At 48.7% G+C, this 71,153-nt stretch overlaps 1 protein-coding gene across 1 annotated transcript; it reads left to right on the forward strand.

The window, feature by feature from the left end:
• The first annotated feature begins 31,589 nt into the window (after positions 1–31,589).
• Positions 31,590–54,620, forward strand: LOC129047073 (serine/threonine-protein kinase PAK 3-like). The gene is given in 13 exon segments (XM_054518167.1): positions 31,590–31,673; positions 36,427–36,439; positions 38,115–38,333; positions 39,253–39,290; positions 39,750–39,881; positions 43,171–43,305; positions 43,584–43,919; positions 47,770–47,882; positions 48,538–48,655; positions 49,498–49,597; positions 50,043–50,239; positions 52,922–53,059; positions 54,528–54,620. Coding segments are annotated over 13 exon segments (1,716 nt in total).
• Positions 54,621–71,153: the final 16,533 nt, after the last annotated feature.

A 71,153-nucleotide genomic window follows, 5' to 3' on the forward strand; every position in this document is an offset into this window, starting at 1 on the left:
CCCTGTGTGTGACACCCCAGCAGTGACAGCCCCAGCGTCCCCTGTGTGTGACACCCCAGCAGTGACAGCCCCAGCGTCCCCTGTGTGTGACACCCCATTGGTGACAGCCCCAGTGTTCCCCTGTGTGTGACACCCCAGCAGTGACAGCCCCAGTGTCCCCTGTGTGTGACACCCCAGTGGTGATAGCCCCAGTGTCCCCTGTGTGTGACACCCCAGCAGTGACAGCCCCAGTGTCCCCTGTGTGTGACACCCCAGCAGTGACAGCCCCAGCGTTCCCTCCCTGCAGTCGCTCCAAGGGAAGCGTCCAGAGCCGCGTCCAGTCCATGGAACTGAGCGGCCACTGCCCACCCCGGCCTGGGCTGATGTGGATTCCTCTGCACACAGCTCGGGGAAGGTCCCCCTGGCCACCTGCACAGTGCCACAGACAAGTGTCAGACACAGTCACAGAGCTCTGCCCAGAGCTTCTAGGAAGAGAGAATTAAAAAACCCCAAAACCCACAAAAAACGAAAAACCAACAAAAAACCAAACAAAACCATATGAAAACAAAAGAAACCCCAGCACCCTAACCAAACAACCAAACCAAAACAACAACACAAATGAACCAACCAAAACAGAACAAAGAATAAAAAACTAAATCAAGCCAAACCAACCAAATAAACAAAAAAACAAATCAAGAAAAAGAGAACTCCCTCCAAGTAGAGCTGTTCCATCCTTCAGTTGTCAGACTTGCACTCACACAAGACCTGGGGCTGCAAAAAAAGAGAATTGATTGGGCGCATTTGCAGGAAAAGCAGGTTTAGGACAGGCTCTCAGCAGAACTGTTCTCAGCTGAGCCAAAAAGGCCCCTTTGGCAGCTGCAGGGCCATTGGAAATGCAGAGCCTCAGCCCACAGGGCAGGGAAGGGCTCTGAGTTCCCCTCCCCTGACACTAAACCCTGTTCCCAGGCTGCTTCACACTCAGGATTCTGCAGTAGGACTGCACAGAGCTGAGAGTGGGCTCTGGCTTTTCCATGTTGTGTGTCCTAAAGCTGCCTGGGAGAAGAAATTTCGGGTCAGCTCCGCTGGCACAATCCCTGCTGGCGCAGGGCACAGCCCCAGGAAGGGCTTTGCGTGCCGAGGCTTTGCTGCAGGCAAGGAAAGCTCCTGGCTCAGGGTCACCTTTGCTGCTCAGCCAGAGCCCCGAGTGCCCCAGCAGCAGCAGAGAATGGCAGCAGCACCAAGGGCAGCCATCACCATTGCATGGCAACCATCCCCAGGCCCCCGTTGCTATGGTCAGTTTCCATGGCAACCACCACCAGCTCCCTGTTGCTATGGTCAGTTTCCATGGCAACAATCCCTATTGCCCTGTTGCTATGGTCAGTTTCCATGGCAACAATCACCCTAACTCCCTGTTGCTATGGTCAGTTTCCATGGCAACTATCACCTGCCCCCTGTTGCTATGGTCAGTTTCCATGGCAACCATCACCAGCTCCCTGTTGCTATGCTCAGTCCCTTGGCAGCTCCATGGAGACCCCATGCCAGGGGTGGTTGCCATGGACACCAGCTCAGGCCTGGAGCCGGAGCCCGTTGCCATGGCAACCATTGGCAGCCCCATCCCCAGGCTGATGGGATCCCAGAAGCACAGAATTGGCTGAGCTGGGAGGGACCCATCAGGATCCTCCAGTCCAACTGCTGGCCCTGCACAGGACACCCCAACAATGCCAGCCTGGGCCTGGCAGCGCTGGCCTAACGCTGCTGCAGCTCAGAGAGCCCTGGAGCTGGGACCCTTCCCTGGGGAGCCTGGCCAGGGCCCCAGCAGCCTCTGGGCAAAAACCTTTTCCTGACATCCAACCTGAGCCTGCCCCAACTCAGCTGCAGCCGCTCCCTCCACTCCTGTCCCTGGGCACCAGAGGGAAGAGGTTCCCACAGCCCCAGCCAGGGACCCGCTCCCAAGGCTGCTGCCATGGCCACCAGGGCTGGCACCAGCTGGGATGCTCGGTTTCCACCTGCTGGGGTTCAGGAACGGGATTCCTCAAATTCCTGCTCCCGCTAAAACCGCGCTGCCCTCGCTGCCCTCCCACCTCCCATGGAAAGCACAAAAGACAAAGATCCCAGGCTGGGATAAGATCAATTTCCTGGGAACAGCAACGACATAAAGAACAAACAGGAACAGAAATAATATTGGTAACAGAAGGGATAAGAAAATCTATTTACAGGGAAAACTACATCACCAGCGACTGGCTCTTCCCAGCCACGTATTCTGTCCTGCCTGGAAAGGACACCTTTCTTCTCAGGGAGAGAGAGAGTCCCTTTCCTGCCCCTGGCAATGACCTGAGGTGGGAGTGACTGTAATGACACGGCCATGGCCAGACCCTCATGTTCTTCCATCTCCCATCATGTCATTGGCAGGGGCAGGAAAAGGGACAGGTGTCTTCCCAGCATGGATCACAGGGAACATGGATCACCAGAACTCTTCCAAACGTGCGTCCTCCAATAGGGGATGAAGCTGGAGCAGTGCATGAAGCTCCTCCTTCAGTCGAGTCATTCCAGGGCTTCCCTTACCGGTGCCTCTGTTGGTGTTTGTTCAAGTGAGAGCTCTGGCTGAAGCTCTTCCCACACTCAGAGCACTTGTAGGGCCTCTCCCCGGTGTGGATGCGCCGGTGCCTGACGAGGGTGGAGTTGTGCTTGAATCCCTTCCCACAGTCAGGGCAGCGGAAGGGCCTCTCCTCAGTGTGAATCCGCTGGTGCAGGAGGAGGTGGGAGCTGCTCTGAAACCTCTTCAGACACTCAGGACACTGGTAGGACCTCTGCCAAGTGTGGATGCACTGGTGGATGATGAGGGTGGAGCTGCAGCTGAAGCCCTTTCCACACTTGCCACGCTTGCCACACTCCTAAGGCCATTCCTCAGTGTGGATCATCTGGTGGCAGATCAGGCTGTTGCTCTGCCTGAAGCTCTTCCCACCCTCCAAGCTGCTCATGGGCCACCAGCTCCGAGCTCTGGCTGAAGCTCTGTCCACCTTCCTGGCACAGGGTGGCTCTTTCCTCCTCAGAGCACCCTGGGCTGGGCTTGCAGCCCCTCCTTGTGTGGGATCTCCAGGGATTTTCCACCCTCTTGCATTCCTGTGCTGTGGAGTCACTCAAAAGAGCCTCTTCCATCAGATTATACCATGGGGATTTGTCCTCCCTGGTCTCCATCCTCAGCTCCTGGTCTGGGGGAGGAAGGACAAGGAGAGGATGGGATTTGCCTCCATGCCAGAGGGAAGGAGATCCTCCCAATGTGTCCCTGGCAGGACGGCATCAGCAGCAGGATTGTCCTGCAGCCAGGGCCCGTGCTGGGCTGGGAGATGGAGCAGGAGAGAGGGGGAAAGGGGCACTGACTTCCTCCTCACCTGCCTGCGTGTCCTGGGACATCTTCCTCTTCCTCACAGCCTCCTTCTCCATCCAGCCAAGGTTTGGGAAAGAGAAATCCTGGTTTGGGGAAAAATACAATGGATGAGCACATTGGGTTAGGGGGTTCCTACTGCCCAAGCCCATCCCTAGAAGTCACTGGGAATCTGCCACCCATATAAACCTCCAAAGCACCAAGATTCAGGCCCCCAAAATACACAAATGACCAAGATGCAGCAAAAACACCCAGCCCTCAGTTTCCCCTCTCTGGTCTCTCCACTTTGGGCTCCTGGAGGCCCCCCCCTGTCTGGGTTGCTCCAGTTCAAGTTTGTATTGGTGTTCCCCTCTCTGGGCTGCTGGGGCTCCTGGCAATCCCGCAGGTTCCCCTTCTCTGGGCTCACCACTTTGGCATCACAGGCGTCCCAGGGGTCAGCACTGTCCAGGGTCCCTGTTTCAGGCTCCTGGGGTATCCAGGGGTCCCCCCTGTCCATGCTCCCAACGTGTCCAGGCTTCTGGAGCACCCCCAGCTCTCGTATTGCCCATTTCTGCTCCCCCAGTGCCGGTTTCCCTGCTGCCCTGCCGGTACCGGGCGATCCCCACGTGGCTCTGGGCTGGCAGTGCAGCCCCTGGCCCGGGCAGATCATTCTGCTCTCTGACACTGTCTACCAACCCAAGAGGACAGTTATCCTGTAGGCAAGTCTTCCACTAAAGACTGAGGCAAAGAAGGTGTTGAGCACCTCTGCCTTCTCCTCATCTGCGGTTACTAAGTCCCCTCCCACATCTAATAAAGAACAAGGGTTGGTCTTACCCTTCCTTTTGCCATTAATATATTTGTAAAAACATTTTTTTATTATCCCTTACAAAATGTCCCAAGTTAAGTTCATACTGAGCTTTGGCCTCCCTAATTTCTTTCCTACGTGCCCAAGCAACCCCCTTAAATACTTGCTGAGGGACCTGACCCTCCTTCCAAAGATGATACATCCTCTTTTTATTCCTATGTTCCATCAAAACCTCCTTGCCCATCCAGGCTGGATGTTTGCCTCATCAACTCTTCTTTCAGCACACAGGGACAGTCTGTTCCTGTTCCCACAAGATCTCTGTTTTGAAGCACACCCACCCTTCCCAAACTCCTTTGTTTTTAAGGGCTGCTTCCCAAGGAACCCTCTGAATAAGTCTGCTAATCAGGCCAAAGTCTGCCCTCCAGAAGTCCAATGTAAAAGTCTTATAGATGTTCCTCCTGATTTCACAAATATTGGGAACTCTATAATTTCATGCTCACTATGCCCCAAGCGGCCTCCAACCACCACATCTCCCCCCAGCCCATCTCTAATCCCAAACAACAGGTCCAGCATAGTCCCTCCCCTGCTGGGCTCACTCACCAGCTGTGACAAAAAGTTGTCCTCCACACACTCTAAAAACTTGGAGGCTGCCTCTGAATTCCACTTCTCCAGAGGCTTGTTCAGCCTTCAGCTCTTCAGGAAGGAATTCAGTGCCCCAGAGCTCATTAACATTCAGCACACCTTAACAAGCTGAGCCTCTGGGAATAATCTGATTTACATTTCCAAATCTTTCGTGGTTAATTGGACAGATTTCAGAACTGCATTCAAAGTGAATATATTATATTTACAAAGACAGTGAGGAAATAGTTTTTGGTCCTGTTTAGGTTTTCCTGTTAATTCATTGATATGTGCAATCTCCAATTGATACTGAATCCAAGGACCTCCTCATGCATTTGGAATAGATATGAAAATCAAGACCCTTTATGTCTGACAATCAATCAGACTCTGTCCCTACCCCCACCCCACCATTTCCCCCATCCAAGCCCTGGCACTCAGAGCAGCCTTGTGCAAATCTGAGCTCCCTCCAGCCCAGGCTGGACCTGCAGGTTTCAGCTCCTTGGCTCCAATTCCCCCCTGCTTTCCTTGGAGAAGGAGCTGCCAGAGACCAGAGGGATGTTCATTTATTGTCAGCCAGCAAAGCCAAGGGAAGGCACAGCTCGGTAAAATGCAAAAGTCATTCATTTCCCTGGCTGTGCCCTGCACCTGATCCCCACAGCTTGTCCTGTTTCCTTCATCCCTGCATTGCCAGGCACTTTCTGGGACAAGGGAGCTCTGCTCTGGGGATGGAGGGAGGTCCAAGTGCCACCATTGGAGTGGGAACCACAACTCATCAGGTTTGTGTCCTTTGGGGGTCAGGAACTGGTGGGACTCAGAGGCACAGAAAGTTTCTCTTCAAGGCCAGCAGGCCATAGTTGAACAGGACACAATTTAGTAACAATCACGCTCCTCCCAGAGCTATGTGCAATGTCCCAGTAGTGTCTGATGAGGGCACCCTCCACAGGTGATTTCCATACTAAAATTAATTTTAGACAAATGTGGTAATAGATATAAACACAATTAAGTTCTTGTATCAGGATGCTCATCCTGGTGTGGGGGTGTCGTGAACGGCGGGAGAAATGCGACACACTATATGCATGAATAGCAAATCTCGAAGTTTATTGAAAGCTTACACATATTTATATTGGTGTTAATGAAGCTTATACATATTGCAAAAGCTGAGCTCATCATTGGTTAAAGCACACTTAGATTAACTACACCTACTCTTATCTTCTAACAATTATTTTGCTTCTATATTTGCATTCTTCTAACTTCTCTACCTAAGATAACTACATTTTCTGGCAAGCGATTTTCTCCCCCGTCTTCTTGTTTCAGAGAAGGTCACTGTGACCTTTGTCAGTGATTGGACACTGGTTGCTCAGTTCCCAGCTTGTTTCTCCTATCTTTATCTATTGGTATCACATCGAAATGTCTTTTCTCAGCTAAGCAATTATTCAAAAAGCTCTCTACATGGGTGCACAACAGCTCAAACAATTCCTGATTTGCAAAGCTGCCAGTGGTGGATGGAGAAGGGAGGTCAGGCTGCTCTTGGTGCTGAGGAAATGCTGAAAGCAGCCTGACTTATTTCATCTCCTCATGCCCTGGCTGATCTCCCCTCTTTCCCCTCCCACCCATTGGCTTTTGTCTCCCACCAGCCCCCCTGTGAAGAGCCTGGCTCTGTGTTCTCCATCCCCTCCTCGCTGGCACTGCCAGGCTGGGATGAGGAGCCCCTCAGCCTTCCCTGCTCCAGGCTGGACAAGCCCAGCTCCCTCAGCCTCTGCTCACAGCCCAAGGGCTCCAGCCCCACCTTGGAGGCCCTTCCCAGGCCCTGCTCCAGCTGCCAGACATCTTTCCTGCCCTGGGCAACCCAACCCAGGCCACAGTGACCTGGATAATCCCCGTCCTTGATGTCCTGGTCACACAGCCCTGGCCCCTTGTCCCCTGTCAGGCTCTGGGGTGGATCCTGTGGAACATCCTTTGGTGGAGGCTGTGGCTCCAGGTGGGCCGGGGGGATCCCAGGGGACAGGGACCCTGCTGGGCATGGACAGCATTGGACTTGTTGGGAGAAACGGTGAGGGGGAGCTGGGGCAGAGTGAGCAACCCAGTGACCTGACACAGCCCTGCTGGGATGTCACACAGCCCCTCTGGGATGTCACAGCCTCCTCTGTGATGTCACAGCCCATTCTCTAATGTTACACAGCCCCTCTGGGATGTCACACAGTCCCTCTGGGATGTCAGACTGCTGCCCTGTGACATCACAGCCTCCTCTGTGATGTCACAGCCCATTCTCTAATGTTACACAGCCCCTCTGGGATGTCACAGACCATTCTTTGATGTCACAGAGCTGCTCTCTGATGTCACAGACCATTCTCTGATGTCACACAGCTGCTCTCTGATGTCACACCCGAGTCTGTGATGTCATAGTCTGCCCTGTGATGTCAGACCTCTGCCCTGTGATGTCACAGCTGGCTCTGTGATGTCACAGATGCAGTCTATGATGCCACAGCTGCTCGATGACCTCACATGATCCACTCTGGGATGTCACAGCCCACTCTGTGACCTCATGTTACCAGATGATAAATTGTCTCCACCAGCTGAGCTGACACCTGGAGATTGTTCTCCACAACCCCAGGCCTGTGGAGACCACTCAATGCCCATTGTGTGAGAAGGGGAACTGGAAGTTCAGCAGCCTCAGTGTCCTGCCAGCTCAGCCAGGCCCACGGGAACATTGGGCTCCACGAGCACCAGGGACCAGCAGAGAGATGCCCAGGACAGAAGAACACATGGGTTAAGGGGAGGGGAAATATGTTAATGATTTTGGGGAAATGATTACCACATGTGTGAAAAAGAATAGAAAATCACCAAATTTGCAGATGACACCAAGCTGGGTGTGAGTGTGGATCTGCTGGAGGGTAGGAGGGCTCTGCACAGGGCCCTGGCCAGGCTGGATCCAGGGCCCAAATCCAACAAGGTGAGGTTGAACAAGTCCAAGTGCCGGGTCCTGCACTTTGGCCACAACAACCCCTGCAGCTCTACAGGCTGGGGACAGAAGGGCTGGAGAGCAGCCAGGCAGAAAGGGACCTGCAGGGACAGATGGACAGCAGGCTGGACATGAGCCAGCCGTGTGCCCAGGTGGCCAAGAAGGCCAATGGCTCCTGGCCTGGCTCAGGAATGGTGTGGCCAGCAGGAGCAGGGCAGGGATTGTTCCCCTGTGCTCAGCACTGCTTGGGCAGCACCTCGAGTGCTGTTTGCAGTTCTGGGCCCCCAGTTTAGGAAGGACATGGAGGGGCTGGAGCGTGTCCAGAGAAGGGCAACAAGGCTGGGGAGGGGTCTGGAACACAAGAGCTTTGAGGAGCAGCTGAGGGAGCTGGGCTTGTTTATCCTGGAGGAGGCCCAGGGGAGACAAGGCAGTGTCAGGGCACAGGTTGGACTTGATGATCTCCATGGCCTGTTCCAGCCTTGCTGATTCTGGGATTCTCTGAAAGAACCCTTGGAGCAGCTGCAGGATGAGCCCTGGGCCTCCTCTTGAGGAGCTCCAGCAGCCCAGGTCCCTCAGCTTCTGCTGGCAGCCCCAAAGCCCATCCTGTCAGTCGTGCAGAGCCTGTGCAGCTCCTCCTCACTGCCCAGAACAGGGAGCCCCAGAGGCAGACACAGCAGCCCAGATGTGCCCCCCTGGCCTGGGGTGCCTCTGGCAAGGGAGCAGCAGCAGGCACTGCAGCAGCCTGCAGACAATTCCTGCAGCACTTGTAGGATGATCCTGCTGCCCAAGGGACGTTCCCATGGGGCCAAGTCAGGAACTGCAATGGGCAGTGGGGCCAGAGAGGAAAGGGCAACCAGGGATGGGCTGTTTGCAGGGGAGGGAACAGGGGTGGGCAATGGGAGGAAATTTGCACAAGGGAAGACTAAAGAAAGCAAAGGTGCAGCAAAGGAAATGCTCAGGGCAGTTTGGGGGTGGCTGCCAGGCAGCCCTGGCTCTGAGCAACAGCGTCTGCAGTGGCACAGGAAACTCCCAGCTGATGGGAACAAACTTTCTGGCTGACTGCAGAGGCCAGGACAAAGCTGAGTGGTTTCCCTGGTGTCCCCCAGCCCTTGCTGGCCCCAGGGCTGATGGCATTTGTGCTCCCTCAGGTTCATGTCCCCACAGCAACAGCATGGGGGTGCTCCCCCTGCTGTGGGCAATGCAAACAGGGGCTGCTGAGCCAGTGCTGCCGTGTCTGTGCCTGCAAGGATGGGGCACCTGTGTGAGCTGGGGGAGAGGCCAGGGCTGCAGAGGGGGGATGTTGTTGGCAGCTGCATGAGGACGCTCTGGGACGCTGCCCTGGGCTGTGCAGCGCACTGGGGATGGATCAGCCCCTGCTCTGCTGCTCCTTCCCGTCTGCCCCAGGGCCCTTGCAGAGCCCCAGCCATGCTGTTTGCCCCCAGCCTGCCCACGGCCAGCCTGGGGCTGCTCACCGGGGTTTCTGTGCTGAGCATTGGCCTGGCCGTGTTCTTGAGAGAGCCTGGGCAAGGAGCCTGGAGCCCCCAGGGCCTGGCCTGAGGCGTCAGCACTGCCCCAGCAGTGCCCATGGCCTGTCCCTGCTGCAGCCCCGGCACTGCCACCCCCAGGGCTGTGCCCGGCCCCGAGAGCACTCAGGCCCTGCAGCAACACCAGGGCCACCAGGGCAGCGGGGCAGGGCCACGGCAGCAGCACTGGCAACACCAAGTGCTGCTGCTGCTGCTGGGCACAGCTGCTGGGCCAGCCCTGATCTGCCCCAGCTCTGCACACAGACATTGCTGCTACAGCTCCAGAGAAGGCATCAAAAGGGCATCTCTGCAGAAAACTCTGCTGGGAGATCCTTTAGTTCCTTTAAAGGCACCAAGAGCTCATTGACACAGTCTGTGGCCACAGGGAAGACGGAGAGAAACAAAATGAGAAACGGCACAAACAATGACATTTCTTTGTGGACAATATGAAAAAAACTAAAACAAAGAAAAAGAACCGCCAAATTGAAACCAACAAGAAGTATTAAAGATGACTTTTATTACAAGTGATTTTCAGAAATTGGCAAGCAGATTAATGTTCCTGAAAGCATCCAGTCATCAGTCTCCACTGCAGCCTTGAGCTCCTGGTTCCTCAGGCTGTAGATGAGGGGGTTCAGGGCTGGAGGCACCACTGAGTACAGAACTGACAGGGCCAGATCCAGGGATGGGGAGGACATGGAGGGGGGCTTCAACGGAGCAAATATGCCAGTGCTGACAAACAGGGAGAGCACGGCCAGGTGAGGGAGGCAGGTGGAAAAGGCTTTGTGCTGTCCCTGCTCAGAGGGGATCCTCAGCACAGCCCTGAAGATCTGCACATAGGAGAAAGCAATGAACACAAAACAACCAAATACCAAAGAGGCACTAACTGTGATGAGTCCAACTTCCCTGAGAGTGTTGGAGTGTGAGCAGGAGAGCCTGAGGATCTGTGGCACCTCACAGAAGAACTGGCCCAGGGCATTGCCATGGCACAGGGACAGGGAAAATGTATTGGCTGTGTCCATGAGAGCATTGAGAAAGCTCTTGGCCCAGGCAGCTGCTGCCATGTGGGCACAAGCTCTGCTGCCCAGGAGGGTCCCGTAGTGCAGGGGTTTGCAGATGGACACGTAGCGGTCGTAGCACATGATGGTCAGCAGTGAATACCCTGCTGTGATAAAGAACAGAAAGAAAAAGAGCTGAGCAGCACAAGCTGAGTAGGAGATGGTGCTGGTGTCCCGGAGGGAATTGTGCATGGCTTTGGGGACAGTGGTGCAGATGGAGCCCAGGTCGCTGAGGGCCAGGCTGAGCAGGAAGAAGAACATGGGCGTGTGCAGGTGGTGGCCGCAGGCTGCGGCGCTGATGATGAGGCCGTTGGCCAGGAGGGCAGCCAGGGAGATGCCCAGCAAGAGGCAGAAGTGCAGGAGCTGCAGCTGCCGCGTGTCTGCCAATGCCAGCAGGAGGAAGTGCCTGATGGAGCTGCTGTTGGACATTTGCTGGGGCTGCACATGGGCACCTGTTCATGGAGAAAGGACAGCGAAGAGTTAGAGGAGATCCCTGTAACCAAAATCAAAGCCATTTCCCATACACTCTCCCCAAAACACACACAGAGACATCCTTTTGTGTTCAAGAGTTCTGGGGTTTTTCTTATAAGCTTCCCCACATCTCTTCTGGTATTTTTGGATATCAGAAACCCTCAGCATTTCTGCTGCACTCAGGGAGAACAGAGCAAGTTCTGTGAGGCAGAGTGATGAGTGGAGACTGAGGAGAGATGGTCTGTCATTCTGACCTGTCCAGAGTTTCTCTGGGCTTTAACCTGTCTCAGGTGGAGGGTGATCACCTTCCCATGCTTCCCCTAAAATGTCACCAGGTACTGCTGAGAGCAGATGGATCCACCCCAGCCCAGCTGCACATTTGTAGCCAAGGACTCGCATTGCTCATTTCACCAACCCAGCAGCATTTTCAGAGTCAGAACACCTCTGCCTTTCCCCATCAATCTCATGACTCAGAGATGCTCTAGGACAGGTTTGCACCCTGGATTGAAGCTCCCAGCTTGGACTGAAATCTCAGGGAGAGTCCCAAGTGTCCTTCTGATGGCATTGGATTGTGGGAGATGCAGCTCCTTCCCTGGCTGCACTGACAGCATTGCCCAGAGCCGGGCACTGGGGACAGCATCACCCTGAGCCAGCTGTGCCCCCTCCAGAGCCCCCAGGGCTGGGCAGCTGCTCCCAGCCCTGTGCTCTGCAGAGGGAACTGGGCCCGGGGCTGCAGAGCATCCAAGTGTGATTATTCTCTCATTCCCTGATCTTCTCTCTGCTTTCTGGAGATTTTCCTCCTGCAGGTGTTTCCCTGTGCCTGATCTCTCCCTGCCAGCACTCACAGACCCCAAATCTCTGTGCACTCCCTGTGCCCCTACAGTCGGTTTGCAGGGCATGGGCTGGGGGCAGGTTCTGTTTGCAGCTTGGAGAAAGGACAGCTCAGACTGAATCTCATGGGTCCAGCAAAGGTGATGCTGGTCCGGCCATGGGCAGAGGAGTGGCTGAAAGCACATTAGGGATCTCCTGTGAACCTATTGATCACTAAAAGTAACAGTTCCGGTGTCTCAGGCACTTGTCAAAATCCATAATCATCCTTTAATATTTATCGCCCCCCCCTGCCATTCTCCAATAATAGGAAACTGAAAACAAAGTCTTAGGAAATTTCCTCATTTTTATCAAAATCCTTGTCTTGGGAATATTCTGTGACTGATCAGAGCCCCTCAGTACATCAGAGCGTCATGAGCATTTCACCTCCCCTGCACCAGAAATACTCAGAGTGGTACTCACAGGGTCTGCAGGCACTGGGATGTTGCAGCTTCAGGAGACCACTGCAGGAGCTGCAGCTGCATTGTCCTGCAGCCAGAGGTTGCTGTGCCAAGGGCTGGCAGTGATTGTGCCCCAGGCTCTTCTCAGCCCCTTCCCAGCCCTGAGTGATTGGAGCTCTCTGTGCCTCTGTGCTGTGCCCGGGCTGGCTGCAGGCAGTGCCCCAGCCCTGCTGGGCTGTGCACAGGAGCTGCTCCTGGCCAGAGCTGTCTCTCTGCAGCTCTGCTGCCCTTGCCAGGAGCTGCCTCTGGGCCAGGAGCCCGGCCCAGCTCAGCAGCACAGACACAGCACCAGGACTTGAATGAGCCCCTGGGGCTTTGTGCTGAGGCCCTGAACATCAGTCCCTGAGAGGGAGCTGAAGAAATCTCTCCAGAACTCCGAGTCACAATCCAACTCCAAAGTTTCTTGAAGTTTTAATGGGTCCCACTGAGGGATAGGACTGAGAAAGTGTCCCCAGGCCCCAGGCAGAGCAGAGAACTGCAGGCTGTGATGACAGGTGGGGAGAAAGGGAAGCCAAGTCTGGGTGCCCTGGGGCACAGCAGGGTCTGTGCCACCAAGGGCTGGGAGGAGACACCTTGTCCTGAGGCCCTGGGGCCTCCTGGCACAGCCCCAGCCAGGCTGGGCACTGTCAGCCCCTTGTCCTGCCCTCAGCATCCCCCCCTAGCCCACATCCCAGTGGCCTCAAGGATCTGCTGCAAGGAGTCCCAGGGGAGCCTTGCTCAGGAATGGCCCTGGGGGCTCCTGAATGCTCCCAGGGACTGCAGGTTTTTCAAAGGACTTTGGGTTTTGCTTTTGCCTTGGAGTCTCTGAGAGGTCTGTGCAATCATGGCCTCCAATTATCTGCTGTAATTAGTCCCTGGAGAGGCTTTGTCAGTAACAACACTCAGTGGGGCTCATTCATGCCTCAGGGTACTATTTCAGTTATTTTAAGGTACCTGGTGTTTCCCTTTTGATACAGACTCTGGGAGAGGTTTGTGCAATCATGGCCCCAATTATCTGCTTTAAGGAGTCCCTTGAGGGCTTTGTACTGACACTCAGTGGGGCTCATTAATACTTTGAGATACTCAAGATTTTTAAGGTACTTTGTGTGGAGGCTGGAGAACTGGCCAAGGAAAAGCCTGCTGTACTCCCCTGGAGGACCAACCCCTAAGCCATAACCTCTGGTTAGGGAGAGCAAAAAGATCACCCCCAAAATCCTTTGTTGCTTTATGTTGATCCCTTGCAACCCTTGGTCCTTCCCCTTTGCTCTGCCCCTGTGCCCTGATCCCATTCACTCTAGTGTTCTGTCCTGCCCTTCGAGATCCCAATATAAAGCCCTGCTTTCCCTGCCTGAGTGGCTTTTTGTCCCTGGACCCTTTTGAGGATGAAGCTCAGGAAAGGTTCTCCTTGGAACCCCACACCAAGACCCCGTCTCTCCTCCTGCGTTGCCGGGATCACAGAAGAGCTGAAATCACTCGGCATGAGCACAGACATTGCCTGTGCCCCGAGGTGTCTTCTTCCAGAAGTTTCTTCGGGAAGGTTGCAGCGCTCTGAGCACCACCTGCCACAACCTGTGGCGCCCAACGTGCGGCCTCTGCAAAGAGATCCCTGAAGAAGTGTCTCCTGCAGCCTCCCACTGCAGGACAAAAGTCGCTGTTGGCGCAGCCGCTTTCCCCAGGAGAAGCCCTCACGTTTTAGTGGGGGCTGTCCGAAGGGCGACCGGGACCCTCCGAAGACTGAAGAGGCCGAAGAGCTCCCGGAGTAGCGGAGGCCAATTGAGGGGCTGAGCACCTGCCCAGCAGATTTTCATTGACCCGATGGGCAATGGCCCAAAGAGCAACTGTAAGTTATATCTATCTATCTATCTATCTATCTATCTATCTATATATCTATCTATATATATATATGAGGGTCTTCTGTTTTTTCATTTTCCTTTTTCTGCTGGGTGTGGGAACAAAGTCTGAGGATGGGCAACAACCTTAGTCACCCTAAGCTGAGTCCTCCTCAAAGACACGACTATTCCAAGGTTGTGGGTGTCCTTGTTGATTGGAGAATTTGTTTTTCTAAGGGAAATTGGAAAGCTTTTGTTCATTTTCTTTCCAAATACTTTGTGAATGTTATGAGGGAATTGGTTTTATTGCTTGAGTTTTGGATGTGGTTGGGATCAAGTTATTTGGTTTACAAATGGAGGGAAGTTTTAAAGTGGGGAGGTTTTATCCTCTTTTCCATTTATCCTTATTTTCATTCGATTTATGATTCAGTTAAACAATTGGGGGAAAATTCAGGAAAAGTTTTTGGTCCCCAGTTCAAAACCACTTCCCCTTCTTCCTGTCCCCATGTACCCAAAACCCTTCCTCACCTGAGGGGCAGTGGGCTGGCAGTCGTTGTCACTTGGCCCAGGGTTGCTATCGATCCCCTGACGCCTCCCGATCCCCTCTCTCCCTTTGCCTGGACAGCAAAGCGTCTGCTGCCCTGGACCTTCCCCTCATCCTCCCTCCTGTGCCCCTTTACCCACTTCCCCCTCCTGTTGATTCCCCACAAAACAGTGCCAGCAACGTATCCAGCCCCACCATTTTGTTGCCTCCATTTCCAAGTTTTCCCACCCTTACACCCCAAAGTGGCCACCTCCCCACCTCTCCTCCTCCCTTTTCTGTGCCCTCCATTGCACTCGTCTCCCCCCTTCCCCCCATGTTGATGGGTGTAACCACACCAGGACCCCCCCAGTGGTCAGGAATCCCCTCCCCATCGTGGACCCCGTTGCAGTTGTGTATAAACAGGGGAGAAGGACAACATCACCCAGCTCCTGGGACCCCATCCCCTGCAGGGACACCTCCTCAGCAGAATGTCCCCGGGTTGTCCAGAGCCGTGCCCCTGCCCCAGGTGGGGATGGCGTGCTGGCGGGGTGCCCTGCTGCTGCACAGACCTGCAGGGACAGCCCCTGCCAGTGCCCGTCACCAGCGGAGCACACTGCCCCTGGAGCAGGCAGGTTGGAGCTGGGAGACATCCTGCCCCGTTTGGGATTTCAGGAGGCAGCACCCACTCGGGGTCACAGGCCCATGGACATGAACACTGGTGGAGGAAAGATCTAATGTTAAAAACATCACCCAGGCAATGCTCTTTTGACAAGTTCTGCCCTGAGTTTTCCTTAAGAAGATCTGAAACGTTCAATGTCACCAGCAAAAGCTGCTGCAATGGCTGCAGGCCAGCAGAGCAGGGCTGTCAGCTGTGAAACAAGTGCTGCCACAAGCAGCAGCTCCCCCAGGGCAGCAAATCAAGAGCTGGGAAGGAGCTGATCTGAAGGCCAAACCTCCTTAGCTCCTTCTGAAAGAGCAGGAACAGTTCCTCATTCCAATGAGGTGGAATGCTGGGCACCACAGCTCCAGGTGAGGACTGGACACAAGTTTGCTCCCACTGAGTGCTGTGATGGGTTCTGCAGGAGCTCTGGGCTCCTGTGCTTGCCAGGCACAATGAGCAGAGAAGGAGCCAAGTGCACTGATGTGGGAAATGGATTTGTAGAAAGTTTTCAGGGCCTAATAGAAGGCCCACACAGTATGAATCTGTTTATAAACCTTGAGACAAGAAATGCTAACTTAAAAATGCCATGGAATAGGACAGATATTGTTGAGAGAGGAATGGAGGTGGAAAAAAGTTTCAAAAGATGGCCTTGCAAATAAGACTTTGGAAAAATAGAGCTATGAAAGATGCATTGTAGTGGGACCCACAAGGGGTAGTTTTAAATAATTGGCTTTAAGGCATCTAGAACATGGCATGGCAAAAGTCTGATAGACCAAGAAACACTTATAATGTATTGTAATTAGGAAATAGTTGGCTTCTGATTGTGATGGTGTGAATTATAACATCTGTATTGTCTCACCCTTCTCATGAGACTGAAAATGGAATAAAGGTTTTTAAAACACCTCTCAGTGTCCCCATCTCTAGGTCAAGAAAAGAGTATTATCCAACACACTGACACACCTTTGCCTCGAGCACAACCCAGCCTGGACCAAACACACTGAAAGGTTTCCCCTTTGGGCCATGACTCGAAACATCAGGTCTGCTGTTTGACAACTCAGGTTGGTTTGGTGTCAAGGAGTTTCCCTCAGAAATACTGGGTTTGTCTTCCTCTGTGCCTTCCCCTCAGCAGCCTTGGGGATGCTCCTGTGTGAAGCCATCTGTCTCACACAGTTTGAGACAACTTAAAACAGGATATTGTGCAATAAGTCATCTCCTCTAAAGTGTTCCAGCAATCCCTTTCCAGCAATAGGAAATTATTACTAATAGATGAAAGCGGGATAAACCCCAGCAGTTTATTAACAAACAGAATCCCCCCATGACACGCGTTACAAGAAGGCGCCAGGGTTCTCTCTCGGCAAGAACAGGAGCTGTCACGGAGCAGTTCCAGCAGCTGATGGAAGCTCGGTGGCTCGTGCGGCGTCGACTTTCTCCCATGGCAGAGCTCCATGGAACGGTCAGGGCAGGGGAAGCAGCTGGGCTGGAGCCCCTCGCTGTCTTTTCTCCCCGGCGTGGCTCAGCTCACAGACTCTCGGGCTGGGAGCGGGGCCGCTCCGCTTCTGCCGGCACCATGTCCCTGGGCTTGGACAAACAGTTTTCTGCCAGGAGAGCCCTGCACACTGCTCCACAGATCTCCCAGAAAGGCCCAAACCAACTCCAAACACTCTGTCTGCAGCAGCTTTTCACAAAGGCCTGCAGAAATCCAGGACAGCTGCAAGTGAGTGTCGCAAGGCTCTTGTCTTGTTCCTGACAGCAGAATTCTTGATGATCTGATGCAATTTTATTCAAATGTAACAAGAGAGCTGAGATATTTTGTTAAAATATTTCATGAGGAGTAACAAGCCTTGGGAGCATGAGGTACAGGACTGACATGTGAAAGCATGAGCATATCCTCCAAAGTGGCCAGTTTAATTGTCCATTTTATTACTCTTGTACTTATTCCACACTAATATGGAAAACCAAGCTTTTCTTGGAGGCAAAACAGGCATGGGATACACTACAGTCCCTCGCAGGCTCACCAGGGCTGGCAGTGACAAAGCAGGCAGTCTGCTTCATTGTGAACCACTACAGAGCTACATCCCAATCTGGTTTAAGTAGCGTGGTATTATTAAGAGCTCCTTTTCTGCATGAGATACAAAAAGGAGATCCCAAATGATCTTCATGCAAGCATGCAGTCAAGAACTGGTCCTGCTATGCTAATGAAGCGTTTGCTTTGGCAATTACACTCTTCCCATTCATCTTTGGATGCAGACACTTCAGGTTCTCCCCTACACCCCTGCAAGGCTGGCAGTCGCTGGTTCCCATTTCCTGTTCTTCCCTAGAGATGGTGCAGTGGCTGCTTTGAGACAAAAAGCCCTGAGATCTGGACAGCTTGAAGGAGCATGAAATGCTAATTAAGCGCTCATATTGGTAATACCCAGGTTTGCACTGCTCAGTGCTCTGAAGCAGCAGCAGCAGCAACAGGACCATGCATCATTCCTGCTGGTGGATGTTCATGTTTCTGGTGTGCAAGAGCAATGGCTTTGAGGAGGGACAAAAATGCCCCTCTTCAAACAGTGGGTGTGCAAGGAGATGTGAAGTTTCACAGCCTTTTCTAGGATCTTTCAGAAAGATCTAAGAGAATATTGGGGCATGGAGTAGGTCCCTAATTTTGTCTCCAGAGAAATCCCCAAAGGGCACATTCACTCTGCTGCTGATGGCAACCCCATAAGCTCATGGACCCATTTTCCCTGCAACATGCCACCCTGCCTGGGCTTAACTAGGCCAGGACTAGACCCAGAGCAAAGCAAACACATGCAGCCAGGTGACATTGTGTGACATCAGAAGCTGGCAACCATGAGGACTTTGCTGTCAAAAGGTTACAGTTTGCACTGGGCCCAGAAGTGTTTTTCCCTAAGGCAAAGCACATTGAATGAAATGTGAAGTTTAAAAGCTTCAAATGATTATGAAAGGAAACTGCAGAATAATTTCTGGAAGGGCAGCATTGTCAATGACCATGCAGCCCACCAAGAGCTGGAGCTGAATCCAGAATTGCTTCTTCCAGCTGTGCAGGAATTCATTACACTGGCAAGCACTGGTCCATGGGAACAAATGATCCCCAGGCTCTGGGCTGAATGGCACCCAGGCTGCAGTACAGATTGGAGGAACCCTTGTCACTTGTTATTGGCCTCCCAGTGCACTCATCCTTCTGCAAACAAGGTGCAAACAACACAGCTGGACTGCTGTCCTGGGTAAATATACATACAGGTGACTCTGCCAAAGCCATGCATCATTTCCCAGGGAAAGACATGACCTCTTCTTACCTATGGAATTGTGATTGAAGACACCTGTGAGCCAGATCTGTGGGAGATTGCAAAGGAGCAAAGCTTTGGCATTTGGGCACACTTCTCTTGGTTTCTTTGCTCAGGCCTTTGGTGAGCCCAGAACACACCTAGGTAGAAAACCTTTGACTAGACAGGATCTTTTGGATCCATTGTCCCCCAAACAGGTCAACAGGTGACCCTGTTGTAATGCCAAGTAACAAAGAGCAGCACAAATGACACAAAGAAAACATGGCCAAAGAGGAAGAGGAGAGGCCCAATGAGGAAAGGATGTGGTGAGACACTGGCACATTCAGTGAGCTGCACTCCCATAATCTCTAGGCTAGCAGGTCCTGGTCTCACATTCTCCTTTTGGTTTATTTAAATTTTATTTATTTATTTACTTTTTTTCATCATCAAAAGAAAATATATACAATTAAAAATATGTCAGCAAATTTTGAAGACAGAATCAAAACACATTAATTCAAAACTACATCTAAAGATCAGAACATATGTACAGCTGTAACTATGAAGCCTAAGGCATCAATCCTGTTCTACAAACACTCTTCATACAGGTGGCAGCTTCTTCCTGAGCTTGGAGGAAAGAGAGCTCTTCTGGACGGGAGGCGAGGACTTTGTGGGTGAGGGAACATCGGAAGTGTCCCGAGAAAACTTCTCGGTAAGACTGTAACCAGCCAGATCTGCAAAATGGAGACACAAAGTTTAACAGAGGCCACCATGCAAACCTAAAGCAGCTGCAGCTCCATATTTCATGGGACACATTTCCTGGAAATGTCTAAACAGCTGCACAGGGAAACATGCTCCTGCTGGCAGACACTTGAGGCAGGCCAGGGCAAAACCCTGAGCCACTTGCCCAGAGCTAGCACAGGCACAGCCTGGCCTCTGGGCTGCCCTGGGACAGCAGGGAGCCCAGAGCCCTGTGCTCTCCAGGAATGGCTCAGCTGCACATGCACCCTCCTGCTCCTCTGCCTGCCCCACAGCTCAGCAGCCCTGCAGCTCCAGGGGCACTGGCAGCAGCACAGCTCCTTGCAGGGGCACATGCAGGGCACAGCTGTTCCCTGGCAATGTGCACAGCCTCTCTGCGCTGCCACAAGACCCTTCCTCCCAACAGAGACTGGCCCAGCTCCCCCCTCACCTCTGTGTGAGGCTGAGCCATGGTTCCCTTCACCTTGTCCTCCATCTGGAGCTGCTCCAGGCCCCCATGCCATGACCAGGAAGGGCAATGGAGAGAGCAGGGGCAGATGCAAACCCTTCCTTTGGATTTGGTCATTTTTGGCACAGCTGAAAAGGCAAATCCAGAGGTGTCCAACTCAGCGCTTCCTCAGCTTTCTGGAGAACATCTCGCCCTCACCAGCCCAGCATTTTGGAGAGGTTTTCCCGCACGTGTGCAGGCTTGCTGGCAGCACATTTCTTCAGCTGGGTGCCCATCACCTTGTAGAGGGCAGAGGCGAGCTTGGTGGCCACGGTGCGGACATTGGCGCTCCGCACGGGCAGCGCCTTGTTCTCCAGGAAGGACCAGAGCACGGGCAGGGCGTCGCGCTGGACGACTGCAGGGCTCCTGGCATGGACCCACTGCACAAGCACTGCCGGGACAGAGACACAGCTCCTTAGCCACAACCTCAATGCAAACAAGGATCTACCTCTGCTTTTGCTTCTGGCAAGCCTCTCTGGCCAAGATCAGCAAAACAGCACACAGAGCCCCTTGATCCAGAAACGGGCAAAGCAGCTGATCATCCTGGAAACAGAGCCACCAACCCCTCAGGACTAATTGCTCCAACCAGAGCCTTGTCCCTGTGGCAGACTTTGCACCTTTACTAAATTATTTCACAATCTCTTTCTGCATGAACAATGAATGAAATGTCCAACTGCCTTTTATTTCCATTAAAAAATTTTCTAAACCCACACTGCAGATTTGGAAATGCACCATAGAGAGGAAATGGAGAGATTTCTAATAAAAGGGAAGATTCTATTTTTGTACCTTTGATGTCAAGAGCCAAATGCCTAATCTGGCTCTTCCCTTTGCTCAGTGGCACACAGCAAAGGGCAGGATTAGAACACACCTCAGAACTCCAGCCCACCAGAGATGGCTGCTGCCTGACAGCTGGATGAGAAACATCAGGGACCAGCTGGTGTCTTTGGCAGAATGCTTTTGGGGCTTCCTACAAAGAGCTGTTTCAAACCTCAGGGTGTCTTAGAGAATTACCCAGACCCCATTGCTGTGGCATTTGGGCATCTCCACATTTTAATGCCACTTCCCCTCCCAATGTTAATGGCATTTTTTCTTATAATGTCCACTGAAATAGGGGCATAGAGAAAGAAAAATGCTACACAGGGGACTGAAATGTAACCAAAACACGAGTGTTTTCTCATATTGTCTCTGAAATCTCTCTGCCCGTTTTCTGAACTGAACTGTATCAAACACAGACAAAAAGTTACTACCAACAGGCTTCTTGCATGGCAGATTTGGCTGAGAGATCAAAACCTGAAATGCTCTGGAGACCATTCTTATTTTCTGATCAGACAAAATGTTATCTAGCAGCCATTTAATATTCTGCAGTGGAAGAGACTTTATTTTCTCAATGCTGTTAATCCACCAGCAGTCATCAACATTGAAAGAGCTCCTGCAAGTACCCAAAGCCAATTCTGCTAAGCAGGAAAGGGTTATGGTACCCATTTTAAAATGGGAATTCATTTGAGTTTAAATGCAATTAAAGACATTGGTGACTACTGAACGTGAGGAACAGCTGTCTGTTCCTACTAAATCTCAGAGAGGACATCTGCTTTTCCTAAAGTAGTCCTAATTTATGGTTAATTGCTTTATTTGAAAAAGAGATCAAAAGAACTGCTAAACTAAATTCCCTATTGCTGGAGATCTACTTTATTCAAATGCTCTTTAAAGGGCCTTTGACGTTCCCAATTGCTGAACATGCCCTTTTGAGATTCCTAATGAAGACACAAAGTGTATTAAACCTTGCATTCAAAGATGCTGGCATCATTAGCAGTGGATTTAGCCCCAGGTAAAGCAAGGCTATCAATCATCTTCTCTACTATATATTGAGATTATCTTTTTTCCATTCCTTGGCTATTGCTGACATAGCAAGCTCCTCTGAGGAATCAATTATCAGCTGCATTTGTAGCATTTTGGACAGCGCTGGCACAGGCAGACACTGTTTGCACACCCTGAAAGGCTCAGTCCAAGGCCACTTGGACAGCACAGGCAGGGAGCCTCAGCCCTCTGCTTCTGTCCCTGTGCCCCAGAGGCTGCCTTGCACTAAACCCGTGCCTCTGATGCCTCTGTTGAGTTTTGACCTAAGCTGTGACCCCCAGGCTCTGCACGGTTCAGCCTCAAAACTTTCCAAGAGAAAAACAAGAATTCCGTGAGGACAAAACAAACTGATGCCCGGAAAGAGCATTTGCCACCATTTCCCCTCAAAGATCACAGATGTCCCTGAGCTTCCCAGAGAGGAGCCAGCTGGGGTATTTGTAGCCCCTCCCTTTGCTGGAGGTGGTTCTGAGATGCCCCAGTGAGAGCTCAGCCCGAGGCTGAGCGCTGCCCCCATCTCAGATGCTGCCCAGCTCTGCAGCAGCCAGGGCAAACCTGCCAAATCCACCTGCCTGGGCTATTGGGCAGCAGGGACAAGCTCAGCACCTCCTGATGTGGAGGAGCTGCTCTGCTGCCTGTTCACAGGCATTCCCTGTCAATACTCCCTGGGCAGAGCTCTTGGCTTAGAAGGGGAGGCCATACCTGTGATACGCTCAGTGACATCCAGCAGAGCTTGGCCACTCAGGTGATTCCATTGGTAGCTGAACTCTTTCAGCAGTGACACTTGGTCTACAAGGGAAACACATGGTTCTGCTCACTTTTCTCAGGTCATAGGAGAAAGGACAGTGGGGAGGCAAAGGGCAGGGCCAACCCCATTTTATAAAATCAAGTACATTTCTGTGGGTTTTGAATCCTTTTCTTCATTCCTTCCAGCCTCCTTGGCAGGGTTTTAAATTCCAAAAGAAAAGCTCTCCTTTCACATTTGTAAATGCAAACTTGTCTGCTGTAGCAGGAGCTGTGTTAAAACATTTCACATCAGGGACCTCAAGAGTTCAGTCACATGGAAGCAGTGAAAAGGTTTTGCATCCCAGAGCAAAAAGGAAGAAGCCCATACTTGGGTCACAGAAAGGCACTGAGTCAGGCAGTTCCTGAGTTCACAGAGCAACTGAGGAGGAGAAAGTGCAAACTCCCCTTGAAGACCTGCCTCTTCAACACTCCTTTTTCCAGGCATATTTCCCCAGTGCAGCATTCTCATTCTGTGCAGCTGACATAAATCTGTGTGGCAGAGGAATTTAGAGCAGCCCTTGCCTATGTAGTTAATTGCTGTGGCCATCTTGCTCCATGCAAAACAACATGTGGAACAAGGCATCATTGACAGCTGGGTTTATACCTGTTTGTTCTAAAGAAATGAACTTGGTGAATGATAAGTTCCCCTTTGAAAATAGAAGACAAAGAAGCAAAGTGGAAAATAGGCAGCTGATGCCTCTAATGTAGAGCCTTGCAGGTGGCTGCTCTGCAGAAGCTCTGATGGGTCAGTGTCCCTTCATGCCAACAGCAAAGCTGTTCATTTGGGAAGTCAGACAGGGCCTAAGCAAACTCCAAACCCCCTTTGCCTCTGAACTGCAGCAAAGCTGTAGCCCAGGACTTGCTCTTCAGACAAGCAGCACAGAGCCAAGGGCTCCTGGGACTGTTGGGAAATGCTGATCACATTCCAGCCTGTTGGGGATGGTGCATAAGGACTGCAGCTGCACAGCTTCTGGTGGGTGTCAGCTGGAGTGTTCCACAGACAAGAGCAGCTGTCAAGGCACTCAGCGCTCTCTTGTGCAGGAGAGACAGAGACGCAGTTGAGGAGAGTCCCTGCCAGGGCTCAGCCTTACCCAAATGAGCAATGGATTCTTCCAGTGCTTTCACAGCTGCCCCACGAACCCTGGCATCCTTTGAATTCAGGTTCTTTGTTATTCCTTCCACCAAACCAATGATCACCGGGTTCAGGGCATCTTTCAGGGCTCCTGTGATTTCAGCCAGCACGTCCAGCGCCCTCTGCTTCACTTTCTTGTGGCTGTCAGATATTCTCAGGACAAAATAATCAAAAATCTGTGAAGAGAACAAGCAACGTGAAAGCTGGATTCAAATGTCCTTGTTTGAAGAGTGGCTGTAGCAGTCAGCAATGTCAAAGATGAAAGTGATCCTTTCTCTCAGGCCAGCACTCGCTTGCACAATTTCACTGTTTTCCTGTGGGCCACTCACTGGAATGGTGGCCCAACCTCATGCTGGTTGAAAGATTTTCTTCTGTTTTTAGGAGGTTTGGCTGGGGACAGAATAGTTCCTATGGCATTTCTCTCCATCTCTAAATCATTAAATCAATTCCATTTATTAATGCTAAAGACTACCTTTGCTTTGAATGGAAGCAGATGTTTACAATGCCCGGTTTTCTATACAGTTGCCTCAAGTACTGAGGGCAGTTATGACTTTGCCAAAACTATGGCTGGAGGAGATAGAAGTTTTCTCTTGTTTGTCTCAGAGCCTGTGTCTGGAGAAGAGCAGGGCTCTGATCAACTCTTCCAGGATCCAGACCATTTCTCTAAGTAACAGGTGGACTTCTGAAATGTCATGTGCTGTACAGCTCTCATAAGAGCAGGTTCAGTCCCTTGACAGCCTCATTGTCAGGCACCTTTTCCTGGAAAAAGGGAAAACGCAGCTACTGGGAGGAGAAGGCAGAGATGAGTCCTTCGCTGTTTTCCTCCTTTTCCAAAGAGAAAAAAAGACCGCCAAGAAGGGTGAGCATTGTCTTTACCAAGAGGAATAGGAACAAGGATGGAAATGAGTAGCCAGAGCTGTGCCTGTGTAAGACAAGATGGAGTTCATAGAAATGTTGTTTTTGAAAAAACAACTGGGTCTAAACCAACCCAGCCTGATACTTCTCTTCCCTATGCAAACCCATTTTTGGTCTAGAGAACAATTGCCATGCTTTCAGGGGCTGGATTCCCTTCACCCAACTGGGAGTAGGAGAGAGCAGCAGTTACACCAGCAGAAAATTCTGCCATCATCTGATGAACAGCATCAATAGGCACCTGCCAGACAAATACAGCTGGACTGAAATAACTTGTCCTGAAGCCTGGATCTGAATTACATTTGTCTGGGTAAGAGGGACCAGCGTGTCCCAAACAGCCAGGACAGAGTGCCAAGACACACTGAATTAACTTTGCTGCTACAGGCTTAGGAAAGGAGCTAAAGGAAAGGAGCAGTGAAGATACCCTACATACTTGGACAATGTTAGTGGAGATGAGCTGGGGGTTTGTTCTGCACAGGTCTTGGAGGAGTTCCACTCCTTCCATCCTTGTCTGAAACCCCTTGGCTTCCAGGAGATGGTAAAGCTTCTGGAGCAGCTCCGTTTCTTCCACAGCTGGAGGTGACGTGACCTGGGCTTTTGCACGGTGTAGGAGGTGTCCATCAGAGAGAGATTTCACCCTGGAAAATAAAACCAAATGAGGACCTGGTGGTGATAATTATCATAGCATGGCATCCCTGTCGAGGAAATAATTAGCATTGGCTCCATGATTCCAGAAGGCTGAGGCTGATCAATCACTTTATTGTACTGTACTATACTATACTATACTATACTATACAGAAACTCATCACCCTTACAGACAGTCAGATACAGACAGACCAGATTGGTCAATTGAATCCAAAACACCATCACCAGTGGCCAATTAAGAAATTACCCTTTGGTAAACAAATCTCCATAACACATTCCACATGTTCACAACAAGAGGTGCAGCAAGTGCAGATAAGAATTGTTTCTCATTCTTTTCTCTGATCTTCTCACAGCTTTCCCCAGGACAATGCCTGGGAAAGTTGTGCCTGCTGCTCTCTATGGAGAGAGCTGCAGCCACAGACAATACCTTCAGTTAATTGTGAGCAAAACATCTTGAGCAGCTTTCCCAATTATGTGATTTCAAGCTGGAAAATCATGAGGCTCTGAAGAACAACGTGGACCTCATGACAATCATTATGGCAGACAATCTGCAAGTGACATTCTCAGCATTGCTCACTCAGGAAAACCAAGGATGAGATGCATCTGATCTATCTTCAGATGGCTGCCAGGGCACACAGGTCACATTGCTTTGTGGAGAAAGAGAGACACTACTTCCAAGTTTAAATGCCTCCTCATATGGGAGGTGTGTGTCTTACAATAAGGAAACTCATCACTCTGGAGAAGTGTCTCTACAACCAGGCATGACAATCTGGAAAAGCAGCTCAGATGCATCTGAACAGGTAAACAGGACCATATTTGAAGAATTCAGAAAATCAGTAACAGAGATAAAAACAGAAGCCTGACATGCCAGAACTACACTCACATTTCATTTGCTTCCCTAGAGACTAGATGCACAGCTTAACAACCCCACTGGGAACAATTCTCCTGATCAACCTGTCTCTTCCATGAGCACAGGAAGATGCTAGCTGTGCTACTGAGGCATGTGGTCACTTTCCTGCCACTGCTGAGCAGGACAGAGCTAAACAAATCCCCTCTGCTATCAGAGGAGAACAGGTACAAGTAGCTCTGCCAGTGGCATGAAGAGACAGCAAGGAGCAAATTCCTGTCTTAAATGCTGATTGCAGCACAGGGAGAAATACACCAAACATGCTGTTCATCAAGCAAGTTACATGAAGGACAGGAATATCAAGACAAAAAGTTCACATTCAGACACCTGTTGACTGAAGTTGTTCAGAAATTGCCTTGCTCCTTACTACTCAAACTTGGTACTGTTTGAGGGTAAGAAAACCATGATTCAGCCAGGCCAAACCCCATGGATGAGAACTGCATCTTTGTGGAATGGCATCTTGCATCCAGACTGAGATTTCTCATCAAAACACCCATCTGAAAAAGACTCCACTCAGATGGAAAAAAAGCCCTGGTTGAATTTACTTGTCCCAAGTCAGGCAGCAGAAACTTGGCCCTCTCCCAGCCTCCACAGCACTGCCCTTGCCACTGCACTGCATCGTCTGAGCTGCAACCAACGGGTGTCTTTTTGTCTCTCCATTTTTGTGGAAACCCCTCCAGAGAAGTTGTGTTCAGCACAATGCAGAAGTCGACATTTTTTATCCTAGAGCATTTGTAGGGAAAGGAAACAATCTGTGGCACTGGTCATGTCTTCCAGGAAGATTTTCCTGAGGAAGAGACATGTAAAGCTTGTCATGTGCTTTGTCTCATCTGACAAAAGTGCTCAGTACCGTTTGCTAGAAGACAATGTGGCCTGGGGCTTCTTTGAGCCATCGTTCCTCTCCTTCACTGGCTCCTTGACAGATGGGCCTTCAGCCTTCTGGTTTGCCATGCCCTACAAAGACATAGAGAAACCCCATCCATCTTTAGAATATAAACCAGGAAATTCCCTGTTGAAAACACAAGTTAGAACCAGGATCACTGCTACCAAGGCTTAGGGAAACATTTCCTAACTTACAGATGGAAACGGAGCAGAGATTGAGTGATGCCAACTCTTTGTTTTCAACAGCCCAAGGCAGGTTATGGGTGCTACCAGACTGAGCAGCAGTCTAAAATCCCAAATTCCTTTGTCTTGAGCATAAATGGGAATAATGCAAACTGGCAGGCAACGAGTGTTTGTGAAGGAAGCAGCAGAACAAACTGGACTCTTTGGGGGTTGGCCCATTGTGTTGGAAGTTGATTTGGTTCAACACTCACTCTCCCTGTGCCTGCACAAAGGCAGGCTCCCTTCTGTAATGTTGATAAAAAAATAAAATCCCCCCCATCAAACAAACAAAGGATTTTCCACTGGATGCTGCTGAATTCACCAAGCTTCTTCCAGCTCCACAGGGCTTGACAGCAGGGCAGCATTCCCAAAAGACAGACAGTCATTGTAGTAACTAGGATTGACTTGGACATCTTTTGTAAATTTGGAAATTTTCTTGGCGCTACTACTTCCAGTGTCCTTTGCAAAGACTCTGTTATCTTCAGAAGCACAATTCTCACTTAATTGCTTTACAGGGGGCAGAGTAGGGAGAGCATGGTGGGGGTTACTCTTAAATGTAAACCCATTTTCTCCTCTTTCCCTTCCCTCTTTGTGACCAATATTGAAAATATTCAAAACCCCACTTTTTCCCTAATAATATCAGTTCCTTTGTGGCCTGCTGATGAACAGGCTGAGGATCAACAGCTCATTCCCAGGAGCAAAATGATTCAGCAGAAGAGGAATGAGCTAAGGCAGATTGGGTATGTTTGATCTCATATTAGCAGTGGCAATACTTGCACAAAGGAGACATTTCTCCTGCCAAGCACTTACTTTCTTCTTAATTCTTGTCAGAATATCTTCCAGGTCACAGGGGGAAAGAGATTGTTCCGGAAGCATTTTAAATTGTTGATGAGTGAGCAACATCTTCACCATCTCCTGTCCATAATGCCTAAGGAAGGAAGGAAGGAAGGAAATAAAAAAAAAGTGAACAAACACAGGAAGAGTGTTAACAGAAGAGGCTGATACCTTAAACTCATCAGGTGCAATCCCTGCAGGAGAAGGCATTACCTACTCAGCAAAGAGGGAGATTTACCTCACTTGACACTGCACAGTGCTGCCAGCTGAACACAAGAGGCAGGAGGAGAATGTGGGGCAACAGAAAAATACCATTTCACTCTGAAACTGGGGGTGTGCTTCTGTGGCATCAAAGGATCCCAGGGAACAAGCAAAACACATCTGCTTTGTTGTCAGAGCCTATTAGCAGTGTCTTGCTGCCATTGCACAATAATTTGCCTTTCTTTAACTGGCAGGGAAGCCAGGACAAAACACCTCATGCATCCTCTTGATTATTCTATACTATGTGTATGCACAGGGGCAGCTAGTTGCTCTGGTGTTCTTGGCAGCTATTCATGGGAATTCCATCACCAAAGGAAGGGGATTTAGGTAGTTTGGGTTGATTTTGCCACTAGGAAACCACAGCTTTCTTCAAGAAGAAATGTGGAGCTCACTGAGCCACAGATAACAGCATTCTAGAAATCTGCAGAACAAGTTTAGAAAGACTGAATATGTTGGCTAAAGACCCCTGAAATATTTCTAGGCAAGTCTGAAGTTAATGAGAAATGGATGTTTGGGATCCTTCAGTGATGAACATTAGCCAACTCTTTGGCTTTGTGTTGTGCACCTAAGGCCAAACAAGACTGTTGGACTGGCTGATCTGAGCTCTTTTGATCTCACTAAAGAATCCTTCAAGCCACAGGAAAAAGTTGGCAATGCTCCTTTTTGCTGGCCAACCTCAGGTTTCTCAGTACAGCCATTTGCCCAGGCAGCCCAGAGCAGTGGTCACAGCACCAAGGCTGACAGAGCTCAAGAAGTGTTTGGACAATGCTCTCAAGCACATGGAGTGACTCTTGGGGTCACTGCACATGGCCAGGGGATGGACTCCATGACCCTGATGGGTCCCTTCCAACTCAGCATATCCCATGATTCTACGACCCTTATTCACACTGTGAGGTAACTTCATATTCCCTTTAGTTTCCACTCTTGTGTGGTTTCACCTTTAGAGCCAGACACAAAAGGGTTTTCCTGTTTTCGGAGGTGAAATGAAGATCATTACCTTGTGTCCTTGTGACAGTCCTGAGCAAGCTTCCCTGCCACGTGTGCCAGCCTCTCAGCCCAGGCTGTGCCTGCGAGCTTGGTGACTCCAATTCTCTGCATCAGGGACAGGAGGAGTTGGGCCGCACACTGCCGCACCGGGGCGTGGCCCCTGCTGGGGAGGAGAGAGCAAACCCTGGGCCACAGGGACCAGGAGCAGCAGCAGCACAGGCCTTGGCCAGAGCCTGCTCCCTGCCCTTGCTGGGGGAAGGAGCCTGGGCTCTCCCTGCACCTTCAGACACCTGCAGAAGGTTCTGTCCTCAGGTAAACACAAAGTTAGCATTGTACACAAGGCCTGCCTGCACGGAAGAGGGAGGAATTCAGTCTCCCTGCACTGTCTGATACTCAATTTCTTTCACAGTATTTACTCGGAGAAAGATTAAAGAAATAGATGACATATGAATAATTTAGAGATTAAGGGCAATTGATGCTGACCCATCAGAGGGCACCCAGTACACAGAGCTGCAGCAGGATTGAGGCTCTTTCCACCCATTTATCCTCAAATCTGCAGAACTTTGGAAAACAACAAATGCAGGGAAAACACATTGTGGGCCATGAAGTTGCAGAATATCCAGCAATGCAGCCTGTTTCTTCTGTGGGGCTTGGCAACGGATCCATCTGAATGTTTTACCCAATTCCAAAGCTGAGGAAAGGGTGGCAGGCAGTTTAGCCAGGTTGTCCTGTTCTAGAGAGTGTCTCTTGGGAACTATCACCAACATTTAAGGCAGCATTTGCTTCAACTGTCCCATGGCAGTCAGCCTGTGAAGGTGCCTGTACAGTGATTCATCATCTCAAGGCTAACATGAAACATCAGTTTGAATAGAAAGTAGAGCTCTAAGGCCAGGACAGTCATACAAGGCTCCTTTGGCCGGAGCTGCACCTGCTGTGCAGGCTGGGCCACACCCAGCAGATTGTCCCCCATGTGCTCCACGCCCCAGCAAGGACCCTCCTCATTTCTCAAGTTAATGGCATCATGAGGAGACATGGTTTTCCCAGGGCCTCTGTGGTTAGTGCTGTGAAATACCAAACACTGCTCACAGCCGCAATTGCAATTGTCCCTCTTCCCACAAAAGCACAAGGCTCTATCCTTGGCCTTTGCAGGCACTTTCACTTCCCCACTGATCACCACATCTAGGAAAATCTGACAGACTGGGAGAACTCCAGGAAGCAGCGGGAAGCTGAGTCAGAGGAGCTTTAGTTTGGATATCAGGAAAAAGGGTTTTTCACCCAGAGTGGTTGGGCACTGGAACAGGCTCCCCAGGGCAGTGGTCACAGCACCAAGCCTGACAGGGTTGAAGAAGCATTTGGACAACAATCTCAGGCACTTGGTGTGACCCTTGGGCTGTTCTGGGCAAGGCCAGGAGCTGGACTCGATGGTCCTGATGGGCCCCTTCCAACTCCTCATATTCTACAGTTCTGTGATTCTGAGAACTAATAGGCTGCAGGAGGGCAGAAATAGGTGACAAGAGGAAAGAAGTGAGGTTGGTTGGAGAATCAAGTCACTGAGTCCACACAAGATGCAGGATACAGGACCCTTCCCTCCCACCATTCCCATTCTCTGTCTCATCCCTTCTCCCTCCCACACACACGAAGGTGAAGAACATCACTAAAAGAAGAAGAACCTACTTGACTCCCATGTCCATGAGAGCAGTCATTGCTCGTGCAGGAGTCACATTCTCCACCATGATCCCCAGGGTCTGACTGGCTGCTTTCTGAACAAATTCTGGGGAGTTGGACACCATCTGGAGAAGGACCCGAGCAACCTCATCCACCTCAGAGTCCATGTCCTTCTTCAAGGTCACAAAGAGCTCTCCCAGAGTGACAATGGCAGAGTAGGACACCTTGGAACGGAGGTTGGTCACCTGGGGAAATCATGAGGGGAAACATAAGAATCACCTTGGAAAGAAAACCAGTTGCCTTCAACAGAAGTCCCAGGAAATGACAACACATCCCACTGTGTCCAGAGGAACATACAAGTACCAGAAGAGCAGGAGAGCACAAGCACAGAAAGGCACTTACTCTGGCACCAATTTCTGGCCTCAGACCTGCTCACTGCAGGCCATAAATAAAAATTTCATTAAGTGTTCTAGTTAACCCTTCTAAAATGTCCACAGCTTTGATTTTAGGCCCTTTTACTGGAAAATTAAAGCAAGAGCTGCTTTCAAATCATAAAGGCACAAGTGATAAAGATAAAAGAGTCAGGTGCTCCTGTTCAAAAAAGCAACACCAGCAGTTGAAGCACTCAGCCAGGAAACAGAAAACACAGGCTCAGGTCTACAGACTCATTTGCAGTGTTGAATTACAACTTGGGCAGAGATTGGGACTCTGGCAAATAACAGCATCAGTGTCTCAGTTTCTGCATTTGCACATTGCATTATAAAGGCACCACACTCAAAGATGAGTGTCAGATACCCGACCTGCCAGTAAATACAGCTGCATGTGCCCACAGATCCTGCAGATAGCTGGGAGACATTGGAAATCTCAGGTCTAAAACCAGAAATGAAGGCAGACCCTGAGCACACATGGAGATGAACAAGCTCATCCCTACTCTACTCACTGTGTATGAAGTAGGGGGGACAATTCAGAGCAATGTTCTCACCTCGCTGGTAAGTGCCAAGCAAACCTCACGAAGTCTACAAAGCAGGACCTCTGAATGGGACCCAGCCAGGTGTTGGATGCTGAAGAGTCCCTTCTCCTTCAGCTCCCTGAAAGGCAGAAGATTGATTTTTCTCTCCACCAAGGCAGCAGCCTCTGAAATGACCAGGCTGGCAGCTCAGTTGAACAATGGGAGGAGCTTTTCAAGGAGTATTTAATGAAATTGTGGAACGCGTTGCCCCAGGATGCTGTGGCTGTCAAAAGCATTCACAAACCCAAGAGGCAAAGAGAGGGGTTTCAGAGTGGCCATTTAAGAAGACAGCCTTTCTGAAATCTCTGGCCCATGAGGCCCCTCTGTCACTGCTTCCTAGAAGCTGTGAGACCGGGCCATGCTGCTGTTTCTTGTCACCTCCCTGTACCTGTCCCTGAGACACAGTTCCACCGGGCTGTTATTGGGGCATTTTCCTTCTTTGTCAGCCCCAGCAAGCATTCAGCAGGGAGAGTCTGCACTGCCACTCTGGAGCTGAGTTTCCACTCTACAATCTCGGCCTCTCTGTCACCCCCTCCACTCCACCTCACACATTCCCCAAAAAAGCAGCAGGATGTCTGCTGGGACCGCCTCAGCCTGCAGGAAGGCCAAGTGGGTCCTGGCCTCTCCTGACCCACAGCACAGCTTTCTTTCATCCCAGGATGGAAATATAAAAACTGTATTATCACATCACACAGAGGGCCAGGAGCTTTTTATTTTGGCTGCAAGTGTCCACAGGGCATTGGCGAAGAGGAGAAAAAGAGTGTTTTGCAGCAAGCAACCTGGCTACTCAGGCAGGATGATAGGAAAAGTGTCTGGAAGCTGCTTTTTAGGACTTTGGTTGTTCTGCTGAAGCCTCTGACAGAGCTGATGGGCAGATCCCAGAGCTGTGGAGCGTTCCTGGGAAATTTGTCCTTGGATATGTCTACGAATGCTCTCCCAGCCATGAACTGCCATCTGTGTCCTGTCCATATGTCACTGCCTTGACTGTTGAGTGTCTGAGGTGCCTCTTGAGGCTGCTATGGACCTCCTTCACCAAGGAATGGATTGTGATACAACATCCCTTTCTGCTTATGTTTGGGCACTGACAGAGCCTGGACCCCTCTGGCTGAGCTTGGGCTCTCGCCAAGCAAGATTGCAAATGAGAGCAGCTCATGGTTCTCAGCTCCTCCCTCCTGCTGTGACAGACGGACAGAATGGAGCTGCCCCATCTGCCAGGTCACTAAGAAGGATGTGAATTTTTCTCTGCCCTGTCACCACCAGTTCTGCCTGGGCTGCATCCTGCAGTGGGCAAAGAGAAATCCAGCGTGCCCACTCTGCAGAAGAATGATAGAAGCTGTCAGGTTTTCTGAGTCAGATGAACAGGACTACATACAATTTGCCATCAGCTCCCCCAAACAATTGCTAGAGTCCAGCAGGGAGAGAGCCTGGCCACCTTGCTGAAAACAGCCCCCAAGACCCTGAGATGGCTGCTCCATCTTCCCCACGGGGAACACTGTCCCCAGCTGAGCAGGGGCCTGCAGGACCAGAGCCTGTGGATGGCCTCCTGCCCAAGGTGTGGGCCAAATTTTTCAAATAACAATGTCATCTACTGGACCAAAGGTGGCCCTGGCTGCACCAGAAGCTGGAGGGAATATGCCAGCACCAGAGATGGCTGGTTAAAGAATTCATAGAGCAGCATCCTGCACGCCCTCTGTGCCTATGGTCAAGCTGCCAAAATCTTGGTGCCAGTACTGCAGCTTCTCCTCTGTAGCAATCTGAATTGCTGCTAGCATAGTCCAGGGTAAAGAAGCAAAAAGGACCTTTGCATCATCTACACAGATGTTTTATTCAGCTGTGCAGGGAGATGTTCAGGTCCCAGCACCCACACACAGAGGGTCTCACTTTGTCTCCACAGGGGCGTGGGGCTGACCCTGATCTCAGGGCACTACAAAGATAAGGGGGGCAATCAGGGAATAGGGAAGGTGTGGCTCAGGAACACAGGAGCAGACACAGGAACAGGGGAAGGAGCCAATGGGCTCTAACAGCTTTTTGAGGGAAGCTTCTCGTGTCTCTCTAGACCAGGGAATGCCCCCCCAGGGTCTCCACAATTCCCCGTGTTTTATATTATTAGGAAAGCTTCTCTGAAGGATCAACTGAATCAACACAAAATGACAAAAACAATCAAAAGCACTCATAAGACAATTGTTCAAAATGCAAACAATTCTGAGTTCCCAGTGTGCCAACAGATTTCTTGGAGTATCTTAGATCTGGCAGGAGGGATGCAGGGTTTTCTTAGCACAGTTTATCAGGAAACTGAGTCATACATCCTGAACCTCTGGTCCATGGCCTCCTCACTGTCATTGTGCAGCAAGGAGGCCCAGAGGCTGCTGTGCTCTGGTCCTGTCAGGGATGAGAGCAGCGGCTCTGTGGCCAGCGCCAGCTCCAGCTCCAGCAGCTCACAAGAGGAGGCTCCTTCCAGAAGCTCTGTTGGCTCCAGTGTGGCAGACCAACAGAGCACACTGGAAGCCACCCTCCATTGCAGCCACCCCCCAGCTGCGCCCATCATCCCTGCAGAGCAGGAGCTGCCCCAGAGGACCCGCGGCAGGAGCTCAGGACAGTGGCAGGTCCCTCTGCCCAGGGCAGAGTCACAGAACCTCTGCTCCTGGCTGGCACAGGGGCTGCTTACCCTGGTGTCCCACGGAGAGGAGGGATCCTGGGCCCCAAACTCTGCCCAGCCCTGCAAAAGGCCACCTTGCCAGCAGTGCTAGCAGTGCTAGCGAGGTTCCTGCAGCCATTCAGTCAAATAAGAGGAAACAAATGTCTCTTTATCTGACACAGTCTCTGCACACAGCTTTCTCCCCCTCCTCCTGGTGCCTTTCCCTGACTCCAGGAAGAGCTGCAGGAAATGCTGTGTGAGCCATAATAATGGAAGAGTTACTGATAAAAACACTGGGGTGATGCTTTCAGAGGAGTCATGAATGGAAGATTGACCAACCTTCCAGCCAATGGTATGCCAAAAGTTTCCATTCTTTAAATAATTGACTGCAATAAATTAGTAAAAAGAAAGATACGGAAACAAATTAAATCTCCCACAGCTGCTGGCTTTCCTCAGGCTCCATGGCCTATGTATTGCTAGACTTACTTCACTTAGGCAGAATATTAACTGCCCTGACTTGTTGGAGACTGACCACAAGGTCTCATCTGTGGTGAGCAGTCACTAAAATTAGCTCAGCAGAGGCATCTTCAGCTGTCCAAGTGTAGCAGAAATACATATTCTCTGCTTCATGACTGTGTGGCAACAGCTGCTGGTGTGGATTCGTCAGCGTTGCTTCATGGATTGCTCCTGGGAAGGAACTGTGTGCACAGGCACAGAATGATGGCTTCGATCTCCTCTAATTACTCCAATCGGATGATGGCCAGAACTTTTAGGCAAAAAGCATCATGACAGAATAATTTACAATATTCTCCAAACTACTCCTGTGGTTTTGATTTTCTTACTGATTAGGTTCAGTGTCTGGCCTCAAGAAATCAGTCCAGAAATAACAGGCAAACCTCAGCTTGCAAGTTAGAGTGCAAGTCTTTAATCTGCCATTTTTGCAGTATCTACAAACAACTTTTCAACATATTTGCAAAAAGAATCTCTTAGTTCTTGCTATACCTATCCAGAACCTGACTCTCTCCTTGTTTCATTTTGATTTGAGATCCAAGCATGATTTTTTTCTGGACAGGGAAGTAAGAACCAGCTGCAAATACAGACTACAAGTGTGAATCTATACTGCAGGAACTGAGCTGTAGCTTGGAATTAAAGGCAAGAAGTGATGCCATGGTAAATGTGAACATTTAGTGCTGACATAGGAGCCTTCTGCAATGCTCCACCAACCCATGGTTCACCTTGCTACAAACTCTCTTTCTGATGTTACAAAGAGTGTTGAAGAGCTGACGATAAGTAAAAAAAAATAGCCAGAATGTTAATTTTTGTTATTATGGTGAACAATGACTATCTAATAATTCAGATCTCATAGAAGTGAGTATTCAGATTTCAACTTAGTACATGCTGGCAATTTTAATTTGAAATCAACAGGTTTATCCAAATCAAGTTATCCATAGGAATTAATTTGCTCTATGATCTAAATAAAAATGCCTCATTGTCTGGTAAATGTAGTAGAATTTTGCAAAGTCAACAGTCCACAGATTTTCATTTCTTGTTTAGTGGCTGTTCTGCAGGAAAGCTTTTACAGACTAATCAGTTTGTATGTAATTAAAATGCCAGTACATTTCATCTAGCCATTTTGGTATTAGAACAAAACCATATGACTGCACAGCCTTTTAAAAAATATTTTCAAATAAATTTTCAAATCAACAGTCTGAGTAGGACTCAGAATAAAAACTCTACCAAACTTCAACTCCATTGGAAGATTCCCTTGTCACCCTGTGAATCAACTCTGCATTCAGAAGATTAAAAGTCCCAATTATGGTGGTATTTTTTGGTATGGTTAGGAATTGGGGAAGGGTCTTCTTCCTTCTCAACTCCATGCTGCAGTGCCTTTGGGATGTGGCCTGCTGGCCATTGTTTGTGCAGCCCTGGTATTTCTACATGAGGCAGAAAGTGCAATTGCATTTCCAGCCAAAAGCCCATGAGGAGTGGGGCAGCCGGAGCTGTGCCAGACACAGGCCAGCAGCTGTGCCGCGAGAGGGTTTTGGTTCCTGCCCGGTGCAGCTGGTGCATCTCTTCCGTGACTGCCTCCCCTTCCCAGGTGCCCGGGGATAGTAGGTGCAGGGTTCTGCAAGGGCTATGGAACAGGGTGGGGATGTCTGCTGGCAACAGAGTGCAGCGGAGAGCAAACAGTCCAGGATGTTCCTGGAGTGTGTGACAGAGAACTTCTGACACAGCTGGTGACTGAGCCAGTGAGGGAAGGCACTGCTGGACCTGCTGTTTGTGAAGAGAGAAGGGCTGGTGGGTGACAGGAGGGTTGGAGGCGGCCTTGGGCTCAGTGCTCACAAAATGCTTGTGTTTGATTCCCAGAGAAGGAACAAGAGACGTTGGGGAAGTGTTTACCTGCAACAAATTGTGAATTTGTTAAGCTTTAACAGGCGGTGCTGAGTCATACCTTCCCTCACACCAGTGGTTAATGTGTGCAACTGGATATCTTAGCCTTGAGAATAAAGACAGTGGGCCTACTGAGGAGGTAGCTGCAATGCATTCAAGGAGAAGAAGGCTCTTAACCATGGAAGGAGAATTTGAGGAATGGGATGTTCACCACATGACCACCAGAGACCCTCAAGAGACCACTACTCTAAATGTCAGTAATTTTGGGGAAGTGATTTAAACATGTCAAATACTTTGTGAGAATGTTTAGCCTGTGAGTTTGAGCAAAGTAATGAATAAAAGTAATGAAAGGAATGTCTTAGTTCCATGGATACACACACGTGGGTGTGCATGTTTCAGGGAAGCGATTCCCCACGCACCCAGCACTGAAATAAAGTAATGCCTCTTTTCTCACACTGAGCTGGCAGTGTGGATCGGGCCCTGCTCGGTAACTTTCATTTTGGTCATTTCTATTGAAGCATAAAGAATGGTTGAAATGAGATCTTTTCCAGCTGTTTCCATCTTGTTTACCTTTTGGGGGACCAAGGTTCTGTGCTGCAGGTGAGCTGGGTGTGTGCAGAGCAGTGCAGCCCCAGAAACCCCTTGGTTTGCCCAAAGGTTGCCATGCCTTGCTCCCAGGTGTGCCCAGCTCTGGCAGGAGAAGGAGCCCGCAGCGCAGTGGGCACCGTGCCCTGCCCAGCCGGGGCTCTCTGGCACAGAGCAGCATCAGCGCCAGCGCCGTTCAACTGCTCCTGCCTTGGCTTCCCTGGGACACAGGAGCCTCTGGAAATCAGCACCACCAGCCGCGTTCCCAGCTTGGAGCAGCTGCTGCTGGCGGGCAGATGCTGCCAGGTCCACTGCTGCCAAAGGGGAAGAAAGGCAGAGCAGAGGAAGAGATGTACATACACAGCAGCCCTGGGAACATCCAATAAACATGCAGATATATGGGGTGATTTGTTAGGAATTACTTCAGCTGCTATGCCAATAGTGCTTTCTCTCCTGGTTCTGTACAATGCTTTGGGCCATTTTCTTGGTCTGGTTTCCTTTGCTTGAGTCCCATCTGAATGCTCACTTGGGGTACAGGCTGTAGGTGCTTGGGGCACTCTTGGAGTTCCTCTTGGATCCCTTGAACAACAGGGTTTGGCCCATGAGGGGAGTTTGTGCTGCTTTGTGTCAGAGGAGAACTTCCAAGGCCATTTTGTGTTTGCTGTAGGGAAGGTTGGTTACTGCTTTGCATAAATTCACAGACTAACATGCTTTGTGATGCTTTGCTTTGTCATACTTTGCTTTGTGATATCAGGGCATGGTTGCCACATCGTCGTGGTGACATCAGAAGGTTGCCTTGTTGCACGGAAGGCCTCAGTGCCAGAGCAGCCCTAGGGCTTGCTGAGATCAGGAGCATCCTCCTGATTGTGGCCTTTGTCAGTGTGTAGCTGCACACTGACAGGAGTCTTGGCTTTTGTAGTGCTGGGGTAAACTTGAACAACAGTGCTACAATGATTGAGCAACTCGCTGCTGCAGTTTGCACCATGTATGGCACTGTTTATTCCGCCTATTTCATGACTAGCCTGGCAAGTAAGTAGAGGTTTCAACTCTATTTAGGTTAGGGTGTAAGCTAACCTGGCTTTTGCATGTCTTCCTGCTCTGTCTTAGTGACTGGGTTGATTTTGAAAGAGAAGGAGCATTAGGATGCCAGTGGTTTGGTAAAGCTCCTGTCAGGGCGTTCAGCTAAAAAGGGGGTGCCTGTAGCCACAGGGGCAGCATTTGCAAGGGAACCTGCAGGGCTTCCGTTCCCTCCACGGGAGAGTCTGTGGCAGCAGAGTCTGTCATTTCCTCAGTTTGCTGGATCAAGCAGGACAACTTCCAAAATGCAGACTGGGAGGCCTTCTCAGAAGGCCTTCTAAAGACTTTGTAGTTCTCCCCAGAACTGAGGGAAAGCTTCTTTTATTCTAAATTTTGTAATGAAAGGATTTGACTGTCTATTTTGACCCTTGACTGAGTGCTAAAATAGTGATTCCCTTTGCAGTGAAGTGCAAACTCTAAAGCCATGAGTGTCTGCTCCTGAGCCCTGGAGCTGCTGCTGTGCTGTTTCACAGTAGAACTGCCACAGCTCAGGGGGATTTTGGGGAAGCTTTTCTGGGTGACTGTTTTCAGCAACTTAATGGGAATTAGTGCATGCAACTTCTGTTTTTTAAAAAAGTACCTGAAAGACAAGAGAACAAGAGCTGCTTTATCCATTGAACAGAACAGAAGCATTGAGTGTTGAAGAACAATTTGCATTTCCTTGATCACGTTTGTATTCATTTACTGGTGTAGGCACAACCAAGATTATTGTCCTGATCTCTTGCTGGCTGTGTGAAAGAAGTATGTCACGTGAAGGGATGTTGATAAAGAAAAATACTCTCTGTTTGGGTTGACTTCTTCTCTTCTGTGGGATTCAGCAGCCCAGGCAGTTTTCTCACAGCACTTGTTCATTTTCCCTTGCCCACTCCAGATCACATGATCCGTGTATTCAGAGGTGCTGATCCTGAGGTGAGTGAGAAAGGAACATTTCATGTTCCTGGTGCTTAAGAGTTGTAGAGCAAGCTGTGAGCTTGGCCTGTGGCAGCAGAGTGTAGAGGGCCAGCTGGGTAGGCTGAAAGAAAATCCATTTCCATGTCTGCAGCAGCAATAACAAAGGCATCGCTGGCTTTTTCCTGATTTTCCATTTCAGAACTTTCAAGGAATGAAAAGCTCATTTTGCAGAGAGAATGTTGCTTCTTGATAGCAGCCAGGGCATAATGTCTAATTCAGAACTATTAGCAATTCTGTTGAATTAGCCCATTTAAATTCAGTCGCAGTGACTTAGAATCCCATTGTTATCAAAGTTTCTGATTTGTCCTTAGTACAGCTGGTTGTAGAAATAGAGCTGAGTAGAATAAAGTGCTGAATAGAAATAAGGTTATAAATTGTAGGTAACTTTCTGTCCCTCACACTGCTGTCTGTCCACAGATCACAGAACCAACAGCAGTCTCTCCTCTGGCTCCCTCTGCTCATGGAGAGGAGGCCAAAGAGGAGGCAAATGAGGTGGATGAGCGCCAGCCTCCAGCTGTGGTCACACCACAGCCTGACCATTCTGAGCCAGTAAGTGCCAGTTGTGTGTGCTGCTGTCTTTGGTGCAAGGCAGAGCTGCAAGTTTCTGACCAGCCGGCACTTGCTGTTGCTGGCTGAGGATGCTGAGTGCTGGAGTCCTGCCAGGACCTGGTGATTGCCCCCAGCCTCTGGCAGCTGGACAATGGGCTTTGATCTGTCATGCTTAGGCAGCAGCTTCCTGGCATTTTGATAGGGGCCAGCCTGGAGCATGAATGCTCCCTGATCCCAGAGCAGGGAGCATGTCAAAGACACTGTGCTCAGCCTTGTCAGATACACAGGGGACACTGTGGCGTGGAGAGACCTGTCCCCCTGCACAGACTGGCCAAGTAGCTGCAGGCACAAAAAAATGTTGATCTGACCACACAACTCTTTGTGGTGCTTTGTCCCCACAAACTTCTTGGGTGTGCTTACTTGGGACTATTTCAGAGACACGCTGGGGATGTAGAGCTGCTGCTTGAAGTCAGGGATTTTGGTGCCTTTGTTGTCAGGTTGCTCTTCTGCCTCTTCAGGCAGAGCAGCCAGTAGCAGAGCAGATAGGTGCTCTGAGTCTGCCTGTTTCTTGGTCTTTGATAAGCTGCAAGGAGATGACTGTGTTGTCCATGAAGCTGGGGGGGGGGGGGCATTCTTGTCTAGTGTGGCAAAAGAAACAAAGTGAGTAGTTCTGAACCCTTCTTCTGAGGCAAAAACCAGACATTGCATGTGTCTGTTGATACCTTCTATTGTGTAGTTTGCTTTGAAAACTGCATTGGAGCCTGGAGTGGGAGCAAAGCTGCAAGTCCTTGACTGCTGTCTTGTAATGCTAAAACCAGGATGTACACCTTGCAATGATGCCTGCTGTATCTGAAGTGAAATGGGCACCTTTGTGGCTGGGGAGCTGCGTGGGCCAAAAGGACGCAGGGCTGGCAGCCTTGAGCCGCTGAAGATGAGGCAGCGTGTGGCCAGGGGGCCAAGAAGGGCCAGGGCACGGTGGCCGTGTCAGCAGCAGGGGGGCAGCAGGAGCAGGGCAGGGAGCGTGGCCTGTGCTGGCAGCGCTGCGGCCACCGCTGCAGTGCTGGGTGCAGCTGTGGGCCCTGGGAAGCAGAAAGTCCTTGAGGGGCTGCAGCGCGTGCACAGAAGGACAGGGGAGCTGGGCAAGGGGTGCAGCACAAGGCCAGCGAGGAGGTGCTGAGGGAGCTTTAGCCTGGACAATGGGGGCTCATGAGGGACCTTCAGGCAGACTTCCATAGATCCCTGCCTTAGATCCACAGATCCAATGCTCAGCACAAGGGCTGTTTCCCTGCCAAACATCCCTTCACTGCATCCAAGTGCTTTAGACACTGGAGTAGGTAACACTTTCATATTTTGTTTGTTTATTTGTTTGTTTGTTTGCTAGAAGGAGAAGCCTTGTGTCATTTCTCCTTCTCCAGGGAGCAAGGGAGCTTTTTCTCAATCTTTCCTGCCCTTTTCCAGCACTGGCAGAAACACATCACTTTCAGGTTAACGGCTCCCGTGTCTTTTGGCAGCCCAGGGAATCAGTGTGTGTTGTATTTGGGAATTGAGCAGGAAATCAATGCCCTTGCATTCCAGCTGGTGCTCAGAGATTAGAGGAGCTGGGAGGGGCTGGGCTGCATTTCTGATTCCAGCCACTTTAGCACCATCAGTGTGCTCGAGTCCAAGAGAAGAACTTGCCCGAGCACAGATGCACAGAGTGCAGTTCCCAGTGCAACGCTCTGGGTCTGATTGCATTCCAGAAGGACCCACACGCTCCAGATTCCCCAAGAGTGTGGGTTACTGAAGCAACAGGAGAGCAAGTTCAGGATGGCTGCAGATCGGGGCACTGCTACCGAGTGTTGATGTGTGTAGCGACAGAAAGGACAGTATTGATTCAGGGTGACCCCCACGTGGCGAATAATGTGCTTTGACTCTATGATTTAGAAGGTTAAACAAATGCTTTCTTAAGCTATGTTATATCACACTAGTACTATATTAAAACTATACTAAAGAGATACTATACTAAAAAGCTACTAAAGAAAAACTTGTGACTGTCTCCAGACAGTCACGACACAGCTTTTATCTAATTAACTAATCAAGCTAAACAACTATCACTAAAATCCAATTAACAAATCACTTTTAGTAAACAATCACTAGAACACATTCTACATGTACTAAACAACAAGAACAGCAAGTAGACATAATCATTGTTTTCTCTTCTTCTCTAAGTTTCTCACTACCTCCCCTTAAAAAAACCTAGGAGAGAGAATTATATCTCTCTGTGTTCAAAGAATGTAAATACCACAGCACAGTAAAGAGAGATTATAAAAATGAGATCTGTCTGTCTATCTGTCTATCTGAATCTTCCTGGCTCTGCTCCAAAGCAGTGGAAGATGCAAAGCTCACCTAAAGGCATCCCTTCAGGAGAGGAGTAGAGACAAGTTCCATTGACTGATCCTGAGCAGGCAGAGATGTTTCCCCCTCTAGAGATGGTTGTTTTTTCCCCTCATGTTTTCCTACTCCAGCCTTTTCTGACCTGAAGCCTTCTTTTTATCCTTTAAATTTTTGCATGTCCTAAGGGAGTGGAACTATCCCATGCTGTAGCTGGGGTCTGGTGACTTTGCCCATACATGCATTACATGACACATGGTTTCCTTCGCTGGCATCCCCAGGGCTGTGTAAGTGCATTTGTTAATGGGGCCTTATGAGAAACTCTGTTACTGCTGGTCAGAATTCTCAGTTGACAAAAGAGGGAGAAGAAACACCTTGGTCCTCCTCCATATACTGAGATGGCCATAGAGGTTCTCTGACTTCCATCAGAGATCTTTGCATGCATCCTTATCTCCTGAATGACCCCATTTTCTAACAAGAGTGTAGATGTCAGGAAGGAGGAATGCTGGTGCAGGCCTGAAGGGAATGTGAACTCCAGAAGTGTCTCTCACAAGGAGTGAGCTCACCCAGGAAGCCACCTGCAGGGCCAGGATGGAGCTATGGGACAGGGCGGGGTGTCAGTCACCACTGAAAGACAAACGGACATGGCAGAAGCAGAGGGAGGCCCTCACCAGACCCTTGAGAAATGCCACACCTTCCCTGTCAGCTGCCTGAGAGGCTGTTGGAGCTTCAGTCCCAGATGGCCCCTGATTGTAGGGCCAGGGTCACTTTGGAATCTGTGGCTCCCCACGGGCAGAGAAGGACCCAGCAGAGCAGCAGCACAGTGCTTTGGGAGTGTGTGAGCCCAGCAGTCTTTGAGTCTTGGCCCACAAAGGTCGTACGGGAAGTTGAAACCCATCTTCTCTTGCTTTCTGTGCAGGTGCTTCTAGAGAAAGAGCAGGAGCAGACTGCCTTATCTGAGATGCCATGCCAGATTCAGGGAGAGCTGTTCCCTGCCCGAGAGCAGGAAGAGCAGCTCGGGCAGCAGGTGGAAGAGCCAGAGGAGAATGGCCAGGTTAGCCTGACTGGCCAGGGGACAGAGGGAAGGGCAGGAAGAGGGGCATAAACCAGAGCTCCTGGGACTGAGGAGGCCAGGAAGTCCCACAGGCACTGAAAGGACAGAGCCTTGGAATCTGCAGAGACCAGCACCAGGACAGGATGGTTACAGTGGAAGCAGAGCTGGGTAGAGAAGCAGAAAGAAGGGGCTGAATAAATGTGATTTTGAGGCTAAAAGAGGGAAAAGTTGATCTTGATGGCAGCTCTCAGTCACTTGCTCTGCTTTTGTGTGTACAGAACATCAAGGCAGAGCCACAAGCAGAGCTGCCTGAAGCTCAGAGTGACATCATGGCAGCAAAGAGGAGGAATGAAGACATCCAAGAGGAGAAGAATCTCCCTATGCAGAGGGGCAATCAACAAAAACAGGTGAATGAAGGAATGGCAGCCACTCCACGCATGAAAGAGAGTCCTTTCCGTTGTTGTTTACAGAAAATTGATGAACAGATGCAGGCACAGCTGCAGGAAACTGAGGCTAGGATCAAGGCAAGGAAGCAGAGGCTAGACGAAAAAATTAAAATCATCAAAGAGAAAATTAATCGCCTCCTTCAGGAACAAAAGGCTCTAGAAAAGCGAGTGAAACAGCAATAGCCACTGCAGTCACCCAAGGGGTGGTTTCTGCCCTCCTTGCCTTTCCAGTGCAGAGCAGCAGGGGGTGGGTGATGCCTCTGAGTGCCATCCTGATGAGGCCTCTGTCAGAGCTGCTCTGAAGGGCACTTCCTGGTCTGCTGAATCTCAGCTGATGCTCTAGACAGTGGCATTACTCCCTTGGCCATTTAGCCAGCAGTCATCCGAATGAACTCCTGCTGGCTTCTTCCAGGTGACCTTGTTTCTTGAGGTGTTTTTGCAGGTGAACATGGTCACTCACATAGATCTGGAATACGAGCTACAAGCTGTCTGTATCCCTTGTGAATCTGCTCCTGTCCTTTTCTCTACTTTCTTCCCAGTCGATGACTCCTGGCTGACGGGGACAAGCTGTAGTCTCTGACTGCTTTGTTCTGTTTGACTTGAGGTGGAAGTGTTGCCATCCTACCTGGCAGCCTGCAGAGAGTTCCAGCAAATGACGGGCAACCAAGAGCCCCAAGGCTGGCATGAGGCCCAGGAACTGAACCATCCAGAGATGCTGCAGGATGAGCACGTCCTGAGGAAGGTGCAGAAAAAGAGAATTTCATGGCAGGAGGTAGAACATTAGAATGAGGAGCTGCAAATGTATCTGCAGACCTAGGAGGGGGAAAGGAGTCTTTGGGAGGAAGTGGAGCGGTCGTTGCTGCAGTCATCCTTTAGAACAAGAAACTGGCTATGACCTCGAGTAAAACCAGCCTTTGGTTTTGACCATTTGGTTTCACAAGTGGACATCCAAAGCAATCCAGTTGAAGAGCTCTGCATGTGGCTGACAGCAGCTTCCTAAGGGCTTGCATTTCAAATGGCAATCTCTCTTGCATTTCAGGGCAATCTCTGCCACACCTTCCTGACATAAACTCATTTCTTGTCTCAGATCTACACCGACTCTGACACTGAAGCTGCTGCAGAAGCAGCAGTGCTGTCCCAAGGAGCCTTTGCTCTCCAGCTGAAGAAGTGGAGCCTGAGCACTTGGTTCACCTCCCGTGCTGACCCAGCTGCTGCTCAGCAACAGGAGATGGCGGGTGACTCCCTGGAGCAACTGAGTACGTCTGGTATCTTTCTTATCTGAGGGACAGTGTATTGTGTGCACGTGTCAGCATAGCTGTACTAAAGGGTTCTCCTCAGTTTAGTGTCACAGAAGTGCTGGCGTTGCTCCGAGGCAGCAAGAGAGAGCTCTGGGTGTTCCTGCTGCCTCTGAGGGCAGCTTAGACTGGCTGGAGTTTGCCTGGGCTTCCCTCTCTGCCGAAGGCAGAAGCAGGCATTGTTCCTGGATCAGCAGAAGGCTGTGACTGCTTGAGTCCTAGCCACTGGCAGAAGCTCTGCTGAGATCAGTCTCTAGGAGAACACATCAAGCCCTTTGTGATTCTGCAGCACAACCCAATGAATCTGCTTCTTGCCCTTAACAGCTGCCAGTGCTGTGCTCTCAGATAAGATCTGGTAGGGTTGAGAAGAGAGCCCAGTGGATTCTGTGTCTACCATCACCTGTTGGGACAAAAAGGGCACTGATCTGCGCCTCGGTGTGGCTGATCTCAAAGCCCATCCTGTTGTGTCCTGAATGGGGGCAACAGCTTGTACGGGGCTCAGGCTCACTCTGGCTTCTTCCAGTCAGTGCCTGTCAGTGCTCATGCTTGGGCTTTGCCAGCCTTGTTGTGGTCGCTGCCCTGCCCCTGAGGGCTGGTGGGAGTGCAGAGGCTGGAACCTTCCTTAGCTGGGAGGGTCCCGCTGCTGCCCGGCTGCTGCAGCGCAGAGCTGCCTGAGGCAGCAGCCCCTTCTCTGGGCCGGCTGCTGCGTCGCACGGCCTGGACTCACAAGAGGGTCAGCATCTCCTCTGGGCAGCTCTCTGTGTCACAGGGCGCCTGAGGAGCACTGCTGTCCTCTGTGCCCATGCCCGCCGTGCCGAGTTGGGAAGATGGGGACGTGTGCGGTGCCGAGAGGGCGAGTGCAATGGGAGCGACTGATCCGCGCTGTCGGGGTGAAGAGAAGCGGCGTGGTTCTTCACGCAGGGGCACGGGCAAGGGCGTCTTTGAGCTCAGCCTGCTCATAAAGGGTGAGGGTCCTGACGCTGAAAGCCCCGTCGGGATTGCTTCTAGCATGAGCTGCTCTGGTTTACAAACGCAGAGGCATTCTTCTGGCAAACTGCTGCAAGCTGGAAAAGATGGGAACACTTGGCAATAATTCCTCCTGTTCTGAACTTGACATCTGTTCAGAGGAATTGATTCTAGATGTCCAGGTGCATTTAATCTTAGCAAGTAGGAAACCTTTTCTAAATCTCACAGTGTTTATTCCCAAGAAAACAAAGGCACTGTTAGTTCCAGCTCTCCTTAATGTTTCTAGATGACAAACTTACTTGCCTTGGTAGGTGTTCTCTTCTGGTCTCAGTCTCTGAATGTATTTCCCTGTGCTTCCCTGTGTCAAGAGGTCTCTCACTTCAAAGGATGCTAGAAATCAGTCTCTGTGCCAGCCACTTGTGCTGTGGACCTGCTGTTCTTTTCTTGTTGTTCCAGTTCCTGTTCCTGTTGTTCTTAGCCAGCTGTCCACAAAGGGAGGGCTCAGAGCCCCAGACAGTGGGGCTGCCTTTTGTATCTCCTAGAAGCTGGGATCTCTGCTTTAAAGTGAACATCTTGCATTTTGTTTCCCTCAGGGAGAATGGCGAAGATGGAAAATCCTATTATAAAATACATTGAACTGGAAAATATTGGCAGTGGGTGAGTCCAAGCAATGTTAATTTTACAAAACTATGCATCAGGTGTTTTGCTGGTGGAATAGGTATCAAGTGTGAAGTCAGACAAGCTGCAAATGTGTTCAGGCACTGGGCTTAGATTGTCAGTGCTGATCAGAATTTCTAAGTGTGCTCAGAAGGCATTGTCAAAGACATCTCCATGCTTCCAGTGTCCTGCAGGTCTTAGGCATTTACAGCACAGATCTCCTGTGTGGGCTGGCTTTCACTGCAAGATCTAAATGGCTTCTCCTTTCTCTGCTTCTGTTTTGTTTCTAGGACTTTTGGAGATGTTTGTAAAGCACTCGACACTGCCACAGGAGGAGAGGTAAATGTCAACAGCACCTGCAGATTCTGCTGCACTCGAGGGCTTTCCCTTCTGGTGTGAGCTGTGGCTGGAGCTTTGGGCAGAGCTATGCTGAAAAGGCACAAGAAGCACAGACTGGTGCCAGCCCGCAAAATGCATTTGGGACTTTGTCCTCCTCAGCTGCCGGAAGGAAGGCACAGAGGGCAGCGGTTCCTTTCAGAGAAGGACGCGCTCACTCGCTCTCCATTGCTGAAACAAAGGTGGTGCCTTCGAGCACCTCACTGCTCTTTGGGGCACAGCTTCAGAGTCCTGAATTCTCATTTCTGGCTGCCAATAAATACATCTGAAAGTTACCGGTAGTTCCTTAGCCACCTGCTGCACTTGGGAACTGCACATAGGGAGAGATCTGCAAGGCGTCCCTGAAAGCCCTAAGCCCTGCCCATAGCCCAAGATGTATCCACAGAGTTTTAAGGCATGGATTGCTTCTTCTGAGTCGCAAACAAAGCAGCAGAGAGTGTGGTCAGAGCTTTGTGGGTGATAACCGAGACACCGCTGTTACCAAGTGGTCAAGGCAAATGTCAGTGGCCCCACGTGTCCTGTAACTGGCTCCCAAGGGAGCAGAGAAATGGGCTGTTGGAACGTCAGTTCCTAATTACTGCAGTGCCTAATCACAAGGCAGTTTGGCACAGCTCAGCTGTGTCATTGCAAAATCACTCGCTCCATGTGCCTTGTGGTCTCGTGCCACCAACCTCTCAAGTTACTGATTTTCAATGTCATTTTAGGTGGCCATAAAGAAAATACGTCTTCAAGGACTGAGGAAGAAGGAACTAAAAGTCAATGAACTCATGGTCATGAAGGTGAATAGGAATCCCAACCTGGTCAATTGTTTAGACAGGTGAGTTGTGCTTTTGTCCCATGAACGTTTGTTCACATATTGCAAACATGCAAGGTAAAATCCCACTTTGGTCACTGGCAGAAAATAGAGCTGTAATTATTGGCTAATTATTATTGCTCCTTTCATCTCCAGTGGATGGGAAGAGATTGCATTTTGTCTGCATGAGTCTTCACTGGCACATGGTATTTGAAAATTGTTCAAAAACCTGGATGTATCGTGTCTTACTAAATCAGTGATCTCTATATTCACAGCCACCACTTTGTTTTGGAGCTTGATTTTTTTCAAGTGTCTTCTTACGTCCAGGTAAACTAACAAGGATTTCCCTTGGATTGTTGCCACTGTTTTCCATTGCTATGCATGCCAGGAAGACTAGGTGCTTTTTTCCAGAAACACCATGTGTGACAGGTTTTTTATCTGGGCTGTTACTAAACTGCACATTTTGCTTGCTGCCCATCTAAGACATCTCCTTTTTCTCAGCTGTGCCTTTCTCCTTGAGACTGCACAGATGGCAAACAATGCACAGCCAAGAGGGAATGTCTATTCCTTTATTTTGTCTTTGTCTCAAAGGGACCTGAAAAGAAGAATCAACCCGTCTTTTCCACACAGCAACCTAGCCATGTACATTCATCTCCACGCCCTTGTTTCCTTCTTTCAGCTACCTTGTGGGTGAGGAGCTCTGGCTGGTTATGGAGTACATGGATGGAGGCACTCTGAGCAATGTCATCAGCAAGACCTACCTGTCTGAAGATGAGATGGCAGCCATCAGTCGGGAGGTCAGCAATCCCATGTGTTTCCAAGGGCTTGGGCAGGATTGTCTGGGAAACAGGGGCTCAGAGCTGGAGTGATTTCCTGTGCCAAGCTTTGTTTCTGTGTTGCTGCTATTCTATGGGCAAGTAAAAGCATCTCAAGTGAAAGGCCTGCCAGTGCCCCTGCACTCCCTGTACTCAGTGCCAGTACTCTTATCTCCTGCTGCTGTATTCTCGCTCTGTCTCTTGTATTTGTATTTGCTGTTCTCCACCTTGCCTCTCTAAATGTTTGCCTGGAGTCTGTCTTCACTGCATTCCTTGCCTGTAAAAGCAAAGGTGCTGGTGGCAGGATTTGAAATGATCAGCAAAGAAAAAAGACTCATGTCTCACAGTCCTCAGCTGAAAAGGATAGTAGTGCAGCCAAAATGCTCTTTGCTTCCGGAAAGTGACTGGTGTGATACTTCCAAGCCTGTGCTGAGGCCAGCAAGAAAATCTTTGTCATGCAGCCTCCCACCCAAAAGTGATCTGCTTCACACCAAAGGGAGGGACTTTTCCTTTCAAAACCCCTCCTTTGTCCTCTGCATGGAAAAAGCACGTCCACTGCAGCAGGAGTCATCCTGGCTGGTTTGCAGGGCACAGCCTACAACAGCAAGTGCTGTTGCTCTTTCAAAAGCTGACGTGCCTTTCCTTAGAAAAGTCCTGCTCTGCAAGTGTTGGAGCAGCAAGCTCTTCCTCTCAGTGGCCATTACTGTTCTGCCATTACTCCCCATTCCCCTGGAGAGGGAATCTTTTAGATTCTTTGTTTCCTTTCTGGTGTGATGAAATCACATCACTCATTTTTGCCCTCCTGTTTCTGTTTTCTCGCTCAGTGCCTGCAAGGACTGCATTTTTTGCACTCAAACCGCGTCATCCACCAAGATGTGAAGAGCTGCAACATCCTTCTCAAAACCGACGGCTCTGTCAAGCTGGGTCAGTATATTCTTGGTCAGGTGCAGCATTCCAGGGATGTGGGTGTGGGGCTGCTTGGAGTGACTGCCAGCTCCCCAGAAATGGTGCTGGTGGCAGTGCAGGGACCCCTGCTGCGAGCTGAAGGCACAGTTGCAACGTGCACAGAGGTATAAGGAACCACAAGCAGTCAAGAGTGGTGTTGCTCTGTGTGTGTCCCTTCCAGACAGAGGGAGCTACAATCTAAAGCTTCAGGGGCATAAAGTCCACTGCTGTGAGCAGCGTTAAGAAACCTGGGTTTTTTTGGAAGCGGCCAATTCCATACTCCCTTGGCTAAAGCCCCAAGGAAATCGAGCGTGCACATTTCTCCAGGAGATTCAACAGCACATTCTTAGCCTGAGAGTGGGGAATTCTTTTGCTTGGTTTCCTAATTGGAGCTGGCTTTCATGGTTTGTTGTTTTCTCCACAGCTGACTTTGGCCTCTTTGCTCAGCTCACCCCTGAGCAGGGCAGGTGGAGCTGCGTGGCCGGCACTCCTGGGTGCCTGGCGCCTGAAGTGGTGACAGGTCAACCATATGGCCCCAAAGTGGACATATGGTCTTTGGGAATCGTGGGCATCGAAATGGTGGAACGAGAAGTTCCTTACTGGAATGCAACTCCTGTCTTGGTAAGGTGCAAATACTCACTGATCCCACTGTCTTTCTCACCTGTCCCATGTTCTGTGTGCCATTGGACAAAATCCCATTGCCATCTGCTGGCACCGCTTCCACCAAGGTCTCCTTCTAAAAATGCCCCTGCAACACATCAGCATCTGCTGTAGCTTTGGTTGTATCAGAAAGGGAAGTGGCAGTTCAGAAACCTAACCAGTTCAGAAACCTGCCATTTTGGCCTCCAGCCATGCCTGACATTTCTCACTTGTTTTTTGAACAATGTTGGAACTCTGTTTCTGAAGGACAAGAATTTTTCAGTGGAGAGGGTAGACATGTGATAAATATTCTGAGAAATGGAGGTTAGACCTTCCCAGTTTCAATTTTATAGAAAACATAAGAAAAAAAGGAAAAAGAAAAGTAAACAAAAAAGAAAAAGAGAAAAAACCTACTACCAAAGCAATTCCCAAGCAGTTCTGCTTGCTTTCTCATTTTTTAAACACAGCTCTTCTCTTCCATTCTGTAGCATCTTTTCCAAATGCTGTGGGTCTTCGAAACTTTCAGGCTTTCAAGTCATCTGTACATGGTTCAGTCATGTGTGTGGGTGGCCTGGATAAGTTTAGGATGTGTTTTTCTCCGACTGCAGTTAGAATTGTTTGCCAAACCCTTGGCTGTTTCTCGGTACTTTAACAAGTTGATGAGCTTGCAGGCAGGTGCCTGGGCTGGGATCCAACGTGGGCAGTCGACACCGGTGCTGTGTTTCTTTACCACAGGAGCAGGGCCATCCCTGGCCTGCACAGTTCTAATGACAGGGAGGACTCCAGCTCCCCACCATGGCCAGTGGCTGAGCTCAGCTGAGAGTCAGGATAAAACCCTCTTTGTCACCTCTGGTGATGTGGGAAAAGGAAAGAAAGCCGCATAAATTATTTGTACACAAGGGGAGTGCATTGCCATTTCTGGATTTGAAATTCTCCTTTGGGTTAAAGAGGATAATAGCAAAGTCTCTTTGGTCACCATCTATTTCAGTGCCACAAGCACAGAGTTATCGTTACAGTGGTGGGCATTTTTATGGAGACTCCAAGGCCTCTTGCCATTCATATTTTTGTCTATTTGAGATGGATTCTGCAAGTTGAGGTTTGAATAGTTCCAAGTTGGTGTCCTATGTTTCTAAATACCATCTTGCAAAAGCAGAATGAGCTCTCTCCCTCTGACTTGTCAGCATGTTAGAGCTTGGTTCCACACGAACCACACTGGATAACGATCAGCCAATGTCTTGCCAATCTACACTGTAATTCCTTGGCCTGAGGAGTATCAGAAAGACCTGCTGAGCTCCATGGACACTGTCAGCTGCATGGAAGTGAGCATCCTTGGCCTTGCTGAAGAAACTGGAGCTCAGCTTAGTTTAGATGCTCTTGAGCAGGAGAAAGGCTGGAATCGTCAGGTGTTTCCAGAGGCCGGCGTGCCCAGAGGGACTGAGCTCTGGGGAGCAGCTGGATGTTTCTGCACATCATGGAAAGGGATTGCCAGACAGCTCAAGCCTCACCACAGGCAAACGCTCCCCAGCTCTTCTCAGGGAACATTTGCTTTGGGTTTCGAGTTGCTCCCACTTGTCTGTCTGTGAAGATGCCCCTAAAACCACAAGGCAAGCCTCTCAGAACTGGTGTTACATTTCCAGAAATGAAGAAAAGAAGCCCAAACACAAGAAAGTTGCTAAGGCCTGGTTTTTAGAGAGGAACTTACCCCACTGTGCAGTTTCTTCTCACTGGGAAACATGCTTCAAACTGGGGCATGAGGGTGTAAAGGCCACAGAGTCTCTTCTGCTTCTTGTGCAGTGCTGCTGAAACACTCAGTGATCGTGTTTCTCTCCTAGCCCAAGCCACATTCTGCACGTCACCAAGCCAGAGCCTGGTGATGTGGAGAGCCTGCCAAAACCTCCCATTTGTTTCCTGGCACTTTCTGGGATGGGCCTACCATTAATGCATTGACTTGAGCAGCCAAATGAGTAGAGGGTGACCGTAGGGATGGAACCTCTCCTTCTGATTTGACCATGAAAAGTTTTTCTTTTCCATGTAAGGAAAGCAGAAATTTTCAGGCTGCTGAGAGACAGAGCTGCAGGTGGCTCCTGTGTGTCCAAGCAGGCGTTTTCATCCCAGTACATTTGTGCATGCATCTTAATGTGTCTGTGTTGAAGATGAGATTCCAAATGTTTGTTTCCTTACCTGAGGAGCACCTGGTGGATTTCCTTTCTTTCCTTCCAATTCCCATTGTTTTCAAGAACAAAGCAAAAAGCTGGATTAGTTTTGTTTTATGGCAGCTGCTCTTAAGGGACCAAGAAGCACTGCAGAGATACTTTTCCATGTACTAACCCTTGGATATAGTAGAGTTAGTATAGCAAAGTCCTTCTTCCAAAAAGCCTCTCAAGCTGGTATGAATCTTCAGGGAAGGAAATGTGCTTGTGGTGATGTAGTTCCCACTAACTAGGTCAGTCAATGAAATCAGCTGCCAAGGCAAGATCTGTGGGATGTTGGAAAAGCTGTGGCTGCATCGGAGTTTGGGTTTTTGGTTGGTAAAGGAAAGTCATCTCTGGGTCTCTGCCAGGGCAGAAACTGCCACTGCAGAGTGGCACTTAATCAATGGGACCCAGGAGAGCAGTTACAGATAGGAAAGAAGCAGGTGTAGCCTGGTGTCTCCTTTTTCCCCAGCCTCAACTCCTGATAGCCACAGGAGGAAGACAAAAGCTGCAGCAGCCCAACCTATTCTCATCTTGCCTGCGTGACTTCCTGAGCTGCTGCCTGCAGAGAGACGAGGCGCGGCGCTGGTCTGCCAAGGAGCTCCTGCAGGTAAAATGTGAAGGGGCTGCAGGTGAAACAGGGTCTGAGGGACGGGCTCCTCCTCCACTCAAGTCCAAGGCATCAGATGAGCCCCCTTCCTCCTCACCTCCACTCTTGGTGCTCTTCAAATGAAAACGGTGAGGAATCCTAGACTGGGCTGGGCTGGCAGGGCCCTGTAAAGGTCCTGTGGTGCAAGTGTCCTGCAATGAGCAGGGACATCTTTAAAGAGATCAGGTTGCTCAGAGCCCTTTGCCACCGGAGCCTGAATGGTTGTAGGGATGGGGCACCTACAAGCTCTTGGGGCAAGCTGTGCCAGGGTGGCACCATGCTCCCAGTAAACAAGTTCTTCCTTAGACCTACTCTGATTAGATGCCCTTTGTGTTTAAAAATATTTGTCCATATCCTATTGTAACCGGCCCTGTTAAAGATGTCCCCCACTTTCTTCAAAGCCACTCTGAAGTCTTGGAAAGTGGCAATAAAGTCTCCCTGGGGCCTGTTCTTCACAAAACTGAATAACTCCACCTCTTCTCCGCATTTCCTGAGCAGAGAGGTGCTCTGTCCTCTGACTGTTTCTGTTGCCCTCTTTTCTAATTTGGTGGAGTGTTCAGTTTTATCTAATGGCAAAAGAATTGAAGCAGAGCAATGCAGGGTACAGAGACATGAAATGGTGGTGGAGGAACCCAAGGAAGCCAGTCCCAGCTGAGCAGTCAGAGATTTGGCTGTGGCAGGAGGGGCTGTGGGGGCTCACTGTGAGCCTCTGAGGGGCCCTGGTTTGTGCCCCCCAGCCCACCCTTGGAGGTTTCTGGCACACAAACAGGGACAGCTGGGAGGGACTTGTCCCAGCCCCATCTGCTGCCTGGCACGCTCAAGCAGACAGGAACTGCGCCAGGGTTCCTGCCAGCTTGTGTGGCAGAGAGGGAACTGCAGGACCCAGTGCCACTGGGCTGGCCCTGCTGGGAAGGAAGGTGCCATCCAGCACACGAGGGGCAGGGCATGGAAAGGCAGACACTGCTTTCTGTCCCTGTGGGAATTAGCACAGTGCCTGTCTTTCAAAGACAGGGACCTATGTGAGTCATTGGAGTTTCCTGAAAGGAAGATAACCCAGGGACAGAAAGCACCATTTCTAGAGCACTGGCAGGGCAAAGATCCCAACAAGATAAAGAAACCTGAATAAATGGATGAGTGGGATTCTGGGCCAGGTTTGCCTGTGATGGCAGGGTCCTGCACATGACTGCTGGGTAGCAGATGGTGCCATTGCTCCTCTTTCTGGGTCTTTTTAGGACCCAGAGAAATCCCGATTGAGCCTGTGAAGCACTGAGCTTGGAAAGTAATGGTTCACTCTTCACTGTTCTTTGTATTTTTGTTGTTTGTTTTTTGTTTGTTTGTTTGTTTTGGTTTGGTTTGTTTTTTAATTTGTTTGTTTTCTTTTTTTTTTTTTTGTATTTGTTTTTGGTTTTTGGGGTTTTTTTGTGAACAGCATCCATTTGTAACATCAGCTGAGGCTGCATCCACCCTGAGACCACTCATCATCTCAGTGAAGAGGAGGATGGAGAAGCAAACAGTGCTATAATCATATCAGGACCATTTTCTCCATAGCCATCTTAGAGTAGGATTGTAGAGTAGGACTGTAGAGTAGGATTTAGAGTAGGAGTATGTGGAGAAAAGACAAAAGACTCTGCACAATTCAACGTGAATCAAGGAGAAGCCATTTATTGTGCTTCTAAGCATAGTTTATAATTAGTTCCTATCCTATAGGTTTCTATAGACATGCATTGTTTGGTTGGTTGCTGCACTTTGTCCAGCATCTCTTGACTGGTAGCTCTATTTTGTCCTGAGGCAAGCACGCATCTTTTTCTTAATCTAATTGGTAGATGCTGTAAGGGTCATTTTATTTGGGTTGCTACCCCTTTGTCTGTCAGCAACTCTTCTGCTTCACCTTTTTATCCACAAAGTTGAATGCAGCTTTATTAAAAACCTGACCTAGTTCTAGAAGGTTAGTTAGTTTAGTTAGCTCCAGAAGGTTAGGCTGGTTCATTTAGTGCCTGTCCATTTTTCTGCAAATACCACCCCACAGGATTATAGAGTAGGATTGTAAAGAAATAAAGTTTCTGAAACTTTAACTCATCTGGAAGAATCCTTCTTTCTCACCCTGTGAACAAGCTGAGCATTTCCTTCTGAGTTGTCAGCTGTCTATTAAAGGTGCAAATGGCTTCTTTGGTGTTGTGAAAAGTACATATTACAGGATAGGCTCTTCACAGATATTAAAATGAACATATATATATATATATAAATATATATATATATAAATTAATATACTGTATGTGTTATGTTGTCTTAGTCAGTAGTACTGTATTTTTTTCAGTAGTGTGGTATGTTGCAGTGTGATGTCATGGTTTGCCTCAGATACCCCAGGTTCCTCCCTGATAATTCCCTGCCAGGTGTGTCAATCATCCCTCCTTTCCACACCCTGACCCCTGCTGAGCGCTGTCTGTCAATCCTGGCATTCCAGAAGGGCGGCGAGTGATTGGCAGAATTCAAAAGATGCCCTCCCCTCCTGGAAGGACATTGGGCCATCCAGGTGTCCTCTGTCCCTTGAGACTTCCCCGCCCCGTACCTGGCTGGTGGTCCCCCGTGTTCCTTCCCTCGCCCTCTCCCCTGGCTAAAAGGGCGAGCAAACCATGTGGTTGGGAGTTCTCCTGGAGCCGTTGATGGATTCAGAGGCCTGTGGGCCAGGAATAAAGCTCTGGATCAAAACCCTCCATCAGAACCAACTCCTTTCCTTCACCTCGCCTTAAAGCTTCTCCACCAAAGGTAAACCTGAACTCCTGCGTGCCTGGACTTGCCTCCAAGCGCCCAGCTGCAGCATCCAGCCAGCCAAAAGTGTCTCTGGGGTAAAATTCCACAGTTGCTGCTATTTGGTCAAGCAGCAAAGGCCAGACAAGCTCATGTACGTCCCGTCTGGCTATATTCACAGAATCACAGAATCACAGAATTTCTAGGTTGGAAGAGACCTTCAAGATCATCGAGTCCAACCCATGTTCTAACACCTCAACTAGATCATGGCACCAAGTCCACATCCAGTCTTTTTTTAAACACATCGAGGGATGGTGACTCCACCACCTCCCTGGGTAGATGATTCCAGTATTTGACCACTCTTTCTGTGAAAAACTTCCTCCTTAATTCTAGCCTGTATCTCCCTTGGCGCAGCTTGAGACTGTGTCCTCTTGTTCTGTCTGTTGCTGCCCGGAGAAAGAGACCGACCCCCAGCTCACCACAGTCACCCTTCAGGACGCTGAAGAGAGTGATAAGGTCACCTCTGAGTCTCCTTTTCTCCAGGCTGAACAACCCCAGCTCCCTCAGTCGTTCTTCATAGGGCTTGTGTTCCAAGCCCCTCAGCAGCCTCGTTGCTCTCCTTTGGACACGCTCAAGCATCTCAACGTCCCTCCTAAACTGAGGGGCCCAGAACTGGACACAATACTCAAGGTGTGGCCTCACCAGTGCTGAGTACAGGGGAAGAATGACCTCCCTGCTCCTGCTGGCCACACTATTCCTGATACTAGCCAGGATGCCATTGGCCTTCTTGGGCACCTGGGCACACTGCTGGCTCATGTTCAGCCGACTGTCAACCAGCACGCCCAGGTCCCTTTCCTCCTGAGCGCTGTCCAGCCACACCATCCCCAGCCTATAACGTTGCAGGGGGTTATTGTGGCCAAAGTGCAGGACTCAGCACTTGGACTTTTTGAACTTCATCCCATTGGATTCTGCCCATCCATCCAACCATTCCAAGTCCCTCTGCAAAGCCCTCTGTCCCTCTAACAGATCGACACACGCTCCCAGCTTAGTGTCATCTGCAAATTTGCTAATGAAAGACTCTAAGCCCTCATCCATGTCATCAATAAAAATATTAAACAGAACTGGCCCCAGCACAGAGCCCTGAGGGACACCACTGGTGACTGGCCGCCAGCTGGATGCAGCACCATTCACCACCACTCTCTGGGCCTGGCCATCCAGCCAGTTCCTAACCCAGCAAAGAGTGCTCCTGTCCAAGCCACGGGCTGCCAGCTTGTCTAGGAGTATGCTGTGGGAGACAGTGCCAAAGGCCTTGCTGAAATCCAAATAAACAACATCTACTGCCTTCCCTGCATCCACTAGGCGGGTTACCTGGTCATAAAAGATGACCAGGTTGGTCAAACATCACCTACCCCTCCTAAAGCCATGCTGACTGGGTCTGATACCTTGGCCATGCTGTAAATTCTGTGTGATGGCACTTAATATAAACTGTTCCATTATCTTGCCAGGTACTGAGGTCAGGCTGACTGGTCTATAATTACCAGGATCCTCCTTTGCACCCTTGTTGTGAATGGGTGTCACATTGGGCAGCTTCCAGTCATCCAGAACCTCACCAGGGAGCCAGGACTGCTGGTAAATGATGGAGACTGGCTTGGCAAGCTCAGCTCCCAGCTCTCTCATTACCCTGGGGTGGATCCCATCTGGTCCCATAGATTTATGAACATCCAAGCATTTCAGTGGTTCTTTGACTGCCTCTTCTTGGATAATGGGGGGCCCATTCTGCTCCCTGACACCATCAACCATTCCAGGCGGGCCGGTGTCTTGAGGGCAAGTCATCTTCCCACTAAAAACTGAGGCAAAGTAGGCATTAAGCACTTCTGCCTTCTCCTCATCTGCAGATGCTAAGTTCCCTCCCTTGTCCAATAAAGAACAAAGGTTGGTCTTACCCTTCCTTCTAGCATTAAGGTATTTGTAAAACCATTTTTTATTATCCTTTACAGAAGTTGCCATTCTAAGTTCAAAATGAGCTTTGGCCTCCCTATTTTTTTTTCTGCATGCTCCAGCAGCCTTCTTGAATACTTCCTTAGAGACCTGACCCTCCTTCCAATGCTGATACATCCTCTTTTTATTCCTAAGTACCTCCAAATAAAAAAAAATTGGTAATTATTTCAGTGGTAAATATAGTTTTAGGTTATAACATTATGTAAAATAGAAGCTATGCGATGTAAGATACTTTTTTAACTAGCTCAAGAAAGGGATGGAATAATCAAGAAATTCTTTGCCCAGAGATAACAGCAACAGGACACCTAAAGCCCCAAGAGAAGAATTCTTGCGTCGTTATTGGAAAAGACCAACTTTCTTCCACCTCCTTCCCGACTTTGAGGAGCCAACTGGATTAAGGGGGAGAACTTGACAATAACCAGAGAACACCCTTTGTTTGAAAAGAATTTATGCATCATGGATGAGATATATGAATATGCAACAGGTTATTGCTTTTAAGAGCTAATCCTTTGTTAGCCTGCGTGCTTTCCGGGCATAATTGCCCAGGAGGCACCAGGACTGTCTGTATGTCTTTGTTTTTATTGTCCTTTACTGTTCTAACTCTGATTGTCCGAATTGTTATTACTCTAACTTTTATTACTATCTTAATAACCATTTAATTGCTATTAAACTTTTAAAATTTTAAAACAAGTGATTGGTGTTTTTTGCAGTGTGCTTTGAAAGTTGGGAAGACTCTTCATTCATCATCTCCAGAGCACACTGCCCTTGGCCAGCACACTGGCCCATTTTATACATCTGTGGCACTTCTAGTTGAGGCAGAAAGGACAATGGCATTTGAAGACAAAACCAAAGGAAGAATGAGGCAGCCCAAACATCTTGTGCAGATGCAGGCCTTCAGCTGTGACTGGAGAGCATTGGGGTTCCTGCCACTTGGATTTGTATCCCTAGGTGCAATGTCTTTGGCGGGAGGAGAGCCGTGCTCAAGTGAGAAAGCAGAAAGATCAGAGAGGGTGCTCGGGAAGGTCTCCTGTGGTGCGGAGCTGTCAGCGCCTGTGAGGTGAGAGCGGGCCCGGCCTTGCCCGGGGTGGAGCCCCAGCAGAGCCCCGGCAGAGGCCGGAGCAGCCTGAGCCCCGGCAGAGGCAGGCTGGAAGGAGGCCCTTGGAGCTGCAAGAGGCAGCAGCCGGGCCCTGGGTGCCTGTTCCTGGGAGCGGGCGAATCCTCCGCTCTCAGAGCCCAGGTGGCAGCTGGCTGCTCCCGAGGGGAAGCGCAGCCGCGCTGGGCACAGCCCAGCCTGGAGGCATTGGCCGTCCGGAGTGTGCCCAGGAGCAGGGAAAGGCCAAGGGCAGCCGAGGGCCGCTGGGCTGGCTGAGGATTCCTCCTCTTCTGCCGGCTGCCCTGCAACTCCTGGCAAAGGTCAGCAGTGTGTGCAGCACTCTGGGCACCGGGGCAGGGAGCCGGGCTGCTCGGCAGGCTGGAGCACAGGGCAGCCTCCTTCAGGCCCGGCACTTCTGCCAGGGGAAGCGAGGCCAGCGTGAGGCAGGGACAGCTTGGCAGGGCACGTCTGCAGGAGCCAGCGCCTCACGCAGCTCTGGCAGGAAGCGCCTGCAATCCTGCAGTTCTGCACTGAGCCAGAGCAAAGGGCTGAGATGCACAGTGTTTGGCAGAAATATTCAGGCCCCCCAGGCCAGCCTGCTTTGTGCTCTCTGGTGCACAGCAAGCGCTGTGCAATGCAGCTCTGAGCTGCTGGGAGAGAGGGAGTCAGGGATGTGCCTGAGGTGAGTCAAGGGGTTAGCTGAAAATGCAATTAGGGTAATTGAAAAGTGCAGATGAGTCGAGGGGCCAGCTGGGAATAGAATTGGAATAGTAGAAAATTGCATATTTTAGTTAAGATTTTAAAATGAGGTAAGAAGCTAAGTTAGTAATACAGCTAGCAGAAATCACGCACCTTAGTTAAAGAGTACCAAATATATTAGGAACATAAAGCTAGGAGTGACAGGGATAGAGGAAGCAATTGTGAAGGAGCAGAGACCATAGAAATACCTTGCCTTAAGAATAATTGAACAGTTAGGAGAGGCTTGGACCATGACCAGCCGGTCAAAAGGTCTTGCCAGCTGGCCATGGGAGAAGAGTTCACCATGAGGAAGACAGCTTTCTTCCTCCCATACAACCACTCCCTCATTTCAAACTCCCACCAATCCAGTTAAGGGAGTACAATTGCGCAGCTGTAATAGATATTCAGCTGATAAAAATACGAAGCGGGCAGGTAATAATTATGTATTATGGGTCCTTAGAAACCTAATGTAAAACCTTTTCTGTAGAAATACAGAGCGGGAGTCTGCAACTCCTTGCACGTGTCTTTGGAAAGATGTTCACGTGTATCCAGCACTGCAATAAATACCCTTCTTTTCTACTATAATTAGTTGAAGAGTCATCTGTCCGTGCTTCAAGGGTTATGCTGGAGTAGTGAACTGATTTGGAAGGGAGCAGAAGAGTTTCAGCAGGCAATTTTTGGAAGAGATGGAAGGCTCTTGTGACTGAAGGGAAAGCTATTTGGAATGGAGTAATAATCCCAAAGTCCATACAATTGTATCTTTGTGTCTGAATTTAAATCAGAATTATTAGAGATAGCTTCATGCAATTTGTCTAAAAATTTATCAAAGTCTTCATTCTTCTTTGGTGAATTTGTGTAAAAGACATGGTGTGTAACCCATCTGGAAGTGCAAGGATAGCATTATATGTTAGTTGTTGGCTCATCTGCAGGACTTGATCAATGCTCCTAGCCTGGGCAGTCCAGTAGCCCAGGGCCCCTTGCCAAGTAACTGTTGTGCTGTTAAACCATACAGAGGATCACCCTGCACTCTCGGTGCTTCCTGAGCACACTTTTCCTCCCAGCTTTTATGACACATCACCTGCTGATGGGGTGGCATTATAAGTCTTATTAGGGTATACACATCAGCTGGAATTAATGTGTTAGATGTAAAAATATACTCCAGAAGTGACTGTGCAAGTTGGGATTTTCAACCAAATTGTGAAATTGCAGCTCTCAACTTTTCTAAAATCTTCCAAGTGAAAGGTTCTCAAACTCTACTTGCAGCATTAGTTACTACAGGAAAAGCCTCTCCCTCATTTGAGAGAAAAGTCCCTTCTTTCTGGAATAACTTTTTTCTACCTTAGTTTCTGAGCTGCTTCTATTTCAGGGTCACATTCCAACTCTAATTCCACATTCTTTACAGCATGAGATGGAGGATTTTGTTTAACCGGCATCGAATGCTGGCTCAGAGACAGAACAGAGTTTTTGCAAGACAAGGGCCATATTAAGCCGATGCACAATCCAGCCTGCTTGTAATAATGGACAATGGACACGTTCACAAAGAATGAATTATGGACATATTCAGAAATGGGGTCGGTGTATTCTTGAAAAAGATAGAAGAAGAAGAGTCATCAGGACTCAGCAAGTTTGTCAGCGAGCTTGAGAAAGTGAGCCATGGGTGGGCCAGACAACCAAATCAAGACGCGTGAAAAATTAGATGATCCAATCAGCATTCTATTTTAGACGTGTGAACAGCTAGGATAAACCAATCATGTATTAGCTAGAGACACGTGGACAGTAGAGATTTATTATAAATAGTCTTTTTAGGAATATTAAATTTAGGTTCACTGGATCATATTGGTTATGTTGTGATGTCCATGAACCTCTGCACCACGCACTTAAGGGTGGGTTGGTTTTCCCCAGGAAATGTACACATTTGGGGAGGTGCCCTTGGAAGAGAGGGGCTTGATTCCCAAGGAAACTGCTTCCCCGGGAGCCCCCAGTGAGATCGGTGCAAGTGTCTCCATTTGACTCCCTGTGTCTCCTTCAGTCCTTGGGGCCCCTTGCACTTTGCAGAGGGGCATGCAAAGGGAGAAGGCTGTGAAGAAATACGAATTATGTTCTCTTGATGCAGAGTGTGATTTTATACCCTCTCTCCTATGGTGCAGATGCTCTTCATTTCTACTGTGTTGATTATTCTTATCAATACATATTTTAACTTGCTCTGGCATTCTTCCCATAGAAAAGCTTTCCTTGGGTATTTGATTTACGTCTGCAAATGTTGATACGTAACTTCAGGTATCTGAATTTAGCCCATTTCTCCTCTCGCTTTCATTTCAGAAAATGTCAGAATTACAGACGTACACACTAAAGTATCCAAGATTTCTGTGCAACAGAAAGATGAGTAAACAGTAGTACAGCCCAATCTACATTACCTTTAGCAGTTACCAAAGCCAGTAGGTATTTAGAAAAGTGTGCCTTCTTTCAGCAATATTAAAATCGATTGTTATATACAAATTATAATATTATAATCTTGGCTCTACACAAATATTAAAATGGATTCTATATGTGTGATGTTAAAGTTGTGATCTTTATAACTTTGTTATAAAGATATAGTTTTTATTTCTGTTGTTAATTAAGCTTAGAGAGCTCCCAAGGCCTTGAAAATACTTGAGACTGATTTTGCAATAAACTATCTTTTAAAACTCTGTTTGGAAAGCAGAAGGAAGGAACATCAGTCATCTGTTGTGTTTGCCTTTATTGTTATTTGAGATTGTAGTAAATACTGAGCACGAGCTGGGATGCAGATTGTAATTGCTCATCTTTCCAAAGACAGATATGGATACTATTAAACTGTGCCCTGTTTATTGTTCCTAACTGACTAATTGACTGCAGTAGTTTTATAGTGCATTTTTATTGTTGTAATGTCTAAATGTAGTGGGAGAATATATATTTGACTTGGGGTAGTTTGGCTTTTGTTTTCGAATAATAAAACCACTCTCTTCAGCCTGGTGAAGAAGAAATCGGCTTCTGTCCTTGTATACAGCTATGGGTTTGTTTACACAGCTTCTCCTTCCCTTCTCTGCCTAGGCTTTCTCACCTGCAGTTTTCAGTAGAAAAGCAACAAACCTTTGAAAGGCTAAACCTCAACATAACTGTGACCCTCAACCAATACTTCCTTCTTCCAATTTCTTAAGATCTCTTTGTCCTGGGCACTCAGTATGGCCTTTTTCCTCAAAGTTCTTTGGCTGTCTTGAATGCTTACAGCGTAACAGGTAATCCCTGATCTATTTTCAACTCTCTGCTCAGATGCAGACTGCTGGAAGGGAGGTAGGACTGGTACTGGAGACCTGGCAGCTTGTCCAGGAAGCAAAATTTTTGAAAGAATGGTAATGTGGAGAAGCATGCAAGTCCGGGTGGTGAACTCATAGATGCAAGTACTTGCAGTTTCCTGTCAGGGTTTTACAGTTCAAGGGTATGGTCTCTTCTTATTTCTGTCCCTTAATGCTCAATCCTTGCCACACTTCTTCAACTTCTTTTGCATTGTCATCTTCCGTGTTTTCTTCCTCTCTTCTTCTTTCTGTGACTTTCTGTGCAGGATGGATAACCTGTCATACACTGTCAGCTTGCTCAGTGACCGAGAAGTGAGTGATATGATGGTGTGGAAATTGGAGGTGCACAGTAGGCAAACGTGTCATGCTTCTGTGTGCCCTCTGCAGGCAAACCTGCTTCCCAAACCTTCAGTCAGACTTGGAAAAAAGGCTTGTCACCACTACTTTGTTGTGGTTTATGCATTGATGAAGAAACACTTCCATCTCAGCCCGCTTAAGCCACTGCAGAGCAGGAATTGTTGCTTTGGTAGCAGATGTGCTGGCAGGGTCCTTACAGCTCCACAAGATGTGCCTCTTCTGGAACAGATTTCTGCATCTTGGTGCAATAAAATCTATGCTTTAAATTGCACCAGGGCAAGTCATGCACTCATGTAGATGTGTTTTCAGACATAGATATTTATATATATGCCTAGTGAATGGCCTCCTGGGGAGCAGGGACAAATGAGGAAGGGGGCTGATAAAACATGCTTCTGCTTCAAGAAAAACCCCCGTCTTCCCTTTCCAGAGAAGGATATAAACTTTTTCTTGATTGGCCTAAAGGGGATAAACAAGTCCCTCCATGTCCTGATCTTTTACTAGTCTCAAATTATTTAGAAAAGTTGTAATTTTTTTTTTTTTTTTTTTGTGGTTGGGGGTTGGTGGTGTTCGGGTCTGCACTTCAGACCTGTTCTCCCAGCAGCCAGGGACCTACAGCTGCTGTGGGTGGGGCAGGTGCTCAGGTAATTACCAACAGGTGCTTGGTAATTGCTAACAGCAGTTGAGGTGAGAAGTTGGCTTGTGCCTGGCTGAGGGCTTGAGGACTGTGGTGAGAGAAGGGATAGGGAGTGGAGTGGAAAATATTAGTTACGCAAGCAAATCTGAGGTGTAGGTGGCATTTAACTGGATTAGGTACTGCATTTCATGGACTTGATCACAATTTATGAAGAACTGAACATTTAACTATGAGATAGGACTATTTAGTTGCTATTCTAAATGTTGCATTTACTAATATGTAATGTAATTTCTTTGTATTTTGCTCAGAAGCTGTCTCAAAAACATTGAAGTCCAAATAAAGTCTTCATAAACACAAGTTAATAGCTTACTTTTTGTTAAAAAGAGAAGCTGAAAGGGCCAATGGCTCTTGCATTCAGTAATTCACACATTTTAAAAGAAGTGGCTCTCTCCTGTTCCTGTGGCTAGCTTGTCTCTTCAGGCTAGGAACCATTTCTGGGAGCATTTCCTTGCTGCTCCTATATCTCTATCCCTGTGGAATCTGATGCTAATACTATATTTTTCTAAAATTAGAAAATTTTAAATTTCTGTAGGCCCTTTCACTTTGTCATTTGCACCTGTCACTTGAGGGGGAAAAAAGGTCTGATAAGGTTTTTTTCTTGTAGGCCTCTCAAATTGCAGCCCATTGCATTTAGCTGCAAAATTCTTAGTCATGCTAACAGGATGCCTGAAATGGAAACTGGTAGAGAGTAAAAGAAATTGCCTGGTGCAGATGCTATCAACTATTTTTAGTTCCTGACAGTCCAGTATTTCCCTTACCCAAGGACTGTTCATATTTCTTTCTCTTTTTCTTGCAGCTCTCAGTTCTGTGATGACCGAGAAACAAAAATACAAAGTAAGGGTATCCAGAGTAGATGGACTTTATGAGAATTAGGGGGCAATTTGACCATACACTGATCTGTATGATTGCCTTCTTCTGTGAAAGATTGTAGTGGTGTTGTAATATATGTTGGGAAATAATTCATGCTCTAAAAGCATGTATTTCATCAAGATTGTGAAATCCAAACAAGTCTCTTACCACAAGCAGCCGAGAGGCAGACGTCTATTCAAATTCCGAAATTCCTGAAGGCAGCAGGAGAACAATCAGCACTTAGCTTATGAATAGAGGCACCCAGCACAATGATCACCATTATCCCGAGTCATGGGCAGACACCTCAGAGCGATCATTGCCCTGTTGATAACATCGATCAAGATGGCCAAAGTCGCCAGAAAGGTACATGTGAATACCCGACTTCCCCGATCCATCAGCGCTGGCTGTCAACAAGGAAATGGCGATGGTCCAGCTCTGCACAGGGAAAGAACCAACTATGAATATGCAGAGTTACAAAAGAAACTGGGACTCCTTCGCCTCGGGCATAATAAACTGTACAAAGCATCCCTGCAAGAAGTGGCTCTCATGAACAATAAACGGGGCAGGGTCCGATGCGATAGAGGTGGGATCCAGGTTCCCCCAGCGCTGACCCCGGGCTCGACGCTGTCTCTTTGGCTGTGGTGGTTTTGAGGACCGTATTTTGGTCACAGAAGAAGATAAATAAATCTTTTCTCATTTTTGATAATTTGGATTTCGATTGATCATTTAATAGAGTGTGATTGCAATCATTTCTGCTGGTCAGTATTTTTACTGTTAACACAGCTACCCAGGGAGCCAGACAGGTTTTATGACTCTCTTTGGAACTGAAAGAAAAAGAGAAGAAAATGTGTCTCTGGTGTTTTCCTACAGCAGTTCCACATGCTATTGGTGGCATGTAACAACTGGATTTCACCCCTAGTAACTACTTGTGGTGCAGTCTTAAGCGCGCTAGTTGTGAGAGCTGCTTCTGTAGAAAGGTGATTTCTACTACTGCTGTGTTAATTCTTCCTATAAAATTTAAACAACCCAACAATTTCCTAGTTGCTTCTAGTTGTTTACACAAGTGCTTGTATTTGTACCCCTGGTCTTGGATCTTTTAATTCTGCACTCGAGATACCCAAAAGGTGCAAGAGCTGTATGTACCCAAGCCAAGGGTGTGTTTGGAAGGTGGTCTGGGACAGAGAGTATTCTCCTCTGGAGTTAAAACTGGCCAAGTTTCAGCTTTTTATTGGCAGGCATTTTTAACTGAAAAAATAACAGCTTAGAGTTTTGAAATCCCCATAGTAGATAATGTAAACATAGAGCATCATTTACAAGCTCACTTTGGGAACTGGTTGCAATTAAGTGTTGCCTCCTGAGGTGTCTCAAGTTGTGGGTGTCTTAAAGAAGAAGAGAAATAGGAATTTACGAGACAGGAAACAGAACTCCAGAACTTTTCACTACACCAGGTCCTGTACTGAAGTGGCTGTTGTGAAAAATGCAGCCAGGACCATGGAACCTAGCAGTCTGAAGAAACTGCTGTACAGCAACAGCTTAACTTCAATGTGCTTGAGCCAGTGCTGCTGGCAGCATTATCTCTGCATCCTGGGACACTTCCCGGTTCCGGTGCCTTGACACTGCCTCCACATGGGGCTGGGGATGGAGTTTGGGTCTATGAACTGCATGGTGGTGAGAAACAGGTTCATTTTTGTCAGATGAGGTGATGGTGTGCACGTCTCCCTGGCTTAGTGCCCTTTGTGAGCTTCTTACTTCAGCCAGAATCTGTGGAGTGTTTAAAGCTTGCTGCTTTTTTGGGGGGGTGGGTTTTTTTGGGTACTATTAAGAGAAGTGAGTTGTTGATGTCCCTGAAATGTTCCATTTTCATCCTTATGCAAGAAAGTGAGGAATAGACTCTTTTCATCCCTTGGGTAATTATTTGCTTTATTATTGCACTGAAGTGAGATAGGATTAATGTAGGTTACAGGTAGTAACAGAATATGAAATAAGACAACAAAAAGCACAAGAGCAAAAGATAAAAATAGTCTCAGGAATTAACCTAGTACTTTGAGAATTTATGAATTTTCATAATGCTTGCAATGATGCCTAAATCTATTTTTCCTTTCAGATAAAGAATGTGTTTTCAAGTATTTTGCATACAGGATTGACGGGGGATGTACAAACTTGAAGAATTTCAAGTGTGCAGCTTCAGGAATGAAGTAATAAACTTTTGACTCAAGTTCTCAACCTGAATAAACTGTTGAGTACCCCACAGCAATTGCAAGTTATATATTCATATATATATATATATATATATATATATATAATTGCAAGCTAATAGCAGTGCAATAAAAACACAATTGCCCTTTTCCCCCCTTAGCATTTTCTCCCTGGCCCTGTAACATTTTTTTTGTGCCTTGTTCCTTAGTTTGCTTTCCAAACCATTCCATATCCTCAGCAGACCTTGAGAACAATCTCATGAGTAGATCTGGAAAATCAGTTTTGAATATAGGAAATTAAATGGGGAATCACACTTCATAAGCTTGGGCTTCTGGATTGAAAACTTCAGATAATTCAAGCAGACATTGCTGAATGCTCATCCTGGTCTGGCAGGCTCCAGTCTCTGAAAGGTGGGCAACTGAAACCTCTGTGTTTGCACAGAAAGGCAAGTTATGGGATAGCTAGTGAGAGGCATAGTGCATTTGTCTTTACAGACAAGCTGTGGGTCTGCTGGTAGATAAAACTAACAATGGGAAGGGTTCCACTGATTGGTGAATGGAAAAAGAGATTTGCTTTTACAAATAAACTTTAGGTTTGCTGATAAATGAAATTGGACATTGAAAGATAAAAGAAACAATGGGGAAGAAAAACCCCTCCATTCCATAAGAATTAAAAATGAAAAGGGTGGGTTATACATCAGAGGGAAATCTTCAGTATCAGGCATATTGGGGAGTCTGTCCCTCTCAAGTACCTCAGCCAGTGGGGAAAGAGAGAAGGGAAATGGGGCCGGGAAATTGGGATAAAAAGGAGGCTGTGTCCTCCAAAAATTCGAGAGATCCCAGGGGAATGCCCCATGGCCTCTCCCTTTATTCAAATAAAGTAAAAGGACTCCTCTGTCTCCTTTTTGGACATAAACCTCTGGTGTTTGTGGATTAATTTTCCTAACGTGCTGCTGCAGATTTTGGAGACCATTGTGCATAAGAACGGGCACAGGACCAGACTTGGGGCTGGCATCTCTGCATTTCCAGGATGGCCCATGGACAGGGTGAGGTGGTACCCGTGCACTCTGCATCAAGCTGTGATTCTATGGAGACTTCAGCAAGAGAGGGTTTTTTCAGGCTGATTAAACCTTCATCCTTGCTATGCTTGCTGTGACATTTGCATCTCTCTTTTGTAAAACTTCAGAAATCTTAATCATCTTTGGCCCTGTGAAATGTTACAAACATCAGCAAAAGTATTCATAGTTTCCATGCAAAAATACATACATTTTGACATTTGGGAACTGGAAGGAACTAATTTCTATTGTTGATGATACACAAAGAGGGCAGGGTGGTGCCTTGGGGCCTATGTCTGCTACTGTTGAGTGGAAAATACCTTTTGAAGTGGCACCCCATGGCCCTGGATGGCCAGAACGGAGGTCCAGGAGGCGAGACAGGTGTTTACTACTGAGTCTTTGACCCTTTAAGCCAAATAAAAGTTATAAATTCTTAGGCCTATGTATTTATAAAACAGAAGTATAAAGAAGAGATGTTGTAGTGTGTGTGTGACACCTTGAACATACCACATTATACTAACAGACTCTCCAAACATCCATTCTTTTTTATGACCATTATCCATTAGGAAATGCCATGTAAAACTTATTTCTTTGTTGAGAAGTACCTCACCTACTGACAACAATTAGAATTGCTTACAGGGCCTCAGCTGCAAATGCAAAACATTCAAAACTCAAACGAATTGGTTACATTAGAAAACACACTTTGCTTTTCTCCAGAGGTTGATTGTGAGCAATTTTGTGAGCTATTCATGAAAATACTCTGGGGCTGTTTGCATCAAACACTGGGATCTTGGTAGCAGTGAAAGAGGGAAAGTGCACCATGTGTGGCAAAGTAATTCCCTCACAAAATATGTGCTTGGAGGCTACTTAGGTGAAAAGAATTTCTTTTTAATTCCATGGGCTGAAGAACTGCCCATCATCTGCTTTTTCAGAAAAAGAGGGTTGAGTCTTTGGGCCCTTTCAGAGCCTTGAATGACTAAAGCTGAAGGGATTTCCCCCAAAAAGCAGGGAGTGTTTTGAGGAGCGGGGCCGCACCTGCCTGCAGAACTGACCATGGGCCAAGGGAAGGTGCTGCTGCCCAGAGCCAGCCCGAGGTGTCCCTGAGGATTTGTCACATCCTCTGCCTCCCCTGGCAGTGCTGCCACAGAGCCCAGCAGGAGGGATTCCAGGGATTTGTCAGCACGGGGAGGCAGAGCGTGAGCTCCTACTGATATTTCCATCCAGGGCTGGCACTTTCAGGCCAGCAATGACAAATTCTGCAGCTCTGGCTGCACAGTTGCTGTTGGCACTGCTGTGGCAGCCTCTGCCACCAAGCAAGAGCATCTGCAGGGGCAGGATGGTGCAGAGATGCCTCTCAGAGAACGGAGAGAACACCTTCAAACAGCATCTGGCAGAGTTAATGAAGGGCTGGTAAATCCCTTTGAAGGGGACGGCTCATAAAAACCTCTCTCTGTGAAAAGAAGAGACAATAGGAGTGAAGAGGGAATGAGAAAGGGGAAGGGAAAGGTCAAAAAAGAGGAAAAGGAAAGAGAAAGGGAGAGAGGGAGAGGATAGAGGCCTTGGAAATTCTGATTTGATCTAAAGGACATTTTCTGACAACATAGATGTTTGCTACAATAAATAGTGCTTTCCCACAGGCTTTGGCTTTCTAGCTCTTGATATTAACTGAGCCCAGTGAGTTTTAGAAGAGAGAGGAAAAGAATTAGTAAAAAGTTTTCCTTCAAGACCAAATATCTGCCAGAGACTGAATGCTATGGTTAATGGCTTTTGAACATTGACAGGAACGATCAAAGCATTAAAGTAATTAAACAGGGCTCTCAGTATCCAGCACAAGTTGTACTGGTGAGGAGATTAAACAGAGATTCTCATTGCCCTGTGTGTTTTATACTCTTGAAAACAGAGGCTTAGTAACAGTATTTCATGCACACACAATAACATAAAGAATGACAGCTCATGCCTTTTTGTCCTGGTAAGTATTTGCTGCAGCAGCCACCTTTCTTCCAAGTCATGATGTGTTCAATGCCATTTTTCCCCGTTTTCTGTTGAAAACTGTTTCCTATCAAAAAAGGATTAGTACCATATGTAGTCTTTTCTTCTTGTCAAGGAACAAGCTCAAATCTCCAGGCAAATATAAAAGGCTACAAGATTTTAGAAGTATCTAAATTACAGTGTTAATGAACCTGACTTGAATTCAGTTTTGACTTCTGAAGAATTAAAACTCCAAATGGGAATGACACAGCCTCACCTTTCCTTAGTGATATGTGAAAGGCCAGAACAAGAAGAGGGAATCTGGTGCCTGCTGAAATCAACATGTCCTGAGAAATTATTGTTATTATTGAAAGAACAGTTTAAATTACAGGAGGGTCTCTTGCCTTGCTGAGCCCTCAGCCCTCTGTGGTACACCTCACCTCAATGCAGACTTCAGGTGGTTTGGGGTTTTCTTTTTCTTTCTCCAAAACACCAAGAGATCAAAATTCTTGGTAAAAACAGGACTTCTACTTTCAGTCCAAGCCAAAGAGAAGCTCTGCAGGGCTTCTTCCTAGATACAGATAAAATACTCTGGTGATCTTATCACACCCTGTTTCTCAAACTTTTGGCACCAGCTTCTACTCTGGAACACCATGACTTCCTTGTAATCTGAAAGAGGGAACAAATCAAACCTCAACAGCTGGTCCTACCTTGAAAACCAGTGTTCCTCCCACCAGAAACTTCTTTTCCTGTTGTGACAGATGAGTAATGTGATGACTGACTCTCACAATTAATAGACAAATATCATGTATATAAGTTAAGAAAAGTTTTATAGATTTATAGTTATGCTGCACCCCATGCCCTGGTTATCAAGGGAAAACTGGGGCTGGGACATCTGGGAGGGCTGGCTTGTCACTATGGCGACACCTGAGCCCCAATCAGAATTTGAGGAAGAGATCTCCACCACTGGACAGCGAAGAAGGGGTTGATGGACAGAACCTTGGGAGGGCTTAAAGGGTTAGAAAGGGAAAGCCTCCAGCATGAGGGGGCTG

The sequence above is a fragment of the Molothrus ater genome, chromosome 38 (genome assembly GCF_012460135.2).
Source record: "Molothrus ater isolate BHLD 08-10-18 breed brown headed cowbird chromosome 38, BPBGC_Mater_1.1, whole genome shotgun sequence".
In the NCBI taxonomy this organism is placed as follows: Eukaryota; Metazoa; Chordata; class Aves; order Passeriformes; family Icteridae; genus Molothrus; species Molothrus ater.